The following is a 60600-nucleotide window of genomic DNA, read 5'->3' as shown; positions in this document are numbered from 1 at the left end:
AGTTCCATTCTGTTGCCTTTTGATTTGAGCCTACTCTCTCCTTAGGACTTGTTGATCCTGAGTCCTAGGTACCACTTAACTGCGTTCCCCTAAACATAGAATTTTTTCCCTGAAACTTTTTCCCCGAAACTTTTCCCCCCAGCTCTACACTTCATTTCCAGAGTCATGTTCATCCTTAGATTTTTTTTTTTTTTTGGTAGTACTTTTTTCACAAGCTCATTTACTCAAGTAAAGCAAACTGTGTTCAGCCTTGGCATTTCTCAGCTGATGGAAGGGTGGTTTGCTCACCACCCTGATCTGATGTGACGTCAGACGTGCTCCTCAGTAGCAGCCTGGACTGGTTGGTTTATCCAACCTCCAGCTTCGTGAGCAGGCTTCCCTGTTACTTGTGCTCTTCTGCCTCTGAGTCTTTCACCCTCCTCCAATCCCCGATCCCCACTGGTTCTCTGGACCATCGTGTACTTAGGAAGCCACTATGCATAGCATGACCTGTAACCAGGGCTTGTCCCACCTCCATCCCTCTTTAGAGCCAAGAACACACATTTCTCTTCAGGTGCCCTCTCCCACCAATTAGCTACCTAGTTGTTTCCTGAAATCTGCAGGTTCTGTCCAGATGCAGACAGCTGGGGATGGGAAGGAAGAACAAAGTTCTCTGCCTCCTAACACAGCTCCTGGGGTGTGGTGTGGTCAGGTAGAGTGAGAGCCTGTCCACTACCCTGTGGGCATCACCCTGGGTCTCTGAGCAGGAGAGGGTGCAGGTGAAAAGCTTCTGTTCATTCTCAGAAAGTCTCTGGTTCATGAAGTGGACTTAACTCTCTTTTGGGTGGAGAATTTTCCTCTTGTTTTCATGTCATCATAGGTAGTTGCTTTGAGAAGCCAAGAGAGGCTTCACTAATCTTATGGCGTTACACCTTAGGCCATTTCTTAAGCTCCTGCTGTATTTACTCCACATTAAACAATCACATTGTAAAAACCTACTGAATGGTTACTAGTAACACAGGATGGCTAAGACAAGGTCCTGCATTCTGGATGTTGATTCCTGGGAGAGCAGGAATACTTGTGTGAACAACTGCAATCCGCACCCTAGATGCTTGCTGAAGCCTGGGCCAGAATATGAGGCTACCTTCAGGAGTGTCTGTCTGCACGTAAGCGCAGAAACGCCTTAGAGAGACCTCATTATCGGAACTGAATCTTGAAAGGACCCCAAGGACGGAAGACAGGTGTTTGGGGAGAGTGGACCTCATGCCAGGGCATAAAGGCACTGCTTTGAGGCCAGGATCCTTGGGGCAAAGACTGCCAGGGATGATGGCAAGGTGGACAGGGGCCTGATCACAATGGATGCGAAGCACAGGTGGCCAGGGGTGTGTTCTGGAGACAATGGAAAGACAGCATGGGTTATGTTTCAGAAACTCCTCTCTGGCAGCAGGGTAGGAAAGACGTGGGGGAGGCCATCCTGTTTTGGTCTCACCCAGATGTTTGGGCAGACCTCCCTCCAGCCCGCTGCTCTTCCTCCCCCTCTACTGTCTCTGCCACATGGCCGTTACTGGTCTGGCAAGGCATGCTGCGATGGCAGTGGGATTCATGGCATCGCTGGACTCCACCTACCCCACCCAGAGCCTTACCAGTGTTCCCCAGAGACAGGTTTTCTCTTTGCAGACTTTAGCTTGAGGCTGAAACCTCTCAGGAATAGGGAACAAGGCTTTTTACACACAGTGCCGCATCCCGCTTCTAGCTCCTAAACCTTGACACGGGAAGGACGGACATGAACAGAGTGGGAATTAAAAAAAAAAAAACGAAAAAGATGTTTAATAAGACCAACTGGTTTCAGAGACAAAATAATCTTCCAACACTGAGCACCAGACACCACATGGGGTGACGAGTTGCAAGGGTGAGGTCTGACACTGGGGTGATGAAAATCCAACACAGAAAAACACAACCAATGTGGCCACTTGAGCCCAGTAGGCTAGAGGTGGCCTGGCAGGCACCACAGGTCATCCGGGCAGAGACCAACCCACATACACATGGGAATTGCGGCCTGAAGGCTTGATGAGGAGCCCAAACGAGGAGCCTAGCCGTGCCCAGCTGCCGTGCAACCCTCCTTTCCAGCTCAGGCGCCTCCCTGACAGGGTCTACCCGTCTGCTGTGCAGGCGTCCTGCTGACTGGGCTCCTTCAGCACCGGGAACTCTTGGGCATGCGTGGTCTTTACAACTGGCCCCGTCACCTGGCGGATTTACTGGAAAAACTCTGCTTCAGTGAATTTGACAGTGAAAATGGATGAGCCCTAGCTGAATTTTTTTGAGAGAGAATTTCTTACATTGTTCAAGGTCACCAAATAATTAGACACTCTCAGTGCAAAGCCCTGGCGGCACAGTGGTTAAGCGGTTGGCTGCTAACCCAAAGGCTGGCATTCTGAATTCACCAGGCGCTCCTTGGAAACCCTAAGGGGCAGTTCTACTGACTCGACGGCAACGGGTTTCTTAACAATGCAAGATCCCCAAATGCCTCCATCACTGGGTTTTTGGGAAAACTTTTCTAAAATCACAATTCAATCAGTTTTGGTAACCCATGGACACCCACAAGAGTGGTAACTCAGCTGCGCAACATGGACTTTTCTGGATCGGCCCCTAACAAACTACTGGCTCTCGGACTGAGGCAGGGCTACAGAAGGCAGTAGAGAGGTGTGACAGGCCTTCTAACTCCTCAAGTTCTTCTCTGGCAAAGGACAGTAAGGTATTTCACTAAGACCGTGTATTAGCATCTTAGTAGACATTTGTCTTTATGAAAAATCATGAACTTGCAGCAAACCTAAACTTAATTCCCAGATGAAACATTTCAAGTGGATAATGGTGAAAGCAATTTTGGAATAGAAAATATACTAACACGCAGTGAACTGCCTTGTTATCAAGTCTTTAAAGATCCCAATTAGTGGCTTACATTTCCTTACTTGAATTTTTACATGAAAAAAATTTGCTTGATACCAACAAAAAACCCGCAACAGGAATTGTGATGTTTAAAACCTCCTAGTATGGAGGCCCTATTTAACAAAGGTAAATCGGAATGTACAGAGCGCCGTGGGCTTTCTAGGGGAGGAAACTGGAACAAAACGACGACCAATTTCTAGGTGTTTCTTTGAAGAAGGGGGCAGGGTAGCCTCAGGGAGAGTGGGTTTATTTACTGAAGACAGTTTTTGGTGATTGGCACTGCCTGGAGTTTGCCGTCTGACGTTTTTCTGGAAGCTCCAAAGCCAGAGAAGACATGCTGGGTCTACAGATTCTGGCCCGACTAGGAGCAGGGGACGGGCATTGCTGCCTCCTGTAGCCCTAGGTCCACGTGGGAACTGTGTGGCCGAGTGGGAAGAACAAGGGAAACATGCATTTTGAACAGTTTAAACTGCCAAACACTGTTAGCTCAGGGAATTGAAAAGTCAAGGTCAGGCTGGGTTCAGGGTCAAACAATGACATATTAAGACACAACCTTCTTCATTTATCTCTGCTTTTCTCTGTGGCGACTTTATTCTCCAGCTTCACACAGAGATGTAGAATGGCTACCAGTAATCCCAGGCCAACAGGTTCAAATCCAGGAGAGAGTATTCCTCTATGAACAACCCAAGCAAAAGTGCCGTTCTTTTTAAAGACTCTGCACTCTGGAAAACGTTCCGGCTGCTGGCGATCGTCTAACCCAGCTCTCTGCAGTTATGTCCACGTTGGACTGCAGGGACTTCTCTCTAGCGGACGGTCACCTGGGCGAGTCTGCAGTTGGGGAAATCATACCAGCAGCCTTCTGAGATCTCAGGGCTTGGAGCCCAGGCCAGACAAAGCCCAGGGGATTGTGAGAGTTAGCTGTGGCTCCCCAGACGGTGCGCTAACATTCACGCCCTTGATCAGAAACAAGAAGGGCAAGGCCCAGGGCTGCAGAAGCAAGGAGGGACAGAGCCGGGTCAGTGGTGGACCCCGAGTAAGGGCTGTGCCTCTGCTCCTTAGCAGGAGGATGGCAGGGGGGAGGACCCGTGCAGTGAGATGCTTAAGCACAGGTAATTGGGGGAGGCAAGCCTTTCCCCCCGAAGCCTGAGGCCTATCCTCAACTATTTCCTAAAATGTGCTTGGGAAAATATGAAGCTTCTGTATTGAATTCAAAGATGCACTCACAGCACATTTGGAAGTCAGGACACAAAGGTTTTTTCCATCCACCGATGCCAGGGGTGTCACCTCCCCAAGGCCCACCCTGCCCCCTCCAGCCCCAGACTCCCACCCCCAGCAGTTTGGAAATCATATATTGCCGGGTTGTTGGGTACACAGGCCAGAACCACAGTGCTGCTCTGGAGACCCCGAGAAGCCAGAGGGTCTGGACATTAGGGTGAGGGCCCAAGGCTTCCACTGACCAATCACCCAGCACAGGACAGCTGCCCCCTGGGATGGACGGGGGTGGGTGGCTCCTTAAGGCAGGTATGAAGACAAAGCTTTCCACTAGATGGAGTGGGATGAACCAATTACCTGAAAATGTAATTTTTGAAGAATACTTTCCCCTGGTCACGTACCATTCTATTGTGCAAATAAGCTGAGGTCAAAACTGACCACTGAGATTGTCCCTTTCAGTGTGGTCCAGGAGGCACACCAGCTTTTGTAAACCACCCTGAATAAAAGCTCCCATGGACTCCAGGCAATGGACCACCTACAGCAGTGAACTCCCACCACTGCGGGACCTGTAGCGACTCGGGCCTGGGGTGGGTACCAGGGCAGGAAGCGGAACTCCTGACCCGCCTCGCACACGGGCAGCTCAGAGCTATCAGGGAGGACGCTGGGCGAGTCTCCAATGACAAGTGGGCAGTTCCAGTGCCCCTCCCAGCCTCACAAGGTGGGGCTCACTGTGCTCCCAGGCAAGCCTGCATCTAGAACGCCCCCCGCCCTGCACACCCAGAGAACGGGCCTCCAGCCTCCATGGAGGGGCACCTTCCTGATTATCAATGGGGGCATGGCCTGCCTCCCCACCTGCTCCATCTCGGTGACACGCGCATTTCACATCCAGAGGACGTGAAAAGGAGCATGGATGACAGGCTGCAGGTGTCAGACGGGGAGCCTGGATGCAGGCAGCCAGTGACAACACACGAATATCTAGCCTGTGTGTGATCTCGCTGGCTTTCTTGTCTAGATGCTGCCGTGTTCTCACTCGGATGTGTGTTACCCTGCCCGGTGCAACGCCCGCTCCTCCAAGGCCTGGGAGGGATACCCCTACACAGTGCTGGGGACTGTGACACACACAGGAGGCCACAGGGATGCTTCAGATAGCGTCATGTGTGTGGCTCATTCCCGCAGTCTCTCTCCTGTCCCCATGGGACAGAGAGGGCCCCGCTCTCTGATAAAGAGCTACAAGGTGGCACCTGTGGTGTGCAATTATACTATGACAGCAGACCCCCAAGCCCCTGCTGGGCTGGGGCGCTGGCAGCTTCCTCTGGGCGATGTGTGAGAAAGGGCTCCCATGGTTTTTATGATCTAGATCTACTGCCAAAGGGCTCCGAACCTTCTTACCACACCTGGTCCTGAAAGAACTGATTTTCAGAGCCAGATTCTCACTGCGTGTGGACAGAATGAATCATGTCTCATATTTGCTTTGTATTTCTCTTCAATAGTTGCTTCACCCAACATCTGACTGCTTTATACAATGAAAATACAAACTAAATGAAAATAGAAAAAAATAATTAAAGCATTGAACTGTACAAATTACAAATCTGTTCCAAAATATACTTACATTAAATAAAATACGCATCTCAGTAGGGTGGGCAGTTAATGAGTCTATGCCTTCAGGGAAGCTTCGGGACACTGGGCGGGCCACAGTCCTGCGGGGAGCTAAGAGAACTGTCATCCGAGCACGGTCTGTGCGAGCTTCTCACTGTCAACCTGCGGGTTACACTGAACAGTCGCTAGCGGCACTTGTGCAGGAAACGGGTCTGTTTGGAAAGGGGTAAGCAAGCTCTAGCCTCGCTTCTGAGTTCATTAAAACTTCGCGAGAATCCCATCGGCAGCCTATACAGTATAGTTTCAAACACAGTGAACATGTTAAGGTAAGCAGACAACTCTTTAGAACCCTACACACATTTTCTTGCTGTATTTATGCTGAACTCTCCATCTAACACGGGCAGTTAGGAAGCTTTTCTTCTTTTCGGTACAGCGTGGTCGCGGGCTGGCACGGCCCAGGGGGTGGAGAGGGCACGTGAGGACGGGGAAGGAGGGGCTCGCTCTGGCTGGTTAAGTGAGAGACAAAGTGATCACGCAATCCCTGGTCCTGCAGGCCTCTCCTTGTATCATCTTGCGTAACGCTTAATGTACTCTTCCACTTTGTTCCGGAAGTCCTCCTGGAGTCAAGGGTCAGGGAGAAAAGGAGAAAGAGGGCGTGAGTTTGCGAGAGGAAACTGACCCTGCCGACAGTCAGATCCACTGTGAGTGGTGTTGCGGGCCTGGGGATCGTAGCCTTGCGGGGCACGAGCTCGTCTCCCCACTACTGGTGCCTACTGTGTGCAGGCTTGGGCAGGACAAGCTGATGGGGACGGAAGCAGCAGCTCTGATGGGGGAGTGGGGTCAAGGCCACTACAAGTGTGCGCGAGCCGTGCTAGCTGCACCCAGGAAGAGCCTGTCTCGGACCCTGCTGCCTTTAAGACGAGCCACTCTTCATGGCCCATGACAGCTCCACCAGGGCAGGAGTGCTGTGGAGTGACATCATCAAGCAACAGGGCACTCAGAGGCCCCTGGGTGGCATCCTCCGGGGGGAAATGGCAGCATGGGCCTAGGGATCCCTGCGACTAGCAAAAGGAGCCTCCTCAGATCCCGGAACCCCCCACTCTGCTCCCCCACAAGGTTGGACGCATAGCCCCTTGGCCATGCAGGAGTGAACAAGGGGCCTTGGGAGCTGGTGTGGAACGCAGGAGCTCAGCTCAGCTTCAGTGGCAGGACACTGCGATCTGACAGGTAGTTCTCAGCCCTTGATCCCCCACAACAGAGCCACAGGGTCACTGATGCCTGTAGGGCCACACCACCTCAGTCCATCAAGGACCATGTGTAGTGCCATGCAGCCCCCACTTTGTGGGGACACGTCACGGGTCTCCACAGGCCCAAGCCCCCCTCAGCTGAGTGCTAAGGCCTGGGGGGCAGGGTCTGGCCTGTGGTTCTGCATGTTCCTCCACATCTGGCAGTCGGTGGGAGCTCAAGCGTATACCCCGGTGGTGAAAGCAGCCGTCGGCAGCTGGGGCTGCCCTCAGGGCACGGAGCCGGCTGGGCGCCAGGCCCACTGAGCTCTCCTACCTCTGACCCCCCCCCCACACCTAAGCTGCACAGTACCCCTTCTGAGGGCGGTGAGCCACGGCTCTAACACGGTGGGTGGTCAGGTAGCCTGCTCAGGGCCTCCAGGTGAGAGTGGTGAGCTGGGTCTCACAGGCCAGGCTGACGGCAGAGCTCCGGCACCACCCACAGGACGGCAGGCAGAGGCTCCACTTGGCTGGGTAAATCCCCACCACGGCCACTCCCAGGGTGCCGGCAGACAGACGGTGATGTCAGCTCACAAGGGGCCCTGCACAAGCTCTCAGTGTGTGAATGGAGACCCCTTAGAGCCTGCCCACACTGCCCCTGCCACGGGCCCAGTCTCCATCCCTGTGCCCTGACATGGTGCTCAGGAGAGAGCCGGGGCCCACAGGCTGTGGGGAGCTTCCCTGCTCTGCTGTCACCTCCCGCCCAAGGCCCAGGAGTCTGCAGCTGCCGCCTGGGCTCCGACTGGGGCTCTCCACAGACCTGTGTGGCTGTGGGCCAGCACTGCGGTTCTCGTGCTGGGCAGAGGACGACAGGTCCTCCCCTCATGAGTGGTGATGAGAAATCCACGTACTCTACGTGAACTTAATTACTGGCAGAGACCCTAGGTATCATGAGAATTACGCGTTCTCTGGTCCCCGGCACAGGCCATTCAGGGTCACCAGGATGACTGCGCCCCCACTGCCCTCCTGGCTCCCTCTGCTCCAGCCACACTGGCCTCCTCACTCTTCCCTGAACACTGGAGCTGGCCTACCCCAGGGCCTCTTCCTCTCTGGACTCCTCCCTGTACCCACATCAGCCCTGACCACCCCACTATCACCTATCGCTATCATCTCCACGCTACAGTTTGTTCAGCATGCCCCGCAGGAACAAGGACTGTCTGCTGTGCGCACTGAGCTGTCCCAGCATCAGGCACCTCACCTGGCCCGTCACCAGCAAACAATCCAAGCGTGTGGAATGCGGAATGGGTGAACACCAAGTGAGCGGCAGTGCAGCTGCCGACACAGCATGACTGGGGGGCTGGGGCCCTTCTCAGAATTCAGGTGGAGGCATTGCTGTTGGGGGGTTTGAGGTCCATTTTACTGGGGCTTACAAAGTTTAGAAATTGCAAAATATTCCCCCTACTTCATACCAAGAGCAGAAAGCAACCTTCAAAGAAAAACAAAATGAAAGACAATTAAACAACTTTCTTTGCCTGAACCTGCAGCTTTCTCTCCTTGAAAAGTGTTCATTCTCAAGGTCCAGTGCACAGGGCTGCTAACAGACGGCTACTGCGTGGGGCCGAGAGGAGCAAACCATCTCTCTTTGAAAAGGCATGGGGCTAAGGACACACTCTCTGCCCACAGCACTGCCAGATAACACGGTGCCTTCAGGACCACGAGGACGGCAGGCGGTGTGCACAGGTGTGGGTGGCAAGGAGCTGGGCTGCCTCCCAACACCCAGTGTTCTGTATGAGTGAGTGACACCCCTGGGCAGAAGAGGGGCGTTGAGCAGCCACCAAGAGAGTCATGGCCAAAGGCTACCATAAGGGTGCAGTGGCCGCCCTCCCATGGCCCCATGCACCTCCCTCCATAGTCACCTCGTGTGGGGTTGACTGCTGAGGGTGGCTTGCCTGGGGACATCACAGGTACTGTTGTCACCACAGCCGTCTCACACCCCAGGACACTCCTCCCCAGGACCCTGCTGCCTCTGGGCATCACACAGAGCTCAGCCTCCTCAGCAGGACACTGCCTTGCCAGTTAGCTCCTGCCCTACCAGAAACACCCAACACCCCATAGCGCTCCCGGCCCCTCGCCCTCAGGCTGCGGCACCTGCCTCCCTGGGCTGAGACACCTGTCCCTGCGGCACTTTGCTCAGGGTGTGGTGAAGGTTAAACCCAGCACATCTAATCCCCACGCATCCTGGCACATAGCAGTTCTTAAACAGAAGCAAGTCCTCTGAGCCTTGCGCACAACACTGAGAACCAACGAGACAGTGTGTGGACCCGTATTGTATGTTCACAGCCTGCATCAACCAGCCCGAGGCAGGTGGCTGACTCCAGGCTGGCAAGGATTCCAGAGGGAGACTATGATTCAGAAGATGAAGTCTCAGGCCCAGTAACTACATCCAGTCACCATGATGCTTACGCTAAGGCCGAACTCCTTTGTCCCTGAGGGGGCTCTACAAACTTTAAACAACTTCAGTTGTGGCCCCGTAGGGACCGTCTGTGCACCCTCCACAGGCTCCTAAGGCACCTCGATGCTGCTCGCTGAGATCTGTGTGCAGAGTCGACCCCACACCTCCGGCCCGGATGGCACTCCCACCATGAAGCTTCCCACGCTCCTCCACGAGACAGACTCGCAGAGCCCGCTGCCTTGAACTCAGAGGCATCTGACTTCAACAACTACAGTTACAGCAGCTACGGTTTTGCTATACTTCTCTTCATCCCAATGGGTTTTGACATTTTATTTCTAAGTAAGTTGTCTTTTTATATGTCTTCCTGGAAACATCTTGAATCCATGTGTAAGTGGACAAGATGGAAACAAAGTCTAATAGACCAGTTAGTCGGACAGAGCCATGCCCCTGGTATTTGCAGAAGTGATGGACCAGAGGTTAACACCCAGCAATATGCAAAGACCTTCTAAAAATCAATAAGGAAAATCAAAATGATCCAATAGAAAAATGGCTCAACAATATGAACAGGTAAATCACAGAGATACAAACAGCCAATACACATTTATGTAAAAAGACACCCCTTTCTAGAAGTTCAGAAAGTAAAGTAAAAAGTGATTTTCACTAGCAGTTGACCGAGGGGCCCAGAGCCAGGAGACGGGCCCCCCTGCTGCCCAAGGACAAACAAGCTAAAAGTTATTCAAACTAAGGACACACAGGCACTCCGGCCCAGTTTTGGGACGCTCTTCTGTAGAAATGAAAGCACCAGCATGTAGAAATATGTGTACAAGAGATATTTACCACATTATTGTTTGTAGTTGAAAAAAAAAATCACGGGGAAAACCCAAATGTTCACCGCTTATGCATTGACCTGGAGTGAAAAAAGTTAAAAAAAGAAAAGAAAGAAATAGAAGACTGAGTAACGAGTACGATCCTACCATTTTGAATAAAAGTAAAAACCAAAAAAAAGATGCCTTCATGTGTCTAGCTCAGTGAAAGGTGTGCAAAGGAAACAAGCACCTGGGGGCCAGGGTTTCTTCTTTCTCCCTTACACGTGTCTGAGATTTCTTCACGTAGCCTCACACGTCTGTGATGTCTTCATTCTCCCACACACGTGATTTCTTCATGTAGCCTCACGTCTGTGATTTCATGTGTCCTCAAACACGTCTGTGATTTCTTCTCTCCCTCACACACGTCTGTGATTCCATGTATCCTCACACACGTCTGTGATGTCTTCATTCTCCCTCACGTCTGTGATTTCTTCATGTAGCCTCACACGTTTGTGATTTCATGTATCCTCACACGTCTGTGATTTCTTCATTCTCCCTCACACACACCTGTGATTTCTTCACGCAGCCTCACGTGTCTGTAATTTCATGTATCCTCACATGCCTATGATGTCTTCATTCTCTCTCACACATGTTTGATTTCTTCACTCTCCCTCGTGTCTATGTCTGATTTCTTCAGGTAGCCTCACACGTCTGTGATTTCTTCATTCTCCCTCACACACATCTATGATTTCTTCATGTAGCCTCACATGTCTGTGATTTCGTCATTCTCCCTCACACATCTGTGACTTCTCTGTTCCCCCTCACACGTCTGTGATTTCTTCATGTTCCTTCACATGTCTGTGATTTCTTCATTCTCCCTCACACACCTGTTGTTTCTTCATTCCCTCACACATATCTGTGATTTCTTCATGTTCCCTCACACGTCTGTGATTTCTTCATTCTCCCTTACACACACATCCGTGATTTCATGCACCCTTACGTGTCTGATTTCATTCTCCCTCACACACGCCTGTGATTTCTTCATTCTTCCTCACATCTGTGATTTCTTCGTGTTCCCTCACGCACATCTTATTTCTTCCTTCTCCCTCCCATGTCTGATTTCTAACTCCCCCTCACACACATCTGTGATTTCTTCATGCCCCCTTAGACATATCTGTGATTAGGATCTCTGTTCCCTTACACGTCTGTGATTTCTTCATGCACTCTTACACACGTCTATGATTACTTTGTTTCCCCTTACACACACCTATGAGTTCCTTCTCTCACGTCTGTGACTTCATTTTGCCTCATACGTGTCTATTTCTCATACACATTTACAATTTCTTCATCCTCCCTCACACACACCCATGGTTTCTTCATTCTCCCTCACACGCCTATGATTCTCCACATGTCTACAATTTCTTCATTCTCCCACATGCATATTTGTATTGCTAATAAAGTAAAAGTGGCCCGTTTCATACTACGTTCTATTGGAAAACCCCATCAAACCAATAGCACTTCTCTCTGACCTTGGGTAAAACACTTTTCTCTGAGACTACTCACATTACTATAACATAGTATTTACTCTGTTGCTGTTAGGTGTCACTGGGTCAGTCCTGTGCCAACCTCATAATCGTTGCTATGTTGGAGCCCACTGGTGCAGACACAGTATTTACAAATTGCTTTAATTAAATTCCAGTCCTGGATTCCACTATTCTCCATTTCTTACCGATCTACTCAAGAGACGGGAACCATCTTTGTGCTCAGGTATTACACTGAGTGAGTCCGTCACTAGCTCACCTTGTCCCGCAGATGGTGCTCTGCGGCTTCAATATTCAATGGATCATCAAAATTCAAGAGATCCTTAAAAAGAGAGAAACTCAAAGTCAGCATTGGGAAGAACCTGCTTTTCTGCTGTTACAAGTCTTCATACTGTGAAACGGGCAACAGAAGTCTAATTAGCAGTGGTAGAATGACCCGGACACTTGAAAAATTCCAGTAAGAACCAAAGTTCTTTGGAGGTAAGGGTACTATACATGACGGTATTTTCTTCAGAATGGGGACTAATGGTTGACTGAAGCTGGGGCTATGTGTACGTGGAATTCAAGAATTTGGTGAAAATGGAGGAAAAAGAAATCACAATTTCTCGTGCTATTTTTTACAATTGGAGGATGAAAACCACTCTCGTTATGAACATTTAAGAAACAAAAACCAAAGCTCCTTCATTAAAAATACATTTTCCTATTTTAATTTAGTCTGTGATTAACAACTTTGCCTCTGTGAGGCTAAGCTTTCAGTTCTGACCCTGTAATTCACCTACATGAGTGTCGCGCTCCATCCCAGCCATGATGCCATCTACAGTCTCACTGAGTGGGAGACCATGCTACTGGGCTGGCCTGTCCCGGGGCCCTCAGGCTGGCACCAGGATCCTTTTTACCTCAGAAAAGCACCCGAATAGCTTGGCCCCCAGTCCCACGAGAAACACCACAGAACAGACGCTCAGCGCCAGATCAGAGGCTGCATCTGATCTTTATACTTCCCATTCTTCTTGAAAATCAGAGTAGTGAAATTTGTTCTTCTGAGTCACTACTTTCTACAATATGCCATATATAATGAGTCACTTAGAGACAACCATATTTCTCCTCAGAGCCACGTTAAGCTGGGGGGTTGTACTCCTGACTTGGAAATGAGTATAAGTGTGACCAATCCTATGTCATAAACGAAGCAAAGAAAATTATAAACCTCTGTGATCATTCACAGTTGTAAAATTAGACTCCAAGTCTCGGGAATGAGCAAAATTATTAGGCACATATTCTTTGAGTTTCCCAATGTACCATAAAGACTATGTAGACACACAAAATTCCTTATCCTCTTTACCGTACACATGACCTAAAGTGAATATTGGTTGGAATAACCAATACAGACTTAATGTGCACTTCTGATTGGCTCTCTGGAATTCAGAAGGCTTGGACAGAGCACTAGGAGAGGATATGGGGTGCTAACTTGGCTGCATCAGATTTCTTTAAAAACAAAAACAAAAGTACAAAGAGCCAATGCTTATTTCCTTCCATTAATTCTCCCACGGCAAGCAGTCAGTCAAAACTGCTTCATAAGCCACAGGGCCTGTGTGAGGTGTGATGGGTTCTGGGAGGATCCATGGGGCTGCTGATGACAGCGATGGGTGTGTGGACCCCTGGAAGGGCCTGAGCTAGCTAGCACCTGTCCTCATCGGCCCCTCAACCAAAGCTAAAGATGTAAAGGCTCAATATTACAATGCAGCACAACCACTGGGCAGATCTGAAATCACCCTCAACCTTGGTAGTTCATCCACTTCAATGAAAATGCCATGAACGGAGTCACAACCAAATCACTGGGCCAGCAGGACAGTGGGTGACGGAGCCCAGGTCTTGGCGGGAACTGCCTCCCTTGGGGATGAGGATGGTCCTGGAACCAATGGGAAGTGTGTGTGTGGCTGCTTGTGCCACAGGCACCCGTGGGGAACACCAATGGGACATTCACCACAGGCAGAAGGCTGGCAGGGTGGTGAGGCTGAGTCTTGGGGCATTGTTCCTCTCTCTCTTTCTTCCTGAAGGTAAGCCCGGGAATGCGGGATGAGCACCAGCAGACCCGCCCTGGGTCCGACTGTGGCGAGTCCCATGAGCCTGCACCTAATGCCTCGGAGATGTCAAGCCGTCCTTGGCAGGCAGTCAGTCCAAGACAGACTCATTTTCGTGGGTAGGAACTAAGGTTTTAACAAAAGTTCCAAAACTTTCTTTTATCAGAGTAGGATCTCTGAAGTTTATTTCCAGTAAAGCTCATTTTTGACTCAGAAAGTAAAAATTCAAAGGAGGAAATAGCATGGGGTAAAATATCCAGAAGATGGTGGTGTGTGGTACCCTCCTCAGCCCCTCCCAGGCCTCTTCCCGCCCACAGCCTGTCTGAGATGACCCTTCTCCCTGAGGACGGTGCCCTCGGGCAGCTCTGCACTCATCCTAAGATGACACCTACACAGTTCCGGTCGGGGCAGGTGAGCACAGGATAATTCCTCCAAACCACGACATCCGCAGGGCAGGGGCCACAGGGTGGCGGGAGTGCAGGCCCCGCCAGGGACTGGGCCACCCTACTTACAGGAGGCTCAGCAGACTAGACTGGCCCGGTACCCCAGAAAGCAGGGGAGCCCCTCCCTCCTGCAGGCAGAGAGTGGCTGTTCTGGGCCCTCGCACCCAAACTGGCTCCCCTACCCTGCTCGCCCCCGTCCTACCACCACCCTCCTCTCCGACTCATAAAAGTGCAACAGAAAAGAGGGGGACACGTGTGTACGGGTTTCCTGGGATTTTTTAACGCCCTTCTTCTTTTTTTTTTTTCTTCTATTATCCTTAATGTGATGGTTAAAAGCAGAAGGAAATTAAGAAAAAACTGGACTTCTGATCAACATACTTACAGTAAATAATGAGTTTAATCCCCAAACCACATCCTGAAATAAGGAAGAAAATAAGTTTCAGGCTCCTGAGCACTTGAAGTACTTTAAACCCACGACCAAGAACTATGTACTGCACTGCATCAAAACTTACCTTTCACATGCTTTGTCTGTCTCAGGACAGAAAATTATACAACAAGCTCCCAAGACCGCTGGGAACCCGCACAGTGAACGTAAGGTCAGGTCGTGCATGCTCGGCCGCCCCAGGCCCGGCCAGGCCAACGCTGTGCCATGGCGGCCGCAGGTCCTCAGGAACAGGCACGGCTTCACCTTGAATCCACCTGGCATCACCAAAGACTGCCCAGACCTCTCAAGTTGTCTTCAAGATAACCCGCGACTTTTAGCCAACTGCTCACCACCCCACTGGGCCTTGGTAGTTTCGCTCTGAAGTTACATGGAAGATCAAGGGAGGCTAACATCTTCAAGGGTCAGAGATTTTCATTAAAGCCAACGTTCTATCTGTGCTAACTTCTGATTTGTGACTTGATCACAGATTCTTTCTTGGCCTTCCTCTCAACGAGATGAAGAGTCTCATCTTTTTAAGGCGCGCTTCATCCCCATTCGACACCTGGTAATCTTAGCTGCCTTCTCTTATTTCTCCACCCATGCTTGTCCCTGACCTCTGGGTGTGAGCTGGTGCCGGGGGTGAAGGCGAGCTGTCAGGCTGTCTCAGGGGACACAGATGTGTGTCAGCAGACTAGCAGCTGTCCACGGGAGGTGTGTTATCACAGAGGACTGGGGAGGAAAGGCTGGGTATGGGGTGGCACTGCACTTACCTTCAGCGTCCGCGTGGGAGCCCAGCCAGTGCCGTCAATCGAATGTTCTCGCAGTAAACTGGAACAGACGCAGAAACCACAGGGTTAGGCAGCAGTAGCCCCCACTGGTCACATGATACCACGGAGGCACCACGCTGGCCGCCACAATTTCTCCCAGTCTGCCTTTTGACATTTACGCCACACAGGGCGCTTACATTTTATGCCAAACTGCACTGGAATGTGAGGGCCGTGAGGGTTAAATGTCCTGCCCAGAGACCCACAGCTGCCAAGTGGGGGGCTGGGGCTCAAACCCAGGTGGTCCAGCACCACTGCTTCACAAGAGAAAGTGACAAAACAGAAACAAGCCCAAATGCTAAATTTCTTACTTACTTTTCTAAACCCACTCATCATTTCAGCTCTCTACATTAAGACCAGCAACCTTAGGTCAAGCAGGAAGCTAAGGCACTGATCTTGACCTTCTGCCACTGGAAATGGGGGTTCAGTCCCACCGACACGACGCTCTAAAGCGCCCCCGGGCAGATCAAGACCAGTCTGCTAAAGAGAGTACATCTTAAGTGCCTGTGCCCTGGTCTTCTTAAGCCTGGTATCCACATTTTATTTTCTGAGTTTCATTTATCATATCCCTCCCTCTTAGCTAAAACCACCCACATGGAGGGAACACAGGTCCTCATTAAAAGAGGAGGAGGGACCCCCGGCCACAGACTGTTCTGAGAACCAGGCCGGGGCCTTGGACAAGAGGGGCCAGCAGACAGACACAGGTCTGGGGTGGAGGCCGGCACAGGCCAGGGGGCTGGCAGGAACTTAAGCCTCTATGGGTTTAACCAAAGATCCTGAGGTATGGTTTCCAAATCTCCTCTCAGAGGAGATAACATTTTTTAAAAAGCCCAGTGACCAAACCCACAACGCTCCCATGCAGAGAAAAGGGAAAGAGAAGGAACTTGCCTCAGACAGATGTCCCCTGTCTCTGTGATGTTTGGATGCCAGATTCTGGTCAAGCATTTCACTTTGGGGGGCTGTGAAACAGAGAGAAAGAGAGAGATCACAATGATGGCCTTTCAAAACCACAACAGTCTCATCTACAGCCCAGCACAGGGCCACACTTGGTCTCTCAAACCATAGCAGTTTGCCACACTCGGGAATGGTCTCTCAGATCATAGCAGTTTTGTCTACAGCCCAGCACAGGGCCACCCTCGGGAATGGTCTCTCAAACCACAGCAGTCTGTCTACAGCCCAGTGGGGGGCGACACTTGGGACCGGTCTCTCAATCCCAGCAATGTGTCCACAGCCCAGTGCGGGGCCACCCTCGGGAATGGTCTCTTGATCACAGCAGTGCGTCCACAGCCCAGCACAGGGCCACCCTCGGGAACGGTCTCTCAAACCACAGCAGTCTGTCTACAGCCCAGCACAGGGCCACCCTCGGGAATGGTCTCTCAAACCACAGCAGTCTGTCTACAGCCCAGCACAGGGCCACCCTCGGGAATGGTCTCTCAAACCACAGCAGTCTGTCTACAGCCCAGCACAGGGCCACACTCGGGAACGGTCTCTCAATCCTGGCAGTGTGTCCACAGCCCAGCACAGGGCCACACCTGGCATTCACCCACTTGTCTCCCTCAGTGTTTACTGCAGCTCACTAAGCACACGTTCAAACCTGAATACTAGCTCACTTCACATCCACAGTGGTGTGTTTTCACACCAAATCTACCACTGCTGATCTCACTGCCAGCACCGCCCACCAGAGCTTCCAGAGGCCAGTGTACTAATATGTCAACAGCTCTCATAGTGTGGGCAGACTAGCATGTAACCACCCACCCTACCACTGCATGTTTGGGTGACGCCCAGCCCCTAGTACAAACCGGGCCACATCAACGTTGCTATCTTTGCTCACATCCTCTATTATTTCCTCAGGACAAAGCCTAGGAAGAGGACTTTCTGGTCAGAAACATGGGCTTCTGACACAGGGCCAAGTGTCCTGGCCTCTGGAAAGGCTGTGACGCCACACCCCACAAGCAAGGGGGTGCCCACAGCTCTAGTCCTTGGGTCACAGAGGGGGTGCCTTTAGCTGACCTGCAACAGATGGCATCTCAAGGCTTCTCATCAGACTCGTCGTCACCAAGACACTGAAGTTACCAACCCTCTGTCTACTAGGGCTGTGCTTTCCCAGTTTACCTTCTGTATTAATTCTTAATTGTGGTGTGGAATTTTTTATCTTTATAATCAAATTGTTACCTTTGATATTGTACTTAGAAAATACCATCCCAAAGGTAGGTAAATACTCTCCTGTGCTTTTTCTAGTGCACTTACAGTTTCATCTTTTAATTTGCATAACAGACTTTTACAGCACACTAATGAATTCCCTTTCTGATTTCAAACCACCACAAGCTCAAGAGACTCCGCCAAATTACTGAACCAAATGTGAAAGTGTACGTGTCGAGGGATGACAAAATTCAGGCCCAGAGTGAGCGTGAATACATTTACTCGGCTCTAACGTGCTTCTCTGTGAGCACACAGGGAGGAGTCTGAGGGAGGAGCACCCGTGGACCCTGCACCTCCGGTGGGGCCCGAGGCTGCAGGGAGGTAGGCAGCACGACGTCCAGCGGGGCCGTGGAACCCTCTCGGTAACTGAGCACAGCTCGTCTGGGCATTAGGCTGCGTCACCGCCTCCAGCATTTGAAAGAACCTGAAAGGAGGGTAAGCTCACTCTCCCTCCCAAGATAGTGTCTTCTCAGCAGAGTCCTCAACACACGCTCACCCCACCCAGGGTTTGCTGCATCTCCCAGGGCTTGCTCCTTCCCACCTTCTACGCCCCATCTAGTTAAGAAGCTGACACAGACTGCTAATTTGTACCCAGAACAGAGAGCACGGCTCTGCGTCAGAAGCGTGGACCCTGTGTTTGCACACAACACGTTCCAAACTGAACTCTTCTGCACCAACCCTGCCACTGCCAACAGAGACAAACACAACACCTGTTCCACCTCCGCAGCCCTCACCACACTGGCCGGCACCACCCTCTGTCCAACCACGCAGCTAAGAATTTCACACACGATTAATACTGCATTCCAAATCCACAGGGAGAAGTGGGTCCATTCAATGGACAACAAGCTAACCATCTGGAAAAACACAGTTAGGGCCCCACTCAGAGCTTATTCTGGACACACTAAGACTCCACATGAAAGATTCAGAACCCTAAGAAGAAAATGTAGGTGAATCATCCTGGGGTCTGAGGGCCCGTGATAAACATTTCATAACATGAAAAAGGAAAAAAAAACTAGATTCGATTATAGTAGCAAAACAAATTTTTCTAGAGCAACAAGAACAAAAACACAAACGGAAAACAAGGAAAATATTTACAGCATAGCGAAGAAAAAAGTTTTATATAATGTTTATAAAGAATTTTTATAAATCTGTAAGAAAAATAAATACCACAATGGAAAAACAGGCAAAGGACATAATAGCAGCTCGTAAAAAATATAAACAATATAAACAGGAATAATATTCAGCACCCTGCTTACTGAAGAAATACAAATTCAAACAATGATTTGATGTCATTTATTTCCTCCCAAAATGGCAAAAAAGAAAAAAAAATAGTAAAGATATGCATTCTTCGAGAGGATTTGGGAAAAAGGGTCTTTTCGAACACTGATGGTAAGGAAGCCGACTGGCACAACCTCTCTGGAGGGTAATTTAATGATATTTATCAAGAGCCCTAAGCTGGGTATCGATCACTCAAAACCCATCATCCTACTTGCACGTATCAGCCCAAAGGAGAGCGGCCAACCCCGCACCGGCTGCGGACACAGCTTACCGCACGGTTTATCCCGGGGGCCAGCGGACTCCAGCCCACGGCCTGGTCTTCATGGCCTGAGATCTAAGAACCACTTTTACATTTTTAAAAGTTTTTTTTTTAATATATGTATATATAAAAAGAATGTGCAATAGAGACTGAACAGGCCCCCAAAGCCTGATATGTTTACTACTGGCCGTTTACAGACAGAGTCTGGTTTATGTCATCAGACAACTGGCTGATGAGTTAAACTGTGCTCCCTCGGTGCCGTCAAGTGCTCTGACTAACGATGATGTAATTATATGTATTAACTGACATGAGAGTGTATGTTCATGGGATGACCAAGTTACCAGCTATGTGTGCTGTGACTCCCTTTGTCTGCCCGACCACATGTTGACTGTAACACTCATCAAGTTAATGGCCATCACCCCTGGTGGTGGGGTGCACAGCCATCGTTCCTAAATGTCCTACAAGCTACAGTAAATTACATAAACGGTGGGAGTCTGGACATCACTCTGCAGCCACCAGCACTGCCCTTGCACAAGTATTTCTGGCAACATTGCAGGGCTGCCTTCCTTACCCTCTTTGGGGCTGGCCATGGCCACAGTACCTGACTTGGCCAATTACACATGAGGGACGTGACTCATGTCATTCCCAGGAGGAAACCAGAGCCGAAACCAAAGTGCCACGTGCCCTTCTCCTGCCTCAGCCTGGGCCTCTGGGAGCAGAGGATGCCAGGTGGAGCCTCCAGTCAACCCCCCATGGACACGCAGCAGGAGCCAGAAATGACCTTCTGCTGTGCGCCTGGTTGTTTCCAGAAACCATCAGAATTGTCCCCAGATTCTAAACAGCTGTATTTAAACCAAATATCTCAGACTGCCTCCCACCCGAGGCAGTGTCTGTCAAGCCAGGCTTCTCAATTTACGATTTGAAAAATAGAGCAAGTCTCAGCAGAGAGCGGGATGGTGGAGAGGCAGGAAACTGACATTTCTGGAAAGCATCAGAAGGATACTTCTGACTTTTTTCTTAGATTACCAACTCTTCTCCAGCCCCATAAATTGTACCTCAAAAAGAACTTTAAGGTAGTAGGCCACTAAAGATGAATTCCCACAGAAGAAGGTTTGGCCTCAAGCCAAACAGTGTCACAGCCTGAATTGAACCCTAGTACGTTTAGGGGAAATGATAGGATTTTATTTCTCTGATAGCAGGGAGCACAAAACCTGCAAGCAAGACAATGGGACACATGGTGTCTCCAGCACCCACATCCTGAGGTTAATGGATGCTCAATGTAACTACCATTGGACTTTTCTTCCTACTATGTGATAGGTCTGGAGCTGGTTACAAAACATCAGGGGAAAAACCTAAGAAGCAGAGCTGCCCGTATCCCAGCTCCTAGCGTTCACATTGTGTGGAGCTGGTTTAGAATCTTTACTGGTTTCTTACTGTCAGATTGAAAATGCCCAACAAGATCCTGAAGTCTGAGTTTCCTCATTTTCCCCCCACTATCCCCCTGCCCCAACTCAACACTTAAGTCAGCCTAGTTCATCGACCTTCTTTCTAATTGACCTTATACGCACTGCCAGTTCTCACCGCCACCCTCGTTAAGATGGAGACGTCATCTAGAACATTCTCCCCCGGGTCTGGGCCAACCCAACGTCAGGACTACTCAAATTCTATTTCTGCTTAAAACCCTAACTGGCCCTGACCATCCCCCGAAAGCGATCACCTCTTGCTCACGTCTGAATCCTCATGAACTGGTTTCCCATCGTTCTTCAGCACCTCCGTTGTCTGCTACGTCTGTCCCCTCAACATTTGGTTTTTTACACTTTACCTCCTGTTTTCCTGACTGGTGTGTAAGCTCCTCAAAAGAAAAGAAGGACTATTATTCTGCTAGGTATAACTAACTATTGAAGCCCTGGTGGTGCAGTGGTTAAGAGCTACAGGGCACTACAGCTGCTAGCCAAAAGGTCAGCAGTTCAAGCCTACCTGCCACTCCTTGGAAACCCTCTGGAGAAGTTCTACTCTATCCTACAGGGTTGGTATGAGTCAAAATCGACTGGATGGCAACGGGTTTGGTGTATTTTTTTTTTTTTTTAGGTATAACTATCACCTAGAAGGGATTAAAATATAGCTATGGTTATAAATGACTTACAGTTTAAAACTACAAAGCCATTATTCTTTTCTAAGCTTCTAGAATGCATGTTTTATAGAATTCTGGAATTTGGGTGTTATACCATAAACAAAATACAGTCTTTACAAAATGCTTTTTCCTTCAGTGCCATACTTTGAAAAACAAGATCTACATAAACTATGCGGTCAGCTCACATGAAGGCACCCCACCTCGGGGACAGGCATTCAGGTCTAACCCACTGGTAATCTCCCTGGCATCCTTGGATTCCCAGGGAAAACCACCTAGCACATAGTACTCACTAAACATTCACTCAGTGGATAAATTTCTTTGCTAAAACTCTAAAGACTGCCAATGAGTGACATTAACCACACAAACGTTAGTGACTTTGTGCCCAGTCCCACGGCTGAGTGAAGCAACCAGTGGTGGATGTGTGGGAGGGGTGCCAGGGCTGGATGGTGGTGGCACAGGCCCCCGGGTAGGGGCTGAGGCCGAAGGAGAAAGGCAAAACGGGCTCCAGCGCAGTCTACTCACCACCATGTTGTAGGCATCAGGAACTTCAGTTTCAAACTGAAATTTTCCACCCTGGTAGTAACCCTCATCTATCAAAAAACACAAAAGAAAACAAAAAAATCCTTTAAATTAAAAAAAAAAAAGGAAACAAAAATCAAACACTCTATTAGGACACGGCAAACACAGAGAATGAAGACTTTAACAAGAGAACTGAAGCACTCCCCCATAGGCCACCAAATGCATGCAAGCTAGAGTGAGTCCTCCCCCCGAACTGATTAGGCATCAACTGCGTCCTCTGGGGACCCTTCTGGAAGACCGGCTCCTCCTTCCTCCGGTGGCTCAGACCCCCTACTCTTCCATACCTCAGCGCCCAGTGTACTCCCAACCCCCGTCTCACCAAGTGTAACACCCTCCTTAAGTGACTTGTTCCTCTGCTCACAGCTGCCTCCCCACAGAACGTCAGGCCCCGAGGAGGCTGCCTAGAGCTGACTGCTGTCTTCCCAGTGCTTCACATGACTTCCATTCATGCAACAGGCATTTGCTGATCTCCTCTGCCAGGCACTGTCTAGGCCCTGGGGGTGATTGGCAAACCAGACAAAAGCTGCTGCCTCAGCCAGTGTGCCTGGCCAACATTGTGGAATGGATGGCATAGCCTTCGGGAGAGTAGGGGTCTTCAGGAAATGGGGACCGGCAGACACGTGGAGGAGATGCCCAGGGTCCAAGCGCCACTGCTGTGCCATCCCCAGGTCTGCACCAGCTGGGCCATCCCCTGCTGCTACAGTCGGCCTGCAGGAGCCGCTGCAGGCAGAGGACACCTGAGCAGGAAGGTGCTCGAGCCTGGAGGAGTCTCAATGAGTTCAATCATTCCAAACGTTCAAGCTTGACAGAACTGCCATCGGTCCAGGCGGGAGATCTTTTCAAGTATGTGGCCTCTTAGGCATAAAGTGCTTGGAGTACGCCAACTCCAGAGGCTCTGAGACCACGAGTCTTACGTTCTGGTACTGACCACCATGGCACAGAGTCCAGTGGTGGGCAAACCACACAGTACATTCCATTTCCAACCAGAGGCTCTGAGACCATGAGTCTTACATCCTGGTACTGACCACCACGGCACGAAGTCCAGTGGTGGGCAAACCACACGGTATACTCCATTTCCAACCAGAGGCTCTGAGACCATGAGTCACATTCTGGTACTGACCACCATGGCACAGAGTCCAGTGGCGGGCAAACCACACAGTACACTCCATTTCCAACCAGAGGAATATTAGCTCTAGAAGCTGCTGCTACAGTTTTCGGATGCCGTTGTGAACCTGCTGTCCTTTTCTTTAGGGATAACTGTTATCCACATGTTAGATGCCCCGGTCCGTCCTCAAGGCTGACATGACATCTGTCCACTCTGTCCTTCCATACCAAAATTTTCTAATTGGCTTTCCATTTCATTGATTACATAGTTTCAACTCTATTGCCTATTAGCTTCAAAGACGTTCTCTGGCCGAATGTTTTGATTTTGCCACATGCTTTCTGCCTCGGTCAAGTTCTTATTTAATCGTTACTGGAATCACATTTCCTCTTAACTCACTGAAAATAGAGAGCAGGCATGTTCTAACCTCCCTTCTGTTTCACGGACTACATCAGAAAACGACCTGCTTCTGAGCCAGTACCTCCTTCCCCCTCTTCTAAGCGGCACAGCCTTTTGATCTGGTCTAACCTGTTTACTACTGAAGTTGCCCAGAAATTTCACAGTCCAACTTAAAAAGCAGTTGGGGAGCAGACTGGATGTATCTCTTATTTGCTATGATTTTCTTAAGGAGTACCCACTGAAAGTTCTGACTCAGCCCCCTGGGCCTGGCTCTCAAGCTCACCTTTCCCAACGTGGAGTGCGGAGAGGGGTCTGCCCAACTCTGCAGCTGGTGGGCGGAGGGACTCATTTAGAGTGTTTATGGCCACAATATGCATCATGGCACCAAACACCGTTTCCAAGTCTGGGATAGGCCACCTCTAGGTTAACATCTATGGCTGCTGCGGCTGAAAATACTCTGCCTCTAAGGTAACTGGATTTAAAGACAGCCACGAAATGCAAGGGGACAAAGTTCCTGGCACTGCGGTTCGCAATCTGCCAATCTGTCCCCCACTCCGACCACAATTGCGCTTTGGAGTCCACTCCTTCCTGCCTTCAAGGAACTCAACACCAATGTCTTCAAACAGCATTACAGGTCTCCTTGGAGACCAAACACTGTCCAAGGGATATTTGGGCAGAGACAGCTTCAAGACAATCAATTTCTAGATGTTCAGTCCCATGTGGACTCTATCCTAAAATGAACCCTTGGATGATGCTTGAGGTCCAAGGGTCACGCCCATTTTCCTTTTCCATGCCCCCTTTCCATCACCACCCCCCATACCTCTCACCTCTCCTAGCTCTACTATGGTACACTGCCCTAGGTGTAAGGAAACCCCCAGAGGACAAAAGGACCTTGTGAGTGTCTGGTCATAGTGACATTCCTGGAGTCAAGGCGTTGTGGGAGGGCGTATTTCCCTACCCCACACCATTTCCGTGAAGGGCAAAGCAAGGTGTCATAAGGTGGAGTGTTCTGAGTTCAGACACGTTGCAGTGCCGACGGCAGGGCTGTTGAACATTTCATTTAGTGATCTCACACTTCACTGCGTGAACAAAGCAAAGGGTCGTGCCACCTCCGTGGGAAGCAAGCAAAGAGAGCGCCAAGAAACAATACCTGTGGCGCCTTCTTCTGCCCAGGCGGCCGGCTCCATGCCTCGCCTATCTCACTAGCAATTTAAACTCTGGGGTGAGACGGTTGTCAGAGGGCTGCATGTAATGAGAAAGGGCAAGTGAAGTCAGGCTTTGGCTGCCTGGTTTGACAATTAGAGCTGGACCTGCCTTAATGGGGATGGCAGACACTGCCGACAAGCTGAACGTACTCTATCTGAAGCTCCACAGAACATGTGCTAAGATTCTGTGAATACTGTATTGGTAAGGCTGTGCTGAAATAAACAACACGGCAATTCTCTCCACTCTTAGAGGATTTCACGTAAAATAAGACGCCTCAAAGTGAAAGAGCAACAAGTGTGACTAGTGGCCATTTGATGGGTCTTGGAAACGTGTCTTTGGTGCACGCCTCAGAAGCTGCAAAGTGAAGGGGCTCTAATGACAAAGTGACAAAGCTTTCTGCAAGTCAGCAGGTTTCCAAGCAAATTTCAACAAAATGGAAGAATGACCTAATTTAGTAGCCAGTGGAAACATCAAGAAAATGCATCATATGACGTTTGGCCCTTAACTTTGAACTCCAAAAACACAATGACATTGCTATCCCCGAACACCGTTCACGCCTGTCTACTTTATTTATGTGAACAAGCACTTCTCAGGGCTTACATGTATAAAGACAAAACGGAGGAAGAAAGCTGACATTGAACCTTCTTTCAAAAATAAAAGGTGATATTCATACACAAATACATCAACTAAATCAGGAAAAATGCTAACAGTAACCCCTTCATCCTCAGATAAAATGTTATTTTATGATTAATATTCAAAATTAGCAATATATTGTTTTGATTCATTTATCTACTCAAAACATACTTGAAGAGTGCCTGCTACAAACTTGCACTGTTCTAGGCACTGGTGGCAGGCCAATAACAAAAGACAACACTTGCTGCCCTTATGAAGCTTATATTCTAGTGGAAGGGAGACAAGCAAAATAAATAAGTAAATAATATGGTGCAAGACAAGAGCCAGGGGCCAGGTAGTATGAGGGGCTGCAACTCTCCACAGGGTGGTCAGGGGGAATGGAGATGGGAAAAGAGAGTCTCTGGGTGAGAAGCCCCCAGGATGGAGGCGGAGAAGGCCTGTTAGAGCGCTGGGTGCTCACGGAACAATGTGGAAGGAGGCCATATGGCCAGAGCCAGCAGGAGAGAAGTAGGAGCCGAGGCCAACGAGGTGAGAAGCACAGAGGGCACAGGGCCTGTGGGCCACACTCCAATTGTGCCAGCTCTTGCTCAGAGCGAGGTGGGGCCACGGAGCCCTCTGAGCGGAGGAGGACCATGAGCACAGAAGTCCAAGGCGTCAACTCTTCTTCCGTCTTCCTTATTCATTTTCCAACTCTCGCACGCTATGAGGCGGCTGAAAACACCACGGCTTGGGTCAGGCTGATCTGAACCCTCAACCGCACTACTGAAACTTGACTACTTAGTCATAGTTCTATCATCGTCTTTCAATACTGAGAGTAGCACGACTCCAAATGAATTTTAAGAAAACCATGACATCAGGCACGTTCTTAGGGTTGGCAGATCTCTGCCATCCTTCCCTTGATAACAAAGGGCAGGAGCCACCGCCACTTTCTGATTCTCTGCCACCACAAAGTAAGGGGAGGTAGTGTGTCCAACGAAGCATGCTAAGCACGTAGCTCAGTGCGACGACAGGGCCCTGGTGTGCACCCATCACCAAATACAAATGCTGAGGGACTGCAAACCTTTTTATCTGATAAACCCAAAAAACCCAGTGCCATCATGAATTCCAAACTATAACAAACAGTCGTGCTGTTTTCAAGAACAGTAAGAAAAACAACATGGACGATGCTGTCAGATACATAATCTCAATAATCAAAAACATTCATGTGATCCAGTCAAAACTCACCCATTTTATTCAGAGGTCAATCACATAAGACAGTAACAAGCCTAGAAAAATCAGCACAGGTCTTCGAGTGCCTCAGAGCAACCACAAAGCTCACGGGTGGGGGTGGTGGCAGGGGCGGGGCACAGAGCAACAGAATCCCTGACAGCCGTGGGAAATGCCCTATGAAGGCAGAGGGAAGAAGGTATTTTTACTACAAACACACTACAGCCTCGGGCTACTTAGTAAACAGAGACCAATATTAATCACTCCAGCCACCTCTGAAAACACCCTGCACCACTTAACGGTACAGTAAGTGCTTAATGCTCTACACTAAGTTAAAAGGTCACCAAGAAAGCATTCAAGTGTGCTCAGTACCCCTCCTTAAATAAGCAGGAAGTGTTTAAGGGAGGTGGCAGAGGAACAGTTACAACTGTCATCATTCCAAAGTTTAAGCCCTTGATCAGTTATCTACAAACATTACACATGTGAACACCCATCTCTACAGACGAAGCTTTGCCCTCCCAGCCCAGAGGGACCAAGCATTGCCCTCCGCTGTACCCCGGCGCCCTCCCAGCCCAGAGGGACCAAGCATTGCCCTTCACTGTACCCCAGTGCCCTCCTAGCCCAGAGGGACCAAGCTTTGCCCTCCGCTGTACCCCGGCGCCCTCCCAGCCCAAAGGGACAAAGCTTTGCCCTCTACTGTACTCCAGCGCCCTCCCAGCCCAGAGGGACCAAGCTTTGCCCTCTACTGTACTCCAGCGCCCTCCCAGCCCAGAGGGACCAAGCTTTGCCCTCCGCTGTACCCCACCACCCTCCCAGCCCGGAGGGACCAAGCTTTGCCCTCCACCGTACCCCAGAGGGATGGGGCCAGGCTCTGAACTGATGGAATTTTTCCCAGAGCCCTTTGCAGAACCACCAGACAACAATGGGTTTTAAAAAGTTTTCAGGTGCATTTCAATTTGGGATGCCTCTTGTCATTATAAAACACAGAAAAACTCAACCTGCCCACAAGGGGACAAAAAATAAAAACCAAACCCGTTGCCATTGAGTCAATTCCAACTCATGGCAACCCTACAGGACAGAGCAGAACTGCCCCATAGGGTTTCCAAGGAGTGGCTGGTGGATTTGAACTGCTGACCTTTTGGTTGGCAGCAAGCTCTTGGCCACTGTGCCACCAGGGCCCTGCACAGGGAGACAAGCCAGGGCTAATTATCACATCAAAATTCTGCATTCTCTTTCACTTTTCAATTAGCTAGTGACTCATTATCCTCAGTTTCTCACTTCCTTTCTATCCCCAAAATAAATTCACACCTGTATTTCCTCCCCTCCTGCTCATTCCTGGATGCCCCCCTCCAGCCCACAGCAGCCCCAACTGGAGGACACAGTGTGAAGAGGCTGCTGCCCCCCTCCCCAGCAGACACGGTAGGCTACGGGCAGGTGGGCACCTGCACCCCTAGGAGCTGCTGATAACTGTAAAAACACAAGTCCTCCCCCGTGCTGTCCCAGATTGATCAAGGAGACATGTTACTACCCTTGGGCCAGCTTGGAGGCCAGACACTGTTAAATGGTGCTAACACTTAAACGGTGCTGGTCATTTGCCTGCTTCCTTGCGACAGACTGGCTATTTAATCCTCACGCCTGCCTGTGAGATAGGCTCTCTCTGCTCCTCGCTTTACAGACCTGTGAGCTGCGGCTTAGAAGAGTCAGCAGTTTAACTCAGGTCACACGGCTGCCAAGGGGTCAAGTCAGGACCTGAACCCAGCTACGACTTCTAAGCCAGTGCCCACACCTGCTGCCTCAGGACTCGTTAACTTCTGCTGTCAAAGTTCACACCTCGTCACTGAAGTACACACTGAAGGCCTCAGAGGAAGGTACTTTGCTTCACGTGACCACAAACACGAGTGCTGTCTTCACAGGGAATGGCTGTTTATGTTTTAACTTTAAAAAAAAAAAGCTAGAGATGACAAATCAAGCCAACCATTACAGATGTGAGGCACCTTTAAAATGTGCTGTTTAAAAACCACTTTGACAGTTATGTAAGAACATTACCTGGGGTTACAGTTAGCTGGAAGCAATGAAGCTTGTTTGGATCAGGAAAATGCACTTTACAGGTACCTGTAAGAGAAAAGCACAGTGGGCAGGTGTAAGAACCAGCAGCCGTCCACGTGCTGACCCTCAGCTGGTAACACGGGAAGCTTAACCGTGCTGGGGGGTGGCGGGGTATGTGCTTTACAGGCCAGGTGGGCAGACCCCTCACTACTTGAGAATAATCGTGCTAATACGCTAAAACTACAACCAGTGGTTCTTGCCGTGTGCTTCCTTCTTTATATTCTTTCACTAGTTAATTCCAAATCGAGATGTTTCCCTTCAACTTTAAATGGTCACTAAAACAGAGGGCTTTCCAACAGTTTCAAGGATTACGCTACTTTGTAAAGAAGAAACCATACCCCACAGAGGCTGATACATGGGGTCACGTCTAACTAAACATGGGAAAACAGGAAAGGAAGCAGCCACACTTTCAGTCTGCCCACCTCACACCACAGTCACTCACACCCACCGTGGTAAACCAAGTTAAGAAATGTGCCAGGTAAGAGCTAGCTTACAGCCAAGAGTTCACCGTGGCTCCTGTCTTTTTTTTTTTTTAAAGCCTTCACAAGCTAACCACTGACTCAGCTTGCTTTACCGGTAAAATGACGCTTTGGTGACTTGGGTGGCAATGTTCTGTGCCCACTTGTCCCCCAGGCTGGGAGGTGCCTTGCCTGGATCGAAAAAAAGTCCCTACCGGGAGAAGAGCTACTGGCTATCGTGCAGACAGGGGAGGCTGGCTATGCCCCACATCCGCCTCCTTCGCACAAATGACAGAGTCGTAAATACCCATGGAGTCAGCACCCAAGGAAGGGACACGCGCAAAAACCTGCTATGTTCATCTATAAACTCAGGAAATATTCTACTAAACTCTTAGGTCACCCAATGACTTTAGTTTTTCCAAGTCCCACTGAAAACGTTTGCTTAGTTTTGCAATGATTTGAACTTTCATATTCGTGATGGCTGCACAACACGATTGACGCAATTGGTCTCACTGAATTGTACACATGAAAAATGCTGAATTGGCAAATGTTGTGTTTATGTACTTTCACAGCAATTAATAATTAAAACGGACAATTTCTCTTATGTATATTTTACCATAAAAAAATCCTGAAAAATAAGAATAAAAAAATATGAGGATTCAAATTTAGACTTGGGATTGGTCTTAGAGACGATCTAGCCTAAGGTCCTCAGCTATGAGATGACATGAAGGCCCAGAGAGGTTCCTGACTGGTATAAAATCACACAGGTTGGGACAGAAACCAGTTCTCAAGTTAATAACTAGCACATGACTCACCCCCATGCCCCACCCCGTTACATCTCATTACTTCATACACATGTCACATGTGGAACACTGAGATATGGTACAGAAAAACAACACAGGACTGTCAGTGGGGTTTCATCAGTAAATACTGCAGCACGTAGAAAGATAACCTTTTATTAGAATCCCAAGATGCCTCCTTCTGGTTCTGATTAGAAGAAAACTTTAAGGTCAAGCAAATTCTCAAGACATTTTGGCTGAGACCCAGAGTAAGAAACATTTTATATCACAAACTATTATGCTCATAAATATTAAAAATAAAATTTCCAAAAATAATATATACTTACCCTTACTACACAAGTGTATTCTGATATGTTCTATATGATTTTATTTTTCAAACAGCTGGCTCTGGCCTATGAAACCGATTTCACAACCACTTATGGGTTGAGACCACAACTATCTTCCCACTTGAGATGGAGGCTGGAACGAGCCCTCTCATGCCCATGCTGAATGGGCCACCACATCAAAACCTACGTTTTCTGTAGCATTCGCCCAAACCAGGAGACCTGCTTTAAAATATTTCACGCACACTGACAAGTTTCCTCAGCTTCAGAGCTATTTTTAAACTAAGTCTGATGGTAAAAAGTTGTAATTCAAAAACTACTACAATGGTCAAAGCTTCCAGACTATGGTCTTATAAAATGTAAAGGGAGAATTCATGTTGGGAAAATAAAAAGGAAATTTTACACGTGTCACACGAGAAAGATGCTGAGAAGCGAGCCTGTCACGTCTAGCACACTCATGAGCGGTGACAGGACAGTGGTCTCACTGGGTCTGGAGCAGGCACGCTCGGAGAGTGAGGCAGCCTGTGGACTAAAGGCGACTAGTCCTCCTTCCTCAAATACAAAGAGAATTACAAGTAAGCACTTTTGGGACCAAAGATCAAAATAGGACTGTCCATTATTGATTTATATACTTTTTCACTCCAAAAAGGACGTGGGACAGAGTGCAGATGGAAGAGGTAGGAAACCCGACCCAGCTTACCTCTACTGCCCTCGGGAGATGTAAGGTACTGTGAGCTAGGGTCGGAAAGGCTGAGATGCCACCTTCTTATCACCGCCCCAAGAAACGTTCTGCTACTTTTTGGACAAAATTAAAATTCATTCCTAACACAGATGAAGAGTGGGTTTTTTGCTATGCAAGGTATTAAAACATACAAGAATCCTTGTCCACGTGATTATTTGACAGTACTTAACGGGTGGCTGGGGCTGCTGTACTTACAAGGTAAATTAGCTTCAAGTTCTGCGACCTCTGCGGAAACAAAGAGATTACTGTTAGTATCAGTCAACTACTCCACCTAAGAATACCAGTTCTAGATTATTTCCTCCAGAATACCTAGGGAGAAAAACAATTGGACTTACCGAAACCCACACTTGGTGTCAAGTTTAGACTTTAAACCACTTAATTGCTTTCAAATACACACAGGGACTTGCAGGATGCCAACAAGTCAGTCCTTTAAAATCCACCTGAATGTGAATGAAAATCATTTAAAATCAACACGAAATTACCTATAGGTAAGCAGTCACTCAAGTGTGCTCACAAATTCTCAACTAGCTGGATCCGGCCTCACAGTCTGGTTCATACCTGTGCCTAGCCCATGGGGCCTCTGCCATCAGTGAGTCCAGCCTGGCCACCTAGTGGAGGGACCCTTGTGCTTCCTTCCTGAAGGGCCTGCCCAGTCTGTGCTCCAGCTTTCCTGATGGGGGCAAGCTCTCCACCTCTGATGCGACCGCAGCCCCGGCCCTCGCTGCTGGCGATCTGCTAGCTAGTCTGGCATCCAGACTCCTTGCAGCCACGTTCCTTGGCTCTGGTTCTCTGTCCCGGGCTTAGGTCCTTCTTCCACCGGTCACTCATTCAGTGTTTAGGCACAGCACCATTCTGCCAGGATAGAGGCACAGCACCATTCTGCCAGGATAGAGCCCTGAACCCCTCCCCCATCCCACTACTAAAGAGCTGAGGTGTCAGATTAGAGGCACCACTGACGTCCCTGGGCAGGCAGGTCGGCTGTGCCTCAGAGATGTAAAGAGTAAGTAGATTTAGACTTGCAGGGGTGGAAAAAAGGGGCAATCCAAGCAGATAAATTAGCAATGTGCAAAATCAGAGAACACAGAAAAGCACAGAAACCAGAAGGCACAGTGTGGCCAGCACAAAGGATACAAAACTCAGAGCAGAGCGACAGGAAACAAGGTTGGAAACTAGGGCGGGATGGCAGAGAGCCTTGCCAGCAAGGATTCTAGACTTCATTCAGCGGTCATAGGGAGCCGTCGGAGATTTCTGAGCAAGAGGTCAGCTTCAGGAAGGGTTAGCAAAGCTGGAGGCCAGGAGACCGACGGGCAGCGAGGGCCGCGTCAGGACAGAGGAAGGCCAGGATGCCAAAAGCAAACAGGACAGGGAGGACCAGGCAACTGGGAGGTGGGCAGAAGGGTGTGGGATGAGGGGCTCTAAGGTGATTCCGAAGGTGACATGCTCTGCTGGAGCTGAGGTGGAAGTGTAGGGGAGCCCCAGGTGAGGGAGCTCAGGAAGACTGATGTCACTTGATGTCATGAGATAGGCAACCCCAACCAAGGAGAGAGACTGGTCAGAAAAAGAGGCTAGGTAGAAAGCAGAGGAAAGGGGCAGGAAAGTTAGAGATGAGACAGGCCGAGAAGTAGGAGAGACCCCCAGGAACAGAGTGACACAGACAGATTCCGTCAAAGAGCACAGAGCGGTCCCAGGAGAACAAGGGCTAAGAAAGGCTATCAGCTGTGGTCAGACCCTGCTGAAGGCCTCAAAACGGCGGGAAGCAAGTGGAGGGAGTGACAGCAGACGATGAAACATCAAGAAGCCTATGGGTGGTCACTATATGGATGCAGCAGGTACAGAGGATCTCTTCAGAGGTTGGGAGGGCGGGACGGGGAGACATGCAGCCCAGAACGTGTGCAGAGCTGAAAGCCGGGAGGAGGCTGGGGGAAGCTGGAAGATGGCTCTGTTTGGGGTTAAGGGTCTGAGAAGGCCATAGGCCTTTGGTCCTCAGCTATCTGTGTGCAGTGACCGAGAATCTGGGCAGTCAGGTCTGGTGATTACATACATTACCTCCAGGGTGCAGGTATTTGCAAAGGGCACCAGAAAGGGGGAGAGGGCAGAGGAGGGGCTAGCAACAGGCCAGGGCCAACACCGTTCCTGTTCCTGGGCCAGCATACCCAGTGTGCTAGCCAGGGACGCGTTCTCACTCCGGGTAAGCTAGACGTGGCAAGAGGGCAGTCAGAGCTGACCCTCCTCTTACCGAGACTGGAAAAGGACCATGGCTGTGACTACAAGGAGGCCCGGAGTTGGGCTTGTTGGCAGGGTAGTGTTGTACATTAAAAACAAAACTATGATCCTGTGACGGCTCACTATTATTATTCTTACACCAATCACACAGATCTTTACTCTTACATGGCTAACTGTGGCCGGCCTCCATGCAGCCTCTGCACTGGCCTAAGTCCCCCGGGGACCACGTGAACTCCTATCACCCAGCTTCCCAAAAACCTAACAAAAGAAGAGATGTGCCAGGGGCCTGGTGAATGCCTGTGGATTCAAGTGCATTCTGGAAGTGAAATGTTCGAGACGGTCTAGTGGTTACGGACGGGGAGAAGGCAAGATCCAGGGGACAGAAGGACAGCCAGGCCGCTGGCCTGTGCTAAAGACTGTTAACTATGGTGGGGGCGGGAGGCACGGGCAACAGAACCTGCCCTGTCACCTACAGGGCTGGGAGTGGGGAGGAGGCGGCTGGCAGGGCGACAGGCGGGCAGCCCACTGCACCCTGGCTGCATGTTATAACCACCTGAAGAGTCTGGGTTTTTGTTTTTTAACAGCTTGTTAAAGCACAATCTGCATACCATAAGGTAGGCCCATTTTGGGTGTGTAATTCAATGATTTTCAGTAAATTTTGGAGCTGTGTATACATCACCACAATCCAGTCCCTGCTGTGTTTTAATAAATCCTGGTGCCACAGACCAATTAAATAAAAAGGCTCTGAGTGCTTGCTACCTCCCCAGGTAGAGTACACTGCTGTACATCATTTCTGCCACGGTGAATGTGTACATATAGCTGTTTAAATAAGTCAATCTAATAGAAATTCTGCTCTGTGGAATACAAACGAGCTAAGCCCCAAAGACAGGTATTCTCCTGCGTTTCAACATTTAGGGCACTCAGGAGGGCAGATCAGGGCCAGGAGAGAGCCTGCAGAGCCAGCCCTGTTACTACTGCCACAGCCAAGGGTCACTGCATGCTCATGCAGGCAAGGAGCAAGGCCCTGGGCACAGGATCTCAACAGAGATGCCTGGTGTTGTGGTTCAGCACAGGGCAAAGGCTGAAACCACCAGGCAGGCTCACAGTGCTTCCCTGGGGAGCTACCAAATGACAGCGACCAACACCAGCATCAACCTAGAACAAGTGCACAGAGACTATGGCCAAGGGACATGCAAACTGCTGCATGTATGGCAGCTCCTCCCCCATAACCTTCCCGCCCGAAGGATATGACCCCACCCGTCAGATAGCAAGAAATGACAGGTATTTTTAAGCTGCTAAAAGTCTTGCCCATCCCAAGATGCCAGTGCCTGCACCACTCACTCGCCCACGTTTCTGCAAGGCCCTTGGCACCTTGCACAACTCTGTGGCCACACAACTTCCTTCTGAGAGATGAAATGATTCTCCTTCTCCACTGATCCACTGATGGCCAGGCTGCAGCGCCCACGCGGACATGACTGTGCTGAGATATCACGTTACAAACCCCTTCCTCCTGGGCCACTCAGCCCCCAGCCCTGGGCGTGGCACACACCACTGCTTGGGAAGTGCCTGAGAACGGGTAAGTCTGCCAGCCACAGGGCAGTGCTCCACAGGAATGTCCTCTGCAGCGTGGGTGGTACCCACTTGCTTGGTTGGGGACCCAGGCATTCCACCGGTCCTTCACAGATGAAGGTGGTTCTTATCAAGGGCCAGCTCCAACCCAAGGGATGTGGCAGCTACTTCCCTGGAGACTCTGACTTCCCTGGGCTGAGCCATACCCCCTCAGACCTGTCTTACCACCTAGCCTTCTGCCTGTCTTCATGCACTGAAGCCCTCAACTCCCATCTCTTCTGCACTCCTAGCACCCACTCACAGGATCCTGACCCGGGAGACCCCTAGCCCACAGGGCAGCAGCCCCCACTTCTGCCCAGTCTCAGAGCTCCCAGCTGCAGAGGAGTAAGGCTGTAGCCTAAAACCTGCCCCAGCCCCCTGCAGCAGAGACCAGCATCGCTGACAGTGGGGGCCTGAAGCCTCACCACCCACTTGCCAGCCTGGGCGCAGACACTACGGACTTGAGCCCAGTCTGCGTCTCCCACAGTTACCACCACCGCCCCCCGCTCCCGCCATGCTATAGGCTGCTAAATCTCTGGACACCCTGACAGGACAGCCATTAAAGCCCAGCCACGTTTCTGATGGACAAGGGAGCAATCCTGCCCTGAGGGCTTTCTGGGCGGTGGGGAGCCCAGTGAGGCTGAAAACACGGCAGTACGTTCCCAGCCAACCCAGCACGTCCTGGGGTTGGGGCAGACAGCACCCCTGGCCCTGCCCAAGAACACTGGCATTGTTCCCCCCTCCCGGTGCTGCAGCTACAAGCCACTCTCCAGTTCCAGCCTGGTGGAGCCAGGGTCCGGCCCCCACCTCCGCCCAGTCTCAGGGCTCCCAGCTGCAGAGGAGTAAGGCTATAGCCTAAAACCTGCCCCAGCCCCCTGCAGCAGAGACCAGCATCGCTGACAGTGGGGGCCTGAAGCCTCACCACCCACTTGCCAGCCTGGGCGCAGACACTATGGACTTGAGCCCAGTCTGTGTCTCCCACAGTTACCGCGCCTCCCCCCACCCCCACGGCATAGGCTGCTAAATCTCCCCTCAAACAGGGGAGGACTCACCCTGGCAGCCATCTGTCAGTGGGACTTCCTTGCGTATATGCGGGACAGCTGCCTGCAGCCTCCCGTGCCCGTGGGAAGTGGGCCGCCACATCAGGAGAACAGCGTGTTGGTTGTGCGGCCAACTCAGGCACCTGCCCCTGCCTGCCCGTAGCTTCCCGCACCCCTGTCAGCTCGGCCGTGGCCATCTGCACCAAGCCAGATCTCACATCACGGGAGGCCAAGCAGGGTGGTGGGCAGGTCGCAAAATGACATTTCTGCTGGTTCCCCTTTGCAGTCTTCCCTTTGGGATCTCAGCACCCACACATGACGAGAAAGGCACCACTCAGGGACCCTCAAACCAGGGCTGCCACGGCCGGCCTTCCACTCTCAGCCCTTTCCGGGAATGCTTGGGCTGCCTGACCTCCCTGCCCAGGGCCACACCCCTCCCACACTGGATGACTGAGCAAGGCCCAGCCATCTCGCCTGACTGGGGACAGCTCATTGGGCGGTCACTGCAGCCCAGTTTCTCCCTCTGCCCACTCTTGCCCTCCCCCTGCCACCCCAGTGCCGGCCAAGACTACTTTTTTTTTTTTTTAATAATTTTTATTGTGCTTTAAGTGAAAGTTTACTAATCAAGTCAGTCTCTCACACAAAAACTTATATACACCTTGCTACATACTCCTAATTACTCTCCCCCTAATGAGACAGCCCACTCTCTCTTTTCATGTCCATTTCGCCAGCTTCTAACCTCCTCTACCCTCTTATCTCCCCTCCAGGCAGGAGATGCCAACATAGTCTCAAGTGTCCACCTGATCCAAGAAGCTCACTCCTCACCAGCATCCCTCTCCAACCCATCGTCCAGTCCAACCCATGTCTGAAGAGTTGGCTTCGGGAATGGTTCCTGTCCTGGGCCAACAGAAGGTCTGGGGGCCATGACCACCGCGGTCCTTCTAGTCTCAGTCAGAACATTAAAGTCTGGTCTTTTTATGAGAATTTGGGGTCTGCATCCCACTGCTCTCCTGCTCTCTCAGGGGTTCTCTGTTGTGATCCCTGTCAGGGCAGTCATTGGCTGTAGCCGGGCACCATCCAGTTCTTCTGGTCTCAGGATGATGTAGACTCTGGTTCATGTGGCCCTTTCTGTCTCTTGGGCTCGTAATCACCTTGTGTCTGTGGTGTGCTTCATTCTCCTTTGATCCAGGTGGGTTGAGACCAGATGATGCATCTTAGATGGCTGCTTGCTAGTATTTAAGACCTCAGACGTCACTGTTCAAAGTGCGATGCAGAATGTTTTCTTAATAGATTTTATTATGCCAATTGACTTAGGTGTCCCCTGAAACCATGGTCCCCAAACCCCTGCCCCTGCTATGCTGGCCATTCAGTTTATTCAGGAAACTTCTTGGCTTTTGGTTTAGTCCAATTGTGCTGACCTGTCCTGTACTGTGTGTTGTCTTTCCCTTCGCCTAAAGTAGTTCTTATCTACTATCTAATTAGTGAATGCCCTTCTCCCACCCTCCCTCCCTCCCCCCTCTTGTAACCACAAAAGAATGTTTTCTTCTCAGTTTAGACTATTTCTCAAGTTCTTATAATAGTGTGGTCTTATACAATATTTGTCCTTTTGCAACTGACTAATTTCACTCAGCGTAATGCCTTCCAGGTTCCTCCATGTTATGAAATGTTTCACAGATTTATCACTGTTCTTTATCAATGTGTAGTATCCCATTGTGTGAATATACCATAATTTATTTATCCATTCATCCATTGATGGGCACCTCGGTTGCTTCCATCTTTTTGCTATTGTAAATAGTGCTGCAATAACATGGGTGTGCATATATCTGTTCATGTAAAGGCTCTTATTTCTCTAGGATATATTCCGAGGAGTAGGATTGCTGGATCGTATGGTAGTTCTATTTCTAGCTTTTTAAGGAAGCGCCAAATCGATTTCCAAAGTAGCTGTACCATTGCCAAGGTTACTTCTTACTGGCGACCCTGCATAGCAGACCCCCTTCGTGGGACAGAAGCGACAGCCTATGGGAGGCTTCTGCTTGGCAGGCTGGCCAAAACTATTATGGAGGCCCAATCTACTTTCTAGCATTCTCTACTCGACAGGTCATAATTCACCTGCCTACTGCCCAGTAAGACCGCAAAACTCCAGACTCCAGAATGTGACCAAATACCTCCACCCCCACGTTTCCACCAAGACCACATGCCATGCCCCGCGACAGCCTGGACCCACCACACTCTAGAGAGTACCACGTCCACCAACAGCAAACCCCAGAGGAAGGAAGGCCACCACACCCGGCTGTGCACGTGGGGTCAGTGACTGCCCCCAACGAAGCCAGGCAAAGGAGGGGTGGGGGCATCTCTAGGTGGGGACACGTCAATCATCAGAGCCTTCTCATCACACACCCTTTGTTCACGAACTGGCTCTCAGGTCAGGCCCACTCTTGTCCTTCACCACCCTCTACCACAAGCCCAAACTACTTACCACTCAGCCAGCCCTGCCCCGCCCCACCCAGGAGCCCTCAAGGAAGACAGAGGCAGCAGGAGGCCACGTCAAGGGTGGTACAGGGCGCTACTGCCCACAGGCCCCCCATCGACTGCAAGCACTGTGGGCCCCGGAGACAGCCCCGGAAATGTGACAATCACCAGTGCCCTGCGGAGGATGACAATGGGGTCACGTGTTGTTCTGCACCTCTCCTTCAAGAGTCTGCCAAGGTCAAAGAACCTCAGCTGGGCACTGTGAACCCAGCCAAAGCCATCTCCTGTCCCCAGGGCTGGGGTGGGCTCCAGCTTGGTGGGCCTCAATGGGCTGGGCTGGGTCAGGCTCCAGAGCCACTGACTGCACCCAGGTGAATATAATGGCACCTCAGACCGGCTCCTGAATTCTCCTTCTCCCACCCTCACTTCTGTTCAGCTCACTAGGCTTCTGCTTGCTGGGTCTGCTCCCCAGAGCCTACTCCTCACCTCTATGTGGGTCTGCCTTTCATACTGCAAAAGAGCTGCAACCTGGCATATTTCTTAACCTCTCTGAGTCTCAGTCAGCTGAGATGACACCACCCAGCTGGTAAGGCTTTGCAAAGGTCAAACAAGCATCATCCCCATGAAGTGTCCACCAGGGGGCCTGGCCCTCAGTGCTCAGTGGACCACAGCTGCGGTCAACCATTCTGATGACAGGGTGAAGGCGGCCATGGATGGCCCAGCCAGAACCTGAGTTAGTCTATAGGCTGGGCCTTCCACACTGCACCTCCCCAGGCACTGAAAACACTGCCCCTCGCAGGACTGCAACAATACACCTCTCAAACCCCTTGGCCTGGCTCGTTTGGCTCCTGGCTTCCTCGGCAGATAGCACCCTTGAAGCCAGAATCTGCAGGGAGGCAAGTCCTATCATGCCCACCCAAGCAAGGACCTCCAGCCTAGATCCCACCCTCCACCCTCTGCAGCTCCTGTAACAGACTCTGAATACAACCTGCTGTTCTCACCGCCTTAGGAGATAAAAACTCCTCACACTCCATGCAGTGCGACAGATGATTTTGTATGGCCTTTCTCGCCATGATCTTATAACCCCCCCAATGACTGGGTGGGACTATGCAAATAAGGTACTTGTGGCCTACCAATGGGATTGGACAGTGTTTTAGTCATCTAGTGCTGCTATAACAGAAACAGCAGAAGTGGATGGCTTTACCAAAGAGAAATTTATTCTCTCATAGTCCAGGAGGCTAGAAGTCTGAATTTAGGGTGCCAGCTTCGGGAGGAGGTTTTCTCTCTCTGCTGGCTCTGGGGGAAGGTCCTTGTCATCAACCTTGCCTGGTTGAGGAGCTTCTCAGCACAGGGACTCTGGGTCCAAAGGATGCGCTATGCTCCTGGCTCGTTTCTTGGTGGTATGAGGTCCCCGTCTCTCTGCTCACTTCTCTGTTTTATATCTCAAAAGGGATTGACTTAAAAGACAACCTAATCCTGTAGATTGAGTCCTGCCTTATTAACATAACTGCCGCTAATCCCACCTCATTAACATAATAGAGATAGGATTTACAGCACATAGGAAAATCATATCAGATGGCAAGATGCTGAACAATCACACAATACTGGAAATCACGGCCTAGCCAAGTTGACACACAATTTGGGGGGACACAATTCAATCCATAACAGACAGCTTGCTAATAATGCAAATACGGTGCACGGCAAACTTGCCGGGGTAGGGCCACACAAGTAAGGTGTATGGAACCCTAACAAGGGAACTGGTCAGTTTTGGCATCCCGTTAGGCTTAAATGAGCCATCGAAGAGGCAGAAAGAGGGCACTTCACTACCATGAAGAAGAGTCAGGCTGGGAACTCTTCCTTTGGACTTGTGCCCCTGTGCTGAGAACCTCCTAGACCCAAAAGAGAACTGTAACACCGGAAACAGCACAAGATGTTGAGAAGCAGCAACAGAGAACAATGACAGCAAAACCAGGAGACATTCATGAGATGGCATGGTGGGCTTCTCAGCCCACGGAGCAAGGTGGCTACAGTGGGTGTGCTGACCTACGGACCAGAGATCTGAGTACCTGTTGATTGAAACTCGCTGGCAGAGTGGACTGCCTTTGAGCATTTACTGGTGGAGCTAAAGACCTTTTTAACACTTGCCTAAGCAGGGCAGGGGCCGAGGGGCCGAGGATCAGAAAGAGGTCTGCCTGCGGGCACCGCTAAGAAAAAGCTGTCCTGATCAAAGAATTGTATCTTGAGCCACTCCTGATCCTGAACCGTAAGCTGTTACTTCCCTAGTAAACCTTGTAATCGTGAGTATCATCTGTGAGTTGTGTGGCCGCTGCAATGAAATATCAAACACAGTAGAAAAGCAGAGCGCCATGGGAGGGACAGCTGCTGTCAGAACAGGTACAGGTTGGAGGGTGGAGGTGTGTCTGAGCTCTACCTCACAGCCATCAGCCTTTAGCTAAGGCTGCTTCTCTCTTCTCCCCCGTCTGAAATTAGAAGAGGTCAGATGCCCCTCCTCCCCCAGTGCCATTCTTACACTCCACCTTTAACCTATCAGTCACCAGGCTACTTTTTCCCAGAGCCAAGTCAAGACCCTCAGGCAGGAGGAGAATAAGGCAGAATACATGTCCTGTCTCACCAGCCAAACCCTTCCTGTTCCCTTTCCTTCCCAGGCTTAGCAGCGGTTCTCTTCTAGGAAAGCCGAACACATTGTTTCTAATACACAAGCTCTCCTGTCAGTCGATGCACTTCAAGACAGACAAACATCGGCAATCCCCAAATTGTTACCTAATAAAACTGAAGACAGGCAGTTGTAACAAACAACTGAACCCTTCCTGGTTTTCTAGTTGCTATATTCTTAAGAGGAAACCCTGGTGGCGTAGTGGTTAAGTGCTATGGCTGCTAACCAAAGGGTTGGCAGTTCGAATCCGCCAGGTGGAAACCCTGGTGGCGTAGTGGTTAAGTGCTATGGCTGCTAACCAAAGGGTTGGCAGTTCGAATCCGCCAGGTGCTCCTTGGAAACTCTATGGATGGGGCAGTTCTACTCCGCCTTATAGGGTCGCTATGGGTTAGAAACAACTCGACGGCACTGGGTTTGGGTTTTTTTTTTTTTTTTTTAATACATGTAAGAAGTATAAACACATGTTGTAAAATAAAAGTACTGCAAATTATAAGCCCCCAAAGGTCAGGAACTGCTTTATGTTTTGGAGTCTTTGTCACCCTAGGAAATGAGTAAACGCAAAATGTGTACGAACACACAAAGGCACGCATTTTCACACACACATCTGCTGAACCCTCCCCAACGATACAGCCCTCAATCAGCACGGAGAGCTACATGGCTACAGCTCCAGGGTGCTGGTCAGCTGTTAATTCCTTGAAGAGAACTAAGTTTGCACAAGGCTGTCCTTCGGCTTTTGACCTGAATAAAATGTGTTCCCTAAGGATCTTAAACCAAAAAAAAAAAAAAACAAAAAACACCCTGTTGCTGACCAGTCGATTCCAATTCATGGCGACCCTATAGCAACCCCCCTCGTGGCGTAGTGGTTAAGTGCTGTGGCTGCTCACCAAAAGGTCAGCAGTTTGAATCCATCAGGTGCTCCTTGGAAACCCTATGGGGCAGTTCTACTCTGTCCTACAGGGTCGCTATGAGTCAGAATGGTTTGGATTTTTGTTTTTTTAATTCAACCCCCTCCCTTTATGGACAGGAAACTATGGTTCTGAGAAGTCAGGAAGAGATGGTACACACACACACACACACACTCTCTCTCTCTCACTCTCATACTCACACTCACACATGCACACACTCTCACGCCCAATCGCGTGAGACAGCACCAAACACGCCTGGGCCTGCTGACTCCCAGGGCCTTGTTCTTGGCGCTAGCATGCTGGTAGACCCCATAAAGGACACTCCGAGTGTACAAGACACTCTGGTTTCTACTACCATTTCCTTGCCATTCACGTTCTCAGTGTCTGCACAGCACCAAGGCCTTCCGTGGTTAGATTTTTAAAAATTTTCAAACAGATACTCTATTTAGCCACAGGCTGCTTCACATCCAACAGAGCTTCTACTCAAAGTTAACTCAGCTCTGTGGCAGCCCACGTGCACGTCATTACCTTTGACGAGCAGCTTGTCTCTCACAGACACCCTCCGGGTGGAGTCGGAAGCTGTGGCTGAGGAGCGGGGCCCTCTGAGACCGTCATCCCGCTTCAATTTGCTTGCCAGAGTTAGCATCACTGCTGCCTTTACCCTGAAAACAGGAATAAGCATGGTGTCAATGGCATGTCTCTAGACACCGACGTTCAGAAAAATGTACAGGTTTAAAAAGCTTTTCTCCCATACATCCCAGGTGCAATATTAAGACCGGATAACTTCATAACGAATTTGGGTGATCTCTACTCCATTCTCTATAGGTTGAATTTTTTAAAGTACAAATTAAAATTTAAACAAGAGAGAGTCACCCATTTAGCAAATATTTGCTGGGAACCCACTAGGTGCCAGGCGTGTGCCAGGCCCGGGAAGCAATGGTGACAAAACCCCATGGGGCACACGGTCTAGGGGAGTCCCCGGAGCACCTTGACCAGTGTGCCACTACCCCAAGGGGTCCGCACAGTCCACCATTGTCTCCGGTGATCCTGCTGTCGCCCTGCAGTCCATTCTCCCACCACAGACTGAGGGACACAGTGCCCTCTTGGGGAACTGGGGGACCGCAATGCTTCATCTTCCTCCTTTCTTTAATAAAGGCTGTGGCAAACCAGGGTCCTCAAATTTCACAGCTGGGCAGGACCTCTACTCCTCATTCCCACTCCACTTCACAGCTGTGAACTCTGGACAATGGTGGCCCAGAAAGTGGGTGTCCAAGGCCACTCAGCTGACAGAAGCCACCCCATAAACACTGGTGTCCCTCCTGGGGATGATGGAAATACTTCCATCTTCAGTATGACAGTGTTTCAGGGGTGTAGACAGACATCAAAACTGTTCCAATTGTATTCTTTAAATACATGCTCTTTAGTGTACTTCAATTATACCTCGATAAAGTTGACAAAAATGTGAAAAACCCAACACTAGTGTCCTTGTTCCAGCTGCCATCTCCTCACAGATCTACACAGAGACATGGACCGCAGCCCAGAAACACACACATCTTCCAAGCTCCTCCCTGGGCGAGGGAGCTACTGGCTCTCCTGACGGGGTCATTTCACACAGGGGGAGGAGAGAGGCAGGAACACCTGTGTGGCCCCTGCCCACAGCTACCAGAGGACAACTGTGGAGAGCCCAGCTCCTGCTCCGTCCCCACCTGAAATGATCCTGTCAGGAACCCCGTAAGCAGATCTGGGTCACAAAGCACGTCCGCCTCCCTAGCCAAGTCATGGCCACAGGCCTGACTTGAGCACCTCAGTCCTGCCACGTGGTCAGGTCGCCTGATAGTGGGCCAAGATATACATCCTCTCCCGAGGGTCAGCTGGATGGTCAGCTAGACGCACCATTCACCACACAAAGTCCACTTGGCTTTTATCCTCTGGCTGACCTCGGCAATGCAAATCCAGCAAAAAATAAAAAACATGACAAAAGCATGTGGAAAGCACGTAGGCAGTATCATAATACAGAGCCGGTGGAAGAGCAAGGGCCAAGGCACATGCCTGTCCATGCTGGGCTCCCCAGGGATCTGCACTGAAGCAGCCACCCCACAGAAAGAAAGGCTCAGCACCAGGAAAATTCTTCTGTGGTACTGCAGTCTGTGGACCGTTCTGAATTCCTTTTTACACCCTCCTACCACCCCACGGAAAACCTGGTGGCGTAGTGGTTAACAGCTACGGCTGCTGACCGTGAGGTCCGCAGTTCAAATCCGCCAGGCGCTCCTTGGAAACTCTATGGGGCAGTTCTACTCTGTCCTATAGGGTCGCTATGAGTCAATCAACTTGACGGCAGTGGGTTTTGGTTTTACCACCCCACGGAAACCCTGGTGGCGTAGTGGTTAACCGCTATGGCTGCTAACCAAAACGCCGGCAGTTCGAATCCACCAGGTGCTCCTGGGAAATTCTATGGGGCAGTTCTACTTTGTTCTATAGGATTGCTATGAGTCGTAGTTGACTCAACAGCAGCGGGTCTGTTTTTTCTTGGTTACTACCCCACGGGATCCCTGGTGGTGCAGTGGTTAAGAACTCAGCTGCTAACCATTATGTCAGCAGTTCAAATCTACCAGGTGCTCTTTGGAAATCCTATGGGGCAGTTCTATTCTGTCCTATAAGGTCACTATGAATCGGAATCAACGAGATGGCAACAGCTTTGTTTGTTATTTGGTTTACCACCCCACAAAGAAGCCCTGGTGGTGCAGTGGTTAAGCACTCGGCTGCTGAACAAAAAGGTCAGCGGCTGGAACCCCCTAGCTACCCCGCAGGATAAAGATGTGGCAGTCTGCTTCCCTAAAGATTACTGCCTTGGAAACCTATGGGGCAGTTCTACTCTGTCCCAGTGTCCCTATGAGTCAGAATCGACTTGATGGCAACAGATTTTTGGTACAACCCCACAGTTCTCTGCAGGCAATGCCCCACACTTACCCCAGAAAAGGTCAGGTTCCTGACTTGTTTGTGTGGCCTTTAATAAAACACTGACTGTGCAAGGTAGAAAGAAAATAAACACTGATGTTTTCTTTTCCACAGAAGATAATGGGAGACTTGTTTCCCTAACGGTCTAGGAAATCAAATATACAATGGCCATCTATTTCTCCATTATTTGTATCATTCTCACATTCCACTTTAGGGATAAATCAAAGGTATAATTTGGGAATGTTTCCACAGTTGTTGTCTTAAATCTATACAAAGGGATCTGGGCAAAAATAATTATTCACACTGTCAGGGGTTAGTGGGATATTTGCAGGTGCTTCAGAATTCTCTTTTCTTCTTTGATAGGTTTCATATCTCAAGAATCTGGTTTAAAACTAAACTTCCCCTTTACTGCAAATGACCCTGACCGAGGCCACATTTTCAGTAAAACATCAGCTACTTTGAATACAGCATTCTCAGGCTCTAAATTCCACAAGTTGCCATTTTGCCCACTGAAGTTCCTCCTCTGGGTGGGACTTGCTTTCAGACTGTTCAAAGACGAGGATTCTGTGCCACTTTACGAGCTCAGCATTAGTGTGTGCAGTGGCAAAATCAGGCCATGCCACCTATGCAGGGACACCAGGGGCCAGTCAATTGGAGGTGTGCAGAACTTTCACTGACATTCCTTCTGCTCTTGAGAAGTCCCAATCCGTTAAAGGATGAACTGCAGAGAACACTCGACTTGTCCAACCAAAGAGGCCAGACAAGCCACCAAGAATCCACACCCCACCCTCCTTCTGAATGCAGTGCCGAGGAACCTCCCACCCGGTAGTGGTTCCCCCAGGTTGGATGGCCAACCTTTGGAGTCCAGCCCCATTTATTTTCAGTAATAAACCTGCCCCCTCCTGTTTCCTCTACTATATTAATGGCACCTATGCCCAGGTGTGGGTCATCAAGCCCCACACCACAAGCCTGGGGACTTCTGCCTCCAGACATCTCTCCCACCTGCCCCTTCCCCTTACCTGTGCGGGATCCCAGACCTTCGACCCCCTCCCCACACCAAGAATCCTCTGCACCAAGTAGGCCAGCCTCCACACGGTTCCCCCACACCCTGCTCATTTCTGGAAAGTTCTGTTCCTCCTGACACCCAGGACTGCAATGGCCCCCTTCCCTTCACCATCCCTTCCACGGAGTCTCCACCCAGATCCTAGCATCTCCTCCTCCAAGAAGCCTTCTCGGCGACTCCAATCCATCCTGATCCCACTTGGGCGCAGGAGGGAATGAGCACAGAAGGGCATAGGTACAACTGGGCAGGCTGCAAGGAAACTGAGCCCAGGGAGGGGAGGGCCACGCCCAAGATCACACACACCAGCGGAACCGGACCCAGAATCCCGGACGTGGACTCACTAATCCTTCCAAGATGTCCTCCCTGATCCTCGCCCTTCCCGGGGAAAATTTCCACACTGACCTTGGCGCCCCCAATTGTGGGAAGCGCCCCTGGGTCCCTCCCTCCATCCTTCCCACTGCAGGTAAGCTGGAACGGTGCTCACGACCACCCCCACCCCGGGCTCACTGCTCCCAGGGCCTAGCGCGACTCCCACAGCAATCCACGGCCTGCGGCCACTCGGGAGCCGTGACCTCGGGTGCGGGCGCGGCCCCCCGTCCCTTCCCGGGAACTGGAGCCGGCGGCCCCCAGCAGGGGCGCGGGCCGGGTAGGGGTGCAGCGCCGCACAGGCCGGCCCGGCGGGGCTCGGGGCGGTGCCTGTCCCTGAAGTGCCCCCTGCCCGCGGGGCCACCCCGCCCGGCCCGTCCACCAGCGGGGCCTCGCAGCCCGGGGCCCCGGCCCGCCCGGGCCCGACCGGAGGAGCGCGGCCCGAGGCGGCCCGGCGCGAGCCCGGGGGCCCGGCCGGCGCGCCCTGCGCCCTCCCCGAAGAGCCGGCGGCCTCACCTGGGCACCCCGAGTCAGGTGAGGCGGCCCGGGGCCCAACACCATGCCCGGCCCGCTCGGCGGCGGCGGAGAGACGCGGCCCCTCACGGCGGCGCCGGCTCCGGGGCGGCGGGACCGGAAGTTGCGGGGCGGGGACTCGCCCGCTCTCTCCGGCGGTGTCCCGTCTGAGCCGGCGCTTTAAAAAAAAAATTCAAAGTGCCGAAGAACTTTATTGGGAGCCTGACCCGCGAACAGCGGCGTGCGCTGACGGGGCGCGGCTTGGCGGCGGCACGCTCTGGCCTCGCTGATTGGCAGAGGGCACTCCGGGGGGGCGGGCACAGATCTCGCGGCCCTGTTTGATTGGCGTGTGGCGACCAGGGGCGGGGCTTTGCGGACGCCTGGGGCCGCGGAGTTTCAGAGCCTATGCGCGAGGCGCATGCGCGTCTGCGCGGCGTTCGTGACCCATTCATTTCTGCAGGCCTTGGTTCCCGCTGCTCGCGCGGGAGGTGCGGCCCGGCCGGAGTTGACAGCCTCGGTGTGCGAAGCGCTCGCCGTGTGCCCAGCTCAGTGCCCGGAATGCAGAGGTCCGGGATTGCCCCGCAGCCTGCAGTGTAGACCGGTCGAGGGGGCCGGGACGGTGCGAGGTGCAGACGGTCCCCGCTGTGTGCATGCAGCGGACTGCGTGGACCCTTTCCTGTCCTCGCCTTGTGACTTTCAGTCCTCTTTTGATCTCTTTAAGCATTGTTTTTTAAGTTGTTGAGACTATACGCCGCAGAACAAACACCAGCTCAACAATTTCTACATGTACAATTCAGTGACGTGGTAACGTTCTTTCTGGTTGTGCAACCACTCACCCTCCTCTGAAGTGTTCCTCCTGCTTAACATAAACTCATTTCGCCCCAAACTTCCTAACCTATCTTTGGGTTTGCTGCTGTCAATCTGATCCCATATAAAAACCAAACCTAAACCCAGTGCCGTCGAGTCGATTCCGACTCATAGGGACCCCTATATACAAACCAAAAAACCAAACCCGTTGGGTCGATTGCAACTCATAGTGACCTTATAGAACAGAGTAGAACTGCCCCATAGGGTTTCCAAGCAGCGCCTGGTGAATTCGAACTGCTGACCTTTTGGTTAGCGGTAGCTCTTAACCACTACGCAACCATGGTTTACCAACCTACGTAGATAATTCTTTAGAAGAGCACGGTGCTCAAGGCAGACGTTCCTTACAAATTGTTCTCTTTTTAGCTTGTTGCCTGCAAGTCCTGCCCATGTATTGTGTCTGCTGGTGTCCATCTGTGCCCCTGTTGTTACCTGATTGGGGTCTGTGCCCTGGAGCAGTTGAGCCAATGAAACGTACTCCAAGTCAGAAGGAGAAAGTTTATTAGGAGGTGACACCAACGGAGGCCCCCCCCCCCAACAGCAACGCAGGCTGTCCTTTATGGAAAAAAACTTAACCAAATGTGGTCGAACTTTTGGTTAGCAGCCATAGCTCTTAACCACTATGCCACCAGGGTGTCTGTCCTTTATGGAGTCCCCCCACAAAAGCAATTTTTACATCAGAGCTTATATACCATTTTGGCAAGAATTACCTGATATTAAGCACATAGCCCACAGATGGTTGCATACATCACAAAAGAACTACAAGAAACTCTTTACTAAAGCTATGCATGTTGGACATCTGGACTCTATATATTTGTAACAGGCTGAGAAAAAAACTTCCGTAAGAATCTCTCGGCTAGTGGAACTGGCCTGCCAAATCCACTCTGATTGAGATAAGGAGCAAGAAAGAAAATTGCAGACCAAAAGCAGCCTTCCTAGCTGACGTCTTGCAGGCTGAAGGCCATTCTTAAGAGAACAAAGAAAAGGAGAGAGACCAAGGCTGCAGGAGCCCAGAGGGCTCCATATCCCTTTGGAAAGAGACCAGTGCAGCTGGGGCAAAAAAAAAAAAAAAAAAAAAGCATATAGATTACTTAGAGTATCATTATGGCATTAGTTATGTTAAGCTCTCAGTCACCCATTTTGAAAAGGAGAAAACATGTTCTGAGGTATTAGGGTCACTTTTTTATGCTTGGTAATAGGCTGCCCTGGGGGGTGAGGCTCCTGGGGAAGGGGCCATCCCAGCTGCTCTTGAGATATGAGGTTCACTATGTGGACGTGGACTGGGAAGAAAGAGAGGAGGTAGAACTTTATTCCAAAAGCCCCACAGAATGGTTTTAGACAGTGGAGGGACAGCCTCGGGTTTTGCTTCAGTGAGACTCTGGCTCAGAGTGAGTGGTGGGAGGGGAGCCAGGCAGAGGAGAGGGAGTAAGGACAAAGTCATGTTATTCCTTCTGTTTGGGAATGTTTCCCCTTCTTCGCCTCTCTAATGCCTCTGCTTTCCCAAGCTTAGACACCACTTTCTCAGAGAGGCCTTCCCTGTGCCAGCCAGTCAGAGTCTGAGGGGCACCGAAGACCCTGTGTCCTCACTGGATCCCCACACTTCCTGCTCCTGGTGCTCAACACTCCCTGTCGTTGTCTGTCCCCCTAACTAAGCTCAGCTCCTTGGGCCCCCAGCCTCCTCCACCTTCCCATCCCAGGGCCTGGCACAGAACAGGTGGTCAAAAACACATCTGCTGGATAAGTAGTGCGTGAGCTTGTTGCAGAGTCCTGGCGAGGCAAGATAAGAGCTTGAAGCAAGGCTGTGGCTGAAGGTACGCTGAATGGCTTGAGAACTTAGATGTTTCATTCACTAAGTGGCACTGTCTGTGGAACGGACTGCACTTCACGCTGGCCCAGATCTCACCATTGTCAATAAAGCAAGCCATTTCTAACTCCATTTTGTGAAGCTGCTTCATGCCTTCACCTAAGGCTTTTTTGGGGCTTAAAAAAAAAAAAAAAAGTTGCCATCTAGCTGATTCTGACTCATAGGGATCCTATAGGACACAGTAGAGCTGTTACTGGAATAAGGTTCTTGCCTCTTACTGGTCAAGAATAATCAGGTAAGGCAGCAGAATTTTCCACACAAGCAAAGCTTTTTTGAAGATGCTTGCAAGCAGAGACAAGGAGGGCCTAGAGCCACTCTTACCTCCATCTCACAGAACAAAGGACTTGTCTGGGTTTTTAAAAGTTCTTGGGCTGGAAAAGATTCATGTTTATTCATAGGCATAGGTGGGGTTATGTTAACTATGGTGCCCGTGCAGCAGCTTTCCAAGATGGCTCCTGTCCTGCAGGCCTCTGGGATTCGTAGCAGTACTCATTATGGGGTGTCCTGCCTGCACAGTCTCTCGGTTGCTGCTGCAGCCCCTCACTGCCCCTGGTGGAAGGTCACACAGCGGTCACAGGTGGATGTTCTGTGCATGTCCTTGGGGTTGGTTTTCTCCAGCTGCTTCTGTAAGACAACTTTAAAGAAGTTTGTGGGCTGTTTTCTGATACCCTGCCCCATTGTTCTGGGGAATGGCTTTGTTTCTTCGCCCTGGCCCATTTCCTGTACTTCGTTTGCAGATTTGGGGGGCCCTCTGTTCCCTGTCTTAGAACTGCCCCATAGGGTTTCCAAGGCTGTAATCTTTATGGAAGCAGACTGCCACATCTTTATCCTGCAGAGCAGATGGTGGGTTTGAACTGCTGACCTTTTGGTTAGCATCTGAGTGGTTAACCACTGCGCCACCAGGGTTCCTTAGTTGGGCAAGATAGGCTGGAATTACTGCTATCATCATCTGTATTCATTCTGAGGCAGGCAGCCTCAGAGCCCAACCCTTCTAAGAGGCATCTGCCCTGACTTATCCTCCTACACTGAGCAAAATAAGCTGTCCTTTCTCCTGAAATTGTCCTTGTCAAGATAACCACAGAACAGGCCATAGAGAGCCTCAACCCTCCTCTGGGTAGAGATGTAACATTCTAATGAAGAAAAATTCATCCCTTCCTCCATCCTGGGGGTTCGAACCCTTGTCTAAAGAAAATGCGTAGTCATCCCCAAGGTCTGAGCACCTGTGTGAAGGTCAATCCTGAATATTCATGATGAATTTGCATTCCCTGTCTGCTCTTTGTAAAAGCCCACCTGCCCAAGCTGCCTGTGAGTTGTCTTGGAGGCAGCAGCCCAGGTTGCTCCTTCCCTTGTACAACGAAATAAAGGTGTCTTTCTGATCTCCCACCTCGACCTCTTGTTTACTGGCTGTAACAAGTTACGCTGAGCAAAACCTGGGGCTTTCACCCAGCGATATTTCCCTCAGGCTTCCGTGACAAAATACCACAGATCAAGTGTTTTATAAGAACAGGAATATACTGTCTCACAGTTCTGGAGGCTAGAAGTCTGAATTCAGGGTGCTGGGTGGGCCGTGCTCTCCTCGAAGGCTCTAGGGAAGGACCTTTCCCTGTCTCTCCCAGCTTCTGGTGGCCCAGGTGTTCCTTGTCTTGCAGCTGCAGGTGTAACGCAGTGGTCACATGGTTGTCTTCCCTCTGTTTCCATGTCTCTCCTCTAAATGAGGGCACCACTCAGATGAGATCAGGACCCCCGACTCCAGTATGACCTCAGGTTAACTTAACTGACAGCATCTTCACAGACCCTATTTCCAATTAACAGGTACCAGTGGTCACTTTGGAAACTCTGGTGGTGTAGTGGTTAAGAGCTATGGCTGCTAACCAAAAGGTCGGCAGTTTCGAATCTGCCAGGTGCTCCTTGGAAACTCTATGGGGCAGTTCTATTCTGTCCTATAGGGTTGCTATGAGTTGGAATTGACTCAATGGCAACGGGTTTGGTTTTTTTGGTTTTTAGGGGTCACTTTTTAAGGACTAAGGTGCGCCTGACCCAAGTCATGGTGTTTTCAATCGCCTCATATGCATGTGAAAGCTGGACGATGACTAAGGAAGACCGAAGAAGAATCGATGCCCTTGAATTATGGTGTTAGAGAAGAATATTGAATATACCACGGACTGTCAAAAGAACGAACAAATCTGTTTTGGAAGAAATACAGTCAGAATGCTCCTTAGAAGCAAGAATGGCGAGATTTCATCTCAAATACTTTGGACATGTTATCAAGGAGGGACCAGTCCGTGGAGAAGGACATTATGCTTGATAAACTAGAGGGTCAGGGAAAAAGAGAAAGACCCTCAACGAGATGGATTGACACAGTGGCTGCCACCATGGGCTCAAACAAAGCAATGATTGTGAGGATGGCGCAGGACGGGGCAGTGTTGTGTTCTGTTGTACATAGATAGAGTTGCTATGAATCGTACCCGACTCATGGCACCTAAAAACAACAGCAATGGGGGTTAGGACTTCAACACACATTTCAGGGTTCCCAATCCAATCCCTAAGAGTGCTATTATTATAACTATTTTTTTAAGGGGCTAGGCAGACAGCGGAGCAGACAGACTCCGAGTCCTGTGACTTTAGTTATATATCTGGCATAATTAGGTCTTTAGTGCCCCCGAAACTGGCCCCCCAAGGAAAACATTCATGTTTCCTTTTATTTGTTTAAAAAATAACAAAATGGGTCAGGATGGTTTTCTCTTGGGCAGAGGCTGAATCGGTTTTTAACTCTTACTGTAGGATTGAGATTGCCATCGCCTGAAGCAGCGCTGGACACAGTCACAAGTTTGTGCATTTTACCTGGAATGGAGACACCCTTCGGCTAGCTGTCAGTGTGCCCCAAGGCCTCACCAAGCCCTTTCCTACCTGTTGCACTTCTGCGGCTTTTCCCTTCCAGGCTGCCCTTCAGCGTGGCCGGAGAGCTGGCAATGCCCTGGGTGGGATCAGGGGTCTTTTTACTTCACAGAACTCTGATGCTGAGCGTCTGAGACCAGAGCAGTCCTGGGGGAAGCAGTGCCCCCCCCCCCACCGTCCTCCTCCTGCCAGTTGGTATCTGTCCATTCACAGGGGTCATGGCCACAGCCACCAAATGGAGGACAGCTAAGGGCATGCCAGCTTTGCCGGGGGGCGGGGGGTAGCATTTGACATGGTAAGGCCAAAAGCTGCACCAAGCCAAGGTTTTTGCCAGGCACAGTCGTGCCTGATGTTAGAAGTGCCTCTAAATTGTGCAGTGCACACCTGCACAACTGTCCAGGGCAGCCCTGCATCCCACCTGTGGCTCATGTTCCCTTCAGCTCAGATCCCACCAACAGCTCCTCTCCCCGTCAGGCATGATTCAATCAATCATGTTAAGAATAGCCAGTGATTTAATCTTCTACTCTATTTCCTCCTTTTCTCTTTAAAACCTCCAAAGCCCAGATTCCTTCAGCAGCCTACAAGGTCTTGCTTGATCCGGCCTCTGCATCCATGCATCTCTTCTGCTGTCCTTTCATCGCTCGCGCCGTGAAGTCCTCCTTCCCACTGTCGCCTCTTCTACACCACTCCAGCTCACCGGCTGCCTCCTTGGACATAGCTTCACACCAGGACATTTGCACTTGCCATTGTCTGGGTGGGGCACCCATCTTCCATACTCACTGTCTTCAGGACTTTGCTCCAAGTGCAGCCCTTCCTGACCATCCTAGGTGAAGGAGACCCCAGCTCTCCACCTGGTCTCTCAGGCCACTTCAGTCTCTGTTACGTGTTATGGTTATGCTTGGTCTTTGTTCATTGATTGACCTCCCTGAATCAGTAATTGGGAAACTGAGGCCCAGATTGACACAGCGATCAGGCCTTTGCAAACCACCTTTGTGACAAGAGGAACGTTAACAATAAGCTCATTTGAAGTTTCCTTTGTGCAAACAAAGAACTCAACTCCCCCCAAAAGTTAATTAGTCTTTGCCCTTGATTACTGAGAAGACAATTCTAAACCTTTGGAATTTCCTGAGTAGCTGAGGTATCTTTTATTGTTTTAAAACCTTTGGACTACAAGAACTAGATGGTGCCCAGCTACCACTACTGACTGATCGTTCTAATCGGGGCCACAGCAGATGGACCCTGATAGAATGGGAGAAAAATGCGGAACAGAACCTCAAATTCTTAAAAAACTAATTACTATTTACTGGACTGGTTGAGACTGGAGGACTCTCCAAGACTATTGCACTGAGATACTCTTCAGACCTTATACTGTAACTAGCCCCGATGTCACCTTGTAGCTAAACAGCAAATTGGCTCAAAAAAAATAAAGAATATCACCGTTAAGTACTGTGTTCCTTTAAAAAATCACTTATATGAGACCAAGTGGTCAGCAATTTAAAACAAAAACGGGAATGTAAGGGGACAGGGAAACTAGATTGATGGAAATGGAACAACCAGAACTGAAATAACGAAAATGTTCATGCCTTGTGAAGAATGTAACCAATGTCACTGAACGACGTGGGTAGGCATTGTTGAATGGGAACCTAAACTGTGGTGTACACCTTCACCAAAAACACAATAAAATATTATTTAAAAAAAAAGTTCCCAGACTACACCTGAGGATTTGTGGAAACGAAAGGGGGCATAACTCAATCTACCATGTTACGATTAGCCGTAGTTAACCTTCTACTGTATTTCCTCCTGTTCTCTTTAAAACCTCATTGTAACTGAGGCATTTGTTTCTTTAGAAATGGTCTCCCTGTATGCATACAGAATAACTGCCCAAATAAACCCTATATATATTTTTAATTTCTTTTTCCTTCTATTATTTTTTGACAAATCTAAGCCCCGTGAGCCATGGCTGTGTGGGACAAACAGTCTGCACTTGACCACTGATCTAAAGGTTGGCGGTTTGAGGCCTCCCAGCCGCACTGCAGAAGAAAAGCCTTCCACTTCCATAAAGATTATAGCCAAGAAAACCCTATGGAGCAGGTCTACCCCGTAAAACGTGCGGTCCCCATGAGTCGGAATTGACTCAACAGCGATGTTTTCTTCTCTCCTTTTTTTTTTTTTGGAAGCCTCTCGAGGGCAAGGGTTTGGTCTCTGCTTTCTCTTATATCTTCAAGGCCTAGAGCAGAGTCTAGCATATTATGTGTGCTCGGTAAACATGGGTTGCATGAACGAATAAATGTAACAGTATTTTAAGATTCATCTCACGAAATCTCTTCTTCCTCCTTTTTTGAAGAAAAGATTTGTCAGAGTTGGTTTTTCTTTCCTTCTTTCGTTTTTTTTAACAGAATCACAAGGTTAACAAAGACTGGCTTCTCATAAAACGAGCATTTTTATACAATGAAAGTAGCTACAAAGTTCATTGCCGTTAACTATCTCAAACCGGGAAAGAAAATGAGGAAATATTTGCAAATTACCAAGCTACACTTCTTTTCTCCTCATGTTGGCCCTTTCGTTTTTACTACTCTGAATTTTCAGGCATAAAGAGATGTACTTTTATATATACATTGTCGTGGATTGAATTATGTTCCCCCCAAAATGTGTGTATTAACTTGGTTAGGCCATGATTCCCAGTATGGTACGGTTGTCCTTCATTCTGTGGTTGTAATTTTATGTTAAAGAGGATTAGGGTGGGATTGTAACACCCTTACCAGGTCACATCACTGATCCAGTGTAAAGGGACTTTCCCTGGGGTGTGGACTGCACCACCTTTTATCTCTCAAGAGATAAAAGGAAAGGGAAGCTAGCAGAGAGTTGAGGACCTGATACCACTAAGAAAGCAGCGCCAGGAGCGGAGCACGTCCTTTGGACCCGGGGTCCCTGTGCCTGAGAAGCTTCTCGGCCAGGGGAAGATTGAGGACAAGGACCTTCCTCCAGAGGCAACAGAGAGAGAAAGCCTTCCCCTAGAGTCGACACCCTGAATTTGGACTTTTAGCCTACTTTACTGTGAGGAAATAAATTTCTCTTTGTTAAAGCCATCCACTTGTGGTATTTCTGTTATAGCAGCATTAGGTGACCAAGACGCACGTGTAGTTTATTATTGCTTATTTACAGGAACAATTAAACCCCTTAATTAGCAAAGGGAACCAAAATACCGCATTGTTAAAAATTGTGGGAAAAAATCCAGCTTATAAGTAAATTCTCCGCAACTATTATATGCTTAGGTCTCTGGGTGGCGCGAACTGTTTGCACTCGAATACTAACCTAAAGGTTTGGTGGTTTGAGCACACCCAGCAGCACCAAGGAAGAAAGGCCTGGCAATCTGCTTCTGTAAAGATTACAGCCCAGAAAACCCTATGGGGCAGTTCTGACATGTGGGATCGCCTGGGGTTGGAATCAACTTTACAGCAGAGTTTAGTTTTTTTTTGTTTGTTTGTTACATGACTACAAAATGGCAAGAAAAAAGTGGTATCCTTTGTTTGACTCCCTCCTTGCTTTGATGATGTGACTACCTGTGATTCAAGATCAAGACAACCAAAAATGGGGGTGGGGGGAAACCAGGGCCACCAAGAGGCCCAGCATTAAACCCAGTGTATGTGGTGCCCCTTGGGGCTGCGTAGTGCTGTGGCTGAGGGGAGGGGACCAGGGTCCTGGGACACGTTGATTCTTTGACACCCCATTCAAATCAATGTTCTCTAAAATCGTCAGCATTTATGTGATGGAGGAAGAGAAACTGACTTTCCACTGCTGAGTCAATGATGAAAAAAATCATCAAAAATGGTTCCTACTTTATTGCTACTATTATTTGTTGTTTTTGTTCTCTCTTCAGTTTTTATTTGCAAATTCCCAAACCTGAAACTTTCTTGGGAGCCACACATACTAGTGAAATGCCTCCAAAAATGCTGAAAACTTAGTTAATAAAATGAGCCACTTGTTCTTGGTAAAGAGTATTATACAGGAAGAGTTTTGATTTGGAGGTTTCAGCAGGTTGTAATTACTGAGAACAAAGCCTGCCAGCAGGAAGAGATTGACATGTATCTGTACAAAAACGGGAGAAACTGACTACAGTTAAGGCACAGGAGCGTAAAGGGGAGCAAGAATTTTGCTCTGGCATACCTCAACCCTGGGGAGAGTCAGGTAACCGAGCTCCTGTCTTTGGTTCTGCAGTGAAATGGAATAACATTTAGAAGACAATGAATTTTGCATCGTCTAAAATTAGGCAAACCTTTCAAAATAACCCAAAAACTCACTTTTGGGAGGTGAGTTTTCTCTTGCAAATATATTTGCCAAACAAAAGAAGTCTGAATGGAGGCAAAAAGACAGAACCTGTGAGTATATTGGGGCTGAAATATTTATATGTCTCATTAAAAATTAGAATTAAGAATATCCTCTGTGAGGCAGAGTCTGATCTGACCTTACCAGGAACCTCATTGCCTGTAGTGAGAGAGCCTTTTCTCAGTTACAAATATTATTATCAATATTATGGTCGACAGAGAAGAATGTCAACAATTTTAAATGTATTAACCATAAAATACAACTTTAGAGAGTCAAGCAATTTTATGAAAAAATTTAAGACCGTATTGGGGAAAAAAACATATTCTTTAGAGAAATACTAATGATACGGTATTAGAGATAGAAGGTTAAGAAAGAAATTAATGTATATGAATGTACCAAATATTATTACTCTGTTTATGCTATTTTTATTTTTAATCTTGAAATGCAGAAAAGCAAAGAGAATGTCCAAATTATTTTTATGAAGTGAGCATATCATTAATACCCAAACTTGACGAAAAAAAGCAAAAAGCAAAAAAAAAAACTACAAGTCAATTTTATATGTGAATACTGATGTAGATATCTTAAATAAAATATTAGCAAACAGAATCCAAGAGCCTAATAAAAGAATAATATACCATGGTCCAGAAGGATTTATTGCAGTAAAGCAAGAACAGTCAATGTAAGAAAAATTTAAATTTAATTTGCCATATTAGTAGATCCGAGGAGAAAAATCATATAACCATCTCCACAGATGCTAAAAGGGTTTTTGATAACATTAAAAAAAAAAAAAATTCCTAATTTGGAAAAAAAAAAAATGTACACTTGGTAAAATAGGAATAGATGGTGTCATGGATTGAGTTGTGTCCCCCCCAAAATATCTGTCAAATTTGGCTATGCCATGATTCTCAGTACTGTGTGGTTGTCCATCACTTAGTCATCTGATGTGATTTTCCTATGGGTTGTAAATCCTACCTCTATGATGTTAATGAGGTAGGATTTTTTTGTTATGTTAACAAGGCAGGACTCAATCTACAAGATTAGATTTTGTCTAAAGCCAATCTCTTTTGAGATATAAAAAAGAGAAGCTGGCAGAAAGACAGGGGGACCTCATACCACCAAAAAAGCAACTCCGGGAGCAGAGCACATCTTTGGACCCAAGGTTCCTGTGCAGAGAAGCTCCTAGACCACGGGAAGATTGATGACAAGGACCTTCCTCCAGGGCTGACAGAGAGAGAAAACATTTCCCTGGAGCTGGTACCCTGAGTTTGGACTTCTAGCCTACTAGATTGTAAGAATAAACGTGTTTGTTAAAGCCATTCACTTGTGGTATTTCAGTTATAGCAGCACTAGATAACTAAGACAGATGGAAACCTCAACTTGATAAAAAATATGCCTACTTCGACCCAAAGGCTCCTCAGAAGAAAGATGTGGCAGTCTGTTTCTTTAAGAGATTTATAGCCTTGGAAACCCTATGGGGTTGCTGTGAGTCAGAATCAACTTGACGGCAGTGGGTAGTGGGTAGTCGACATAACTTGATAAGAAAACAAAATTATAAGCATAAAAACAGGAAAATATTGTCTCAAACTCTTCACTGTTGAGTCGATTCTGACTGATAGCGACCCTATAGGACAGAGTAGAACTGCCAAATAGGGTTTCCAAGGAGTGCATGGTGGATTTGAACTGTCGACCTTTTGGTTAGCAGACGTATCTCTTAACCACTACCTCACCAGGGTTTCCACTAAAAAATGGAAAGAGTGGGTTAAATTACCATTATTTGCAGATGCTATGATTGCACCTGCTAAAGAACCAGCTGAAAAAGATTAATAAATGGAAATTAACATCCTTTGTTTATAAAAGCAACAATTGATTCGAAGATACACCAAAGAAAAGATCCCAATTTTACCAGCATAAAAGGGTGAAGTGCCTACAAAAAAGATAGAACATTCAATATGCAAGATCTATATGAAGAAATAAAAAAACAGTAACATTACTGAAGGCACAAGAAAAACAATTACACCATAAAATCCTGGGGAAAAAAAAAAGGGAACCACCATAGGAAAATTCTTTTATAACCTGGATGTGAGGAAGGCCTTAGTAGCTATGACTCAAAATCCTGAAACTATAGAAGACAACATTGATAATACTAATAAAGAAAAAGGAAACAAAAATGACAATAAGGAAAATCACGAAGTGAATGGAAATATTTACAAGTCAGACCATGACAAAGAGCTATTTTCTGTTGTTGTTCCGACTCATGGCGACCCCATGCACAATAGAATGAAACACTGCCTGCTCCTGAGCCATCCTCACAATCGTTGTTAGGCTTCCGCTCATCGTTGCAGCCACTGTGTCAATCCCTCTCGTTGAGGGTCTTCATTTTTTCTGCTGACCCTGTACTCTGCCAAGCATGATGTCCTTCTCCAGGGACTGATCTCTCCTGACAACATGTACGAAGTATGTAAGACGCGGTCTCACCATCCTTGCTTCTAAGAAGCATTCTGGCTGCACTTCTTCCAAGACGGATTTGTTTGTTCTTTTGGCAGCCCATGGTATATTCAATATTCTTTGCCAACACCACAATTCAAAGGCATCAATTCTTCTTCGGTCTTCCTTATTCATTGACCAGCTGGACAATGTATTTTGTAATAAATCCCCTCAAATTGATAAGGATCAAAACCCTATATAGTGAAACCTTTGAGAGCCAGAACTTGATGGGACTTCCTTGGTTTTCCAAGTCTTGCAACTTTTCTACTTTTGACAGGGTGTAGTCTTATCACTTTTCTGTCACTCTCTATTAGTGGAAGATATTTGAGTTGTCCTTCTCTGACAGGTTTCTGCCTTACACAGTTTCCAGCTTTTGCAGGTTTTACTGTAATAGGTAAGAACATGAATTGACAGGTTATAGAAAAGTACCTACAAATACAAATGCCTCTTAAACATACGAAAAGATGTAGGGTTGCTCGTAAGATAAATGCAAAGTAAAAGCCACTAAGATATGATTTTTCACCTATCATTGGTAAAGGGCTTGAAAACAGATACATGTTAGTTGGGAGTGCAAATTGGTATAGCTTCTACTGAGGGCAATCTGGCGATATCTGTCAAAATCACAACTGTGTGTACCTTTTGCCCCAACAATTCCACTTATAGGAAGTACCCCTTTGGATATACAGATACAGATACAAGGTCATTCGTCACAGCATTGCAAAGATGGTCTTAAAGGTCCATCAATAGCTGACTGGTCAGTGAGTATGATGCGTGCACACAGTGGAATATTATGTAGCCATAAAAAAGTATAAGAAGCTTTGTGTGCTATCGTTGAAAGATTGCCAAGATATATTGTCTTAAGCTGGGTTCTCGAGGAGAAGCAAAACCAGTGAAACATATGTATATATATAAAATACACATGTAGAGAGAGAGAGATCTAACTCAAGGAAATAACTCACGTGGCTGTACAGGCTGGCGAGTCCCAAGTCCGCGGGTCAGACATGGCTGGAAGCTTCACCTGATTCACATAGCTGCAGAGGCTGAAGAACCCAAGATCCACAGGTCAGATGGCAGACTGCTGGCTCACGCTTCTAAGGCTGACGGATCCACAATCGGCAGGTGAAATAGCAGGCCCTGGCCCAAGAACTGGAGGTGAGATGCTAAGGAGCTGAATGCAGGATCCAAAGTAGAGCAAAGGCCAGTGAGACTTGCCAGGAAGTCCACGTATATTGGATGCAGGCCACACCCCCAAGGAAACTCCGTTTCAGCTGATTGGGTACTTTTGGGAGAGCTTATTGTGGAAATGATTACATCATTATACGGCTGCCAAACTACATTGTAACTGCTGAACCACTGAGAATCATGGCCCAGCCAAGCTGACATACAACTTTAACGATCACAGATATTGTTAAATT

The 60600-nt window shown here is 49.2% G+C and overlaps 1 protein-coding gene across 3 annotated transcripts; it reads right to left on the bottom strand.

Annotated features, from left to right (window-relative positions):
* Positions 1-1095: 1095 nt before the first annotated feature.
* On the bottom strand, positions 1096-46925 carry UBE2F (ubiquitin conjugating enzyme E2 F (putative)). 3 transcript variants are annotated; one of them, XR_007518009.1, is made up of 11 exons: positions 46759-46925; positions 42387-42520; positions 31135-31164; positions 28557-28622; positions 21908-21975; positions 16407-16477; positions 15465-15522; positions 14653-14685; positions 12012-12074; positions 5744-6347; positions 1096-3909 (listed from the first exon to the last, which is right to left on the bottom strand). XR_007518009.1 is itself a non-coding variant. In XM_049888552.1 (10 exons), the coding sequence occupies exons 2-10, from the start codon at positions 42502-42504 to the stop codon at positions 6297-6299; spliced, it is 558 nt and encodes a 185-aa protein (XP_049744509.1). In that variant the 5' UTR covers positions 42505-42520; positions 46759-46925; the 3' UTR covers positions 4239-6296. The 3 variants fall into 3 exon arrangements, 2 of the variants coding, with proteins under 2 accessions (XP_049744509.1, XP_049744510.1); XM_049888552.1 differs by lacking the exon at positions 1096-3909 and having other exon boundaries at positions 4239-6347; XM_049888553.1 differs by lacking the exons at positions 1096-3909; positions 5744-6347; positions 12012-12074; positions 14653-14685 and adding an exon at positions 14692-15072.
* Between the last annotated feature and the right edge of the window lie 13675 nt (positions 46926-60600).

The sequence above is a fragment of the Elephas maximus genome, chromosome 6 (genome assembly GCF_024166365.1).
Source record: "Elephas maximus indicus isolate mEleMax1 chromosome 6, mEleMax1 primary haplotype, whole genome shotgun sequence".
Taxonomy (NCBI): Eukaryota; Metazoa; Chordata; class Mammalia; order Proboscidea; family Elephantidae; genus Elephas; species Elephas maximus.
This window is presented reverse-complemented; position numbering and strand designations above follow the sequence as displayed.

Bases quoted from the DNA above. Each gene is read 5' to 3' on its own strand.
- UBE2F (XM_049888552.1), bottom strand. From the start codon at position 42,504: ATGCTAACTCTGGCAAGCAAATTGAAGCGGGATGACGGTCTCAGAGGG. The intron at 15,523-16,406 runs GCAAGTTCCTTC...CGTCTGTTCCAG, and splicing joins ACAGGGGACATCTGTCTGAG to TTTACTGCGAGAACATTCGA. The intron at 12,075-14,652 runs GTAAGTATGTTG...TCTCTTTTTAAG, and splicing joins GATTAAACTCATTATTTACT to GATCTCTTGAATTTTGATGA.